General features: G+C 41.1%; 1 protein-coding gene across 1 annotated transcript; it reads right to left on the minus strand.

The window, feature by feature from the left end:
• Positions 1 to 23,143: 23,143 nt before the first annotated feature.
• Positions 23,144 to 51,424, minus strand: LOC105466244 (pregnancy-specific beta-1-glycoprotein 2-like). Its single transcript, XM_071086202.1, has 7 exons — positions 51,420 to 51,424; positions 50,341 to 50,444; positions 48,760 to 49,119; positions 42,871 to 43,149; positions 38,053 to 38,307; positions 25,224 to 25,309; positions 23,144 to 23,389 (listed from the first exon to the last, which is right to left on the minus strand). The coding sequence occupies exons 1-7, from the start codon at positions 51,422 to 51,424 to the stop codon at positions 23,144 to 23,146; spliced, it is 1,335 nt and encodes a 444-aa protein (XP_070942303.1).
• Positions 51,425 to 72,089: the final 20,665 nt, after the last annotated feature.

Below are 72,089 nucleotides of genomic sequence, written 5' to 3' on the forward strand. Positions count from 1 at the left end.
GACTGGAAGGGAATTGTGGGGGGCCGAAGTCCCAGGCCAGGCTGCGTGTTTTATTCCACAAGGATCTGCACGTTTCAAACGAGGTCACACATATGTTATGTTACAGCTCCATCATCTTCCAGCCCTGTGAGTCCCAGTCTCTGTGGCTCCACGTTCACTGTTCTCCCTCTTTCACGATCGGATGTCCCGAACGGAGATTTTTGTCACCTTCTGTGACTTTGTGTTTGTGTGCAGTAGGCGGCACTGTGTATACCCTGGGGGAAGTGATGTCTGGGGCTGAGCACTGCACATGGGCTTGGGAACAGAAGACGGAGCAGCAGGGTGGGAGGATCAATGCCAAGGGAGCAGGGACAAGTCATTTTCATTTTCTCACTCTCAGGGACCAGAACCCAGGATTCTGACTCCAGAGTGCAGTACCACACCCTGCTGGTGTCCCTGGATGTCAGGAGTGCTCATAGTGTCATGTTGCCTTGGCATTCCTGTTTTAAGGTGTAAATTTATTTGCCTCACATCAGAGGCAGGCCTTGCTCACCATGGCAGTTTTCAATACTGTATCTGGTTCAAGTGACTGCAGTTGGTGGCCAGCGATAAAATCTAAGAGGCATCTCTCCTGCTTGGTGTGCTGGGCTCCTCTCTCTCCATCTACTTTCTTTAAACTGATATTCTGACATTTGCCCTTACATTTAAAGTGACCACTTCTCAATCACAGTGTGATCTCCTGCTCCCAGTGTTTGCTGCTTCCTTTAAACACATCCATTAAACCTCCTTGCTGGAAAACTGTCAGATAACACCCGGACTTACTAAACACATTGGCTTACCATTCTCTTCTCTCCTCCCTGCCTGGGCTCGCTGACCTCTGTATCTGTGGTCTCCAGGTGTGCCGAGTGCTCCCCAATGTCTCTAAGTAGTAAAAACATTTACACTTTCACGCCGTGGTTGTATCATTATAGCCTCACATGCCATCCAGGGCCTGACATCGAGGCTGCCCTGTGGGACCTGTGCTCATTGAACCCCTGCTGGAGCTCTTGTTTTGGGACCTGCAGTTCTTCTGGGAACAGGAGCTTCCAGCTAACTTGACTGAAAAACTGATATGATTCATGGAAAACACTGGGTCAGATGATGTATTCATGGACTTCAGCTGCCATAACAAACACCTTAGCCTGGGTCAATTAAATAATAGAAATCGATTTTTCACAGTTCTGTGAATAATGTGCTATTTTAACCACTTTAAAATGTGCAATCAAATGCAAGTAACCACATACACAGTGTTAAGTTACCATCACCACTATTTTTCCTAGAAAATTTTTATCATTTTAAACTGAAACTTTGTATAATTAAAACTATAATAACTCCCTATATTTTCCACCCTAGACCTTGATCATCTCTACTCTGTGTCTGTGAATTTGCATATTCTTGATGTTTCATATAAATGGAATTGTATATATATGTTATTTAGTTTCTGACATATTTCACTTAGCATAAATGTTTCCAAAGTCCATGCAGCTTCCAGTGGATGTCAGAGCTTCATTCCTCTTTATGGCAGATTAACATTCTGTTGTATGTGTGACCACATTTGTTTATTCATGTGCTGATGAACACTTGGATTGTTTTCATATTTTATCTTTTGTGAGTAATGCTACAATCAACATTCCCATGCGAGTACCTGTTTCAGTCCCTGGATTCAATTCTTTGGGTATATACCTAGGAATGGATGCTGTTTCACATGAGAATTCAAGATTAGCTTCTTGAGGAACAGCACAACTATTTCTCCTAGTGGCTGCACATTTTTATAATCTCACCAGCAATGTATGAGGATTCCAAATTCTACATAAGGCTTTCACTTGTTATTTAACATTTGAAATGAATGGTAGCCATATTTGTAGGTTTAGTGTGGGATTCCATTGTGGCTTTGACTTTGTATTTTCCTAATGACTAATGATGTTGAGTTTCTTTTCATGTCCCTCTTGATGATTTGCATATCTTCTTCGAAGAAATGTCTATTTGCGTCCTTTGCCCATTTATATAAATTGGGAGGTTTTTCTCTTTGTTTTTGAGTTGTAGCAGTTCTTTATATATTCTGGGCATGAAACCATTGTCTCTGTGATTTGCAACTATTATGTGTCATTCTGTGATTGGTCTTTTTATTTTCTTGATAATATCCTTTGATGCACAAAAGGCTTGCACATTTAGCCCAATTTATCTATTTTTGCTTTTTCTTTCTCATGCATTTGGGTCATACCTGAGAATCCACTGCACATTTGAGGTCATTAAGTTTTACCCCTATGACTTTTTCTAAGTTGTTTTTGTGGTTATAGATCTTATAATTAACTCACTCATCCACTTTAAGATAACTGTTTGATATGGTTGGAGGTAGTTCTCTAAGTTTATTGCTTTGCATGTGGTTATCTAGTTGTTTCTGCACCATTATTTGAGAGGATGATTGTTCCTTCATTAAATTATCTTGACACCCTTATTCAAGAGAAATGAACTATAATGGTGAGGGTTTACTTGTGGACTCTCAATTCTATCCCTTTGGTCCCTATTTGTATTCTCATGCCAGCAGCTTCTGTTTTTAGTACTTGTAATGTTTTGTGAGATTTCAAATAAGAAAGTTGGAGTTCTGCAATTTATTTTGGCAAAATTGTTTTGGCTCTTTCAGGGGTACTTTTTAAAAAGCAAGGAGGTCAACGTTTTGCAATTGAAAAGCTTTTTCTGTCATATTTCAGGGAAGAATTTTGCAGTCTGGGGATCTTTTCAGGAACTTTATCACAAATAGGTAAATTATCTCCACTTCCTTTGCTGAAGTACTGGGTTGAAATGTGTGTTGCCTCCCGTTGAGGAATTGAGAAACCCTGGAAGCACTTGCTTATGTGGTGAGAGACAGTGAGCTCCTTAATGAGGGGCACAGAAGATATTGCTTTGGGACACAATGTTGTCAGGGGAGCTGTGTGCCTCTCTACTTCTCTATTTTTTTGTGCAGTTGAGATCTCTGCTGGACACACTAGATATTGAAATCTTTGTTGATTCTCTTGGTTCTGGTTTGGCTGACCTGTCAGCTGGAGCTGGAGGACATGCCTGGAAGAGGAGTGACCCCCATGGCAAAGACCAGGGCTCCGCACAGTGAAAGCAGCTGGAACCCAGAGAAGCCAGTGAGGTCTGACTCTTAAAAGCCAAAGACCAGCAGGTGGTGTCCTCAGGGGCAAGTGGACTGCACTGGTACCCATTCAAGTGGACTGGAAAAAGGTAAGAGGCTTTGGACACTCCATTTTCTCTCTCAGCTCTTCAGCAGGAGATTTAGGCCCTGGGCTGGTACTGTCCTGCAGCAGGGGCAGGGTGGACAGCAATGGCTGCATATCAGGCCTAAGTCCATGTCATCCTCTCAGGCATTGCCCCAGAAGACGGAGAATTTTGTTCAGAATCCCAGCCTGGGCACATGGGAGGAACCACCTTATTAAAATTAATTTAAGAAAACAGTATGCATCCTTTATTCTTCTAGAATAATTATTAATGTCATGTTTTACAATGTATCTCTTAATGGAATGGTGAGAATCATCTACATAATGCATGTTTTACGTGGTCTTTTTTATAATTGCAGCTTTCACATGTTCTTATAGAATCCATTTCCTTTGGGAACACACAGGCAGTATCTCTGTGTTGATTTCTACTGGGAAATCTTTATGCAGGGTGGAGAGAGTCACATTTCCTAATGAGAGATGGAAAGCATCTGATTACCAGAAAAAGTGTCCAAATTCTGCTGGTATGATCATGGTGCTGCAGGTAGAGGTCAGTTTAAGGAGGATTCAGGCAAAGCAATTTTGAAAGTCTTTTTTGTTGTTTTTGTTTCTTTGTTTGTTTGTTGTTTTGTGTTCTTATTTTTTACAAAACCATGGGCAGAAGCCACCATCTGGACCCACTTCATGTTGGAATGGATGAGGGAGAGAAATGAAGCTCAGTTAATTGAGAATGAAATTCAGGAGTGGAGAAGAGGTTTGAGAGGTCAACGGGTGTGAGAGGTGAAAGGTTAAATGATGAGAATGTTCAAAACATCTTCTTTCTCCATAATAAGAGACCATTTATGCCCCTGAGTCAGACAGTGTCCAGGCCAGGGGGAGCAGGATGTTGTCAGCTCTCCTGGGCAAAAGTGAGACTCCAGCAGTGTCCAGCTACCTCATCCAGTTTGGGATTTATTCCTATTTTTAAAATGATCCAACAGTATACCATTTTGAAAATATACAAAAATCTCTATGCTACCATTCACAGATAGACAAGATGGCCCTAACATGTTGAGAGAATCAGAATGGGGTTTGTGTTTACATTATGAATTTTTTCTCCCAATATCTACAGAATTCCCTAACTCAATTTTTTAATGTAACTCAGTGGGTGTCATTCCCTTTCACAGTTACAGACATATACAGTTTACGGTTAAAACCCTTGGAAAACCCACACCCTTTCTGCTGTGAGGTACAGGCAGCCATGTGGCATCACCTCTTAACATGCCTTCTGGGACATCAAATTGCTGATTAAGTAAAAGTCATTTCAGTAGATATTGAAGACCTCCATTTTACCCCTCTCACACTTGTAAATCTTCTACCAAGAGGTGATGGATTTTAGTGGTGATTTGCTTTTATAGATTACTGGAGTTTAATGCTTCTGCCAGGGGCAAATTTTTCATTGGGAAAAGCATTTGGCAAAGTCTGGAGACATTGCTGGTTGTCAGAGCTGGGGGAGGGAGTCCTGCTGGCCTTGAGTGGGTAGAGTCCCCAGATAGTGTTGAACATGCTAGAGTTCACAGAGCCCCACCAGCATGACCACTACAAAGTTCAATGCTGAGGAGGAGTGGAGAGCTCCCATGTGCCTTCCCTAGCTTCCCTGGAGCTTTTTACCTTCTCTTTCCATCAGTCTCTACCCCTGTCTCACCTCAGCTTGCTCCTTGAACCTTAGTGCCCTCCACTTGAACTTTCCCATAGTTTAATACGTGCTGTAATCTCTTGACTCCCTGGCCCCTTTCTGATCCTTAGTAGGGTGTCTTCTGGAGGGGATCCTCACCTTTCCTGGAGCTTCCCAGGAACCAGATGCCCCTGCCCTGTGTGGGCACCAGAGATATGACCGTGTGCCTGTGTCTCTAAAGGTCCTGTCACTCAGGATATTTGTGTGAGAGCAGCTGAGGTGATATTACCCCCCCCCCTAATTTTCTTGGAACATAAAAATATGTACAAACCTTGGAGAGTAAAATGTCTTAATGCATGTCAAAATTTAAAAAAATACATATTTTTCCCTCCCAAACTTTACTGGGAAAAATTTGTCACACTACCAGTCATGAAAAATGACACCTAATCAGGGTTATTCACTGTATTGTTTGTTTAACAGCAAAATGTTGGGAACAACCTAGACTTTCACCAGCACGATGCTAGTTAAACAGATTACCTTATATCTACACAATAGAATGTGATGCAGCTGCATAAAAAGTACAGAATCTGTCAGCTATTCATATGGAAACACCTCCATGTTCTATTTTAATTATAGCATCTAAACGTCACAGAATAAGATGCAGTTTTTGTACTAGATCTGACCTTAGAACATTATTTTTACTGTTTTTTGTTTTTTTGTTTTTTAAAGACTGAGTGTCTCACTCTCACACCCAGGCTGAAGTGCAGTGGTGAGATCATAATTGACTGCAGCCTCATCCTTGTGAGCCCAAGCGATCCTCCTGCCTCAGCCGCCTGAGTAGCTGGAATCACAGGCACATGCCCCCATGCTTATCTAACTTTTGTGATTGTTTCTGTAGAGATGTGGTTTCACCCAGGCTGGTGAAATCCTAGGCTTTTCTCAAACTTCTGGGCCCAAGTGATCTGCCCACTTTCACTCCCAAAATGCTGGAATTACAAGCAAGTATCACCACACCTGATTCTGTCTTTTCTTTTTTTAATTGGACTGCAGTCTACTCACGCATCTCTTTCCCCATCAGGTGATTTCTATTTCTCCTCAATGTCTCAACAATTTGTCCATGCCAAAATCCAGATGGATTTGCTTTTGTTTAGAATTAGATTTTTTTTTTTTAAGAGAAGCCTTGGGAATGGTCTCCAGGCTGATTTTCAGGATTCTAATCTTCACTATCTAAGCCATATGTTTGCATTTCCAGATATTGATTACAGTCACTTGTAGAGCATGTAAACCCTACCAATGACTGTACCATCCCTCAAGCCTATCTGATTTGGCTGATGTGTGGTGTAGCCCAGGAATTGGTTGTTTAAAAATGCTTTCAAGGAAAAGGGTCATTTTGCAGTGGAGGAACTTTAACCCAGTGATCAAAGTTAATGTCTCCAGTAGTCAAAGATAACGACATATTAGGACATTCTAATACAATGGATGGAGAAGGTGCAGCATCATCCCTGTGGTATTCTTCTACAAACTGTATAACCTGAGTTTAATCGTGAGAAAATATTAGAAAAGTCCAAAATGAGAGTCGGCTACAAAATAAGTAACCAATACTCTTCAAAATTGTGAAGTTCTTAAAGGTAAATCCTAACTTCCCCGGATTAAAGAAGACTGAAAGAACAGTACAATGAAGAGCAATGTGTGATACTACATTGGATCCTGGTCCACAAAAAGGACATTAGTCAGAACATAGAGGGGATTTGGATAAGGTCTGTACAGGCATTCATTTTACAGTGTTAATAATCATTTATTGATTTTGATTATTAGGTGCATATCTATAATGTTAATATTTGGGGAAGTTGAATGAAAAGCATATGAGGACTTTGCCTATTTTTGGAACATTTTAGAAAGTCTGAAACTATTTCAAAATTAAACATGAAAAGGAAAGAAAAGAAATATAGATCTTTTAGATATTTCTATTAAGTGTCCAAAGTTGAAGATCATTTCCCAACTTCTCTTGCCTAATATTGGTCACAGTAATCTTCCTGGAAATGCTGTTTGTCATGTTTGTGACCTTTTCAAAGCTTTCCAATGACTTCTCTTATCTGTGGGATGAAGTTCCCATTACTTAGGCTGCCATTCAGTGTCCTCATAGCATGGCCCTAATCTCCCTTTTTTTTTTTATCCGTGTTGAAAGACCTGACCAACATTTTACTTTATAATGGCCAAACTTGTTCTAATTTTTTCATGCTTCTCTGCTGCCCTTCCCTGTCTTCTCAACTTTGGGATTTCAGTCAAGGTGGTGGGAAATATTTTAGAAGAAAAATTATAAAGATAGTTAGAGGAAATAGTCACAAATCTTCTTGGAAGCTGAGAGTTTGCACAGCTGCAGTAAAAGGTTTGGCTGAAGGCAGCTGAATTATCTTAAAAGCTTAGGGCATAGATACACAAGAATGTAGAGGAGTTTATCTAAATAGCTTGTTTACTCAGGAGTTCCTAAAGCCAACATTTAATCTTATGCTGAGGGAACTACTCTTGGGGAGATCTGCAATGTCAATTATCTTCTAGTGGTGTTTACTCAAGACCTTTGTTATTTAATCTGTACTAAATAAATGCGAATTTCACTGGCAGATCAGGGCCACTGCTGTTAACTCTTTACTGGGCCCTTCTAGGTATCCCTGAGTTACTTGGCCACCTAGCCTGCTCTTTCACTGGATATTAGTGTCTGAGTGTATTTGTTCATCCATTGCTGGGTCAGGGTCTGCCGGTTGGACCCAGACACTTGGTGCCCAGGTCTGAGGTATACCGGCAAATAATCATGACAGAACCTTTGAAAACTAAGGAGAAGACTGTGTGGTTGGTAAGCCAGTAAGTCGATAAGTCATTAAGTCAGTAGGTCATCAGTGCCTGCTTGGGATCTCCAATTTCGAGGGAATTGTTCAGGGTAGGCTTTTATCATGGGACAACAGTTATCAGCACAACAGGAGCAGTATATAAAAGTATTCAAACAGCTGCATAAAGCCACTGGAGCCTGGGTTTTGCAGGATCAATTAAGGGATCTAATGCAAATTGTATCACTTAACCCCTGGTTCCCAAAAGAAGATAAGCTAGACATAGACCTTTGGGAACAAGTGGGGAGAAATCTTTTTGTTTTGTTCTCTTTTCTTTTCTTTTCTTTTGAGATAGACATAAGAAACAGAAAAGGGGGAGTTGTGGGAGTTCAGTCAGGGTGGTGGAACGATTTTAGAGGAAAAATTATAAAGATAGTTATAGGAGATAGTCACAAAACTTCTTGGAAGGCTGGGGAAGTTGCATAGCTTAAGTAAAAGATTTGGCTGAAGGCAGCTGAATTCTCTTAAAAAGTGTAGATACAAAGGATTGTAGAGGAGTTTACTCAGGTGGCCTTAAGAGCAACCTTTGATTATCTACAGGTGTATGATTGCTCTCTACTCGGAAGGTCGGTAATGTCAATTATACTCTAGTGGTCCTATGACCTTGAGGACTTGATTTGTGACCAAGTCGGAGCACTCACTCTTGGTCTCCACCATCAGGGGGAGGAATCATTTTTGAGTCACATTAGTTGACCAGCCTTAACATGGCTGAGAACCTGAGGTTTTTTATTTTTTCTTTTGTTTTCCAAATGTGTTAAGCTCCCAGGAGGGCTTGTCATAAGAAATCCCATCCATCTTGGACTTTGGTCATCCCAAGTCTTTTTGCTTGGATAAGGCAGTGGCAATATGAGTCTTTTGCTTTCCTAAGCCTGTTCCTGAGAATACATATTTTATTTTGTTGGGTTGGGGGAAAAGATCACTGGGGTTGGTTTTTCACCAAAGAGGCTCTTGGATTGAGTCACTTAGAATCAATACATCACTGGAAATTCTAATTGTCCATGGCCAGAAGATGGATTCTTTACATTGGGACTTCTAAATTAAAAAATATTTGAGAGCTCTCTTACTCCAAACGGTTGATCAGAGGATTCAATTTCAAAGAGAGATACCTACCTAATAGTGTTATAGCTAGCCTAAAATTTTCTTTTAACTAAATTACAGAGCAAAAATCTGACCTAAAACAAAGTTAGTTTTTTTTGTAAACTCCAACTGCTTGCCTTAGAACCTATGAGAAAATAAGAATAAAATCCACTTTACCTTATCATCGAACAGTTAAAAATTTTATGCTTTTACTGTTGTATCCTGTATTTAATTTCAGATGAAGGAATCAGCCTTATTTGTTTTGATATTTGTGTGATTTTTGAGTTTTTGAGGTGCTCCTTCACATCTTTGGAGATGCCTCACAGATGCTTGGCTAAGCCGTAATCTTGGTTAAGGCTTATTAGTTTCATTTAGGAACTAACACTTTTGGTTAAAAAAAAAAAAAATGAAAAGCCAGAAATATCAGCTGTTTGTCCTACCTAAAATCTGATAATAAGAAATCTGAGGCCGGGCGCAGTGGCTCATGCCTGTAATCCCAGCACTTTGGGAGGCCGAGGCAGGCGGATCACTAGGTTTGGAGATTGAGACCATCCTGGTTAACACAGTGAAACCCTGTCTCTGTTAAAAATGCATAAAGTTCGCCAGACCTGGTGGTGTGCACCTGTAGGCCCAGCTACAGGGGAGGCTGAGAGAGGAGAATGGTGTGAATCTGGGAGGAAGAGGTTGCGGTGAGTTGAGATTGCACCACTACATTCCAGCCTGGGAGAGAGAGCAAGACTCCATCTTCAAAAAAAAAAAAAAATCTGAAAGTGTTGCAGTAGGTAGCTGGTCAGACATGAGCAGGGCAGGAGAGATCCTTCCACATCCACACACTAGAAATGTCAAGTGTTCATCACCAGGTGATGGTCAAGTCAAGTGGTTGTAAATTCTAAAGTAATATTGGTTGCAGTTAGGTACAGGGAGATACAGGCTCACTATAGATAGAAAACACCTGAAACAGGTGATCAGCAGCTTCCTGATAAGTTCTCAGAAGTTGGGGAAGTGGGCTCAAATATATGCATTAAGAGGCAACATAATAGAGTTTCTGGTATATGACCTTCAGGAACTTTTTTAAATTTTTTTTATTTTTTTTTACATTTTAGAAGAATTTCTTAGTAACTATGTTTTTAAATTTTTTGATGTTTTATTTTATTTTTAAATCTTTTCTTTCCATAGGATTTTGGGGAATTGGTATTTCATTACATTAATTCTCTAGTGGTGATTTGTGAGATTTTGGTGCACCCATCACCAGAGCAGTAGACACTGAACTCAATTTGTAGTCTTTTATCCCTCACCCCCTTCTCACCCTTTTCCCCAAGTCTAATTTATCATTCTTATGCCTTTGCATCCTCGTAGCTTAGCTCCCACTTATGAGTGAGAATATTCAGTGTTTGGTTTTCAATTCCTGGGTTACTTCACTTAGAATAATAGTCTCCAGTTTCTTCCAGGTTGCTACGAATGCCATTAATTCATTCCTTTTGTGGCTGAGTAGTATCCAATCATGTGTGTACATATATATATATATACACACACCAAAATTTCTTTATCCACTCATTTATAGTTTACATTCCCACCAGCGGTGTAGATGTGTTCCCTTTTCACCGCTTCTACATCAACATCTATTATTTTTATTTATTTATTTTTGAGATGCATGGAGTCTTGCTCTTTCACCCAGGTTGGAGTGCAGTGGCATGAACTTGGCTCACTGTAACTTCTGCCTCCCAGGTTCAAGCCGTTTTTCTGCCTCAGCCTCTGGAGTAGCTGAGATTACAGGCATGTGCCACCTCACCCAGGTAATTTTTTTGTATTTTTAGTAGAGACAGGGTTTCACCATGTTTCAGCATGTTGTACACGCTGGTGTCAAGCTCCTGACCTTAAGTGATCCGCCCATCTTGGCCACCTTGGATTACAGGTGTAAGCCACTGTGCCTGTCCAACAACTATTATTTTTTCATTTTTTGATTATGAACATTCTTGCTGGAGTAAGGTGGCATTACATTGTGGTTTTCATTTGCATTTCCCTGATCATTAGTGATATTGAGCATTTTTTCATATGTTTGTTAGCCATTTGTATATCTTCTTTTGAGAATTGTTTATTCACGTACTTAGCCCACTTTTTCATGGGATTGTTTGTTTGCTAATTTGTTTGAGTTTCTTGTAGATTCTGGATATTGGTTATCTTTCAGATGTACAGATTCTGAAGATTTTCTTTCACTCTGTTGATTATATGTTTAGTCCGCTGACTGTTGCTTTGCTGTGCAGAAGCTCTTTAGTTTAATTCTCACCTATTTATTTTTGCTTTTGTTGCATTTGCTTTTGGGTTCTTGGCCATAAACTTTTTGTCTAAGTCAATGTCCAGAAGGATATTTCCAATATCATCTTCTAGAATTTTTATAGTTTCAGGTCGTAGATTTAAGTCCTTGATTCATCTTGAGTTGATTTTTTTACAAGTTGAGAGATGGGGATCTAGATCTAGTTTTCTTCTCCTACTTTCGGTCTGCCAATTATTTCAGCACCATTTGTTGAATGAGGTGTCCTTTACCCGTTTTATGTTTTGGTTTGCTTTGTGAAAGATAAGTTGGCTGTAAGTATTTAGGTTTATTTCTGGGATCTGTATTCTCTTCCATTGGTCTATGCACCTATTTTTATACCAGTACCACGCTATTTGGTGACTATGGACTTAGAGAATTATTTGAAGTCAGGTGATGTGACACCACTAGATTTGTTATTTTTGCTTAGTCTCACTTTCGGTATGTTGGTTCTTGATTGGTTCCATATGAATTTTAGAATTGTTTTTTCTAGTTCTGTGAAGAATGATGGTGGCATTTTAATGGGAATTGCATTGAATTTGTAGATTGCTTCTGTCAGTGTGGTCATTTTCACAATAATGATTCTATTCATCCATGAGCATGGGGTGCATTTTCATTTTTTGCATCATCTATGATTTCTTTCAGCAGTGTTTTGTAGCTTTTCTTGAGGTCTTTCACCTCCTTGTTTAGATATATTCTGAGTTATTATTTCTTTATGACTGCTGTCAGGAAAGGGGTTCAGTTCTTGATTTGATTCTCTGCTTGGTCACCCTTGGTGTGTAGCAGAGCTTCTGATTTGTGCACATTAATTTTGTATACTAAAACTTTGCTGAATTCATTTATCAGTTCTAGCAGCTTTTTGGAGAAGTCCTTAGGGTCTTCTAGTTATATAATTATATCATCAGAACACAGCGACAGTTTTATTTCCTCTTTACCAATTTGGATGCCCTTTATTTATTTCCCTTGTTTGATTGTGTTGGCTAGGACTTTCAGTACTCTGTTGAATAAAAGTGGTGAGAGTGGCCATCCTTGTTTTGATCCCCTGCTGAGAGTGGATGCTTTCAACGTTCTCTCATTCAGTATTATGTTGGCTGTGGGTTTGTGTGCCAATTATGCTGAGCGTTTTAATCATAAAACGATGTTGGATGTTGTCGCGTACTTTTTCAGTGTCTACTGAGAGGATCATGAGATTTTTAAATTCTGTTTATGTGGTGTACCACATTTATTGACTCATGTATGTGGAACCATTCCCGCATCCCTAATGTGAAACCTACTTGATTATGGTGGGTTATATTTCTGATTCAGTTAGCTAGTCTTTTGTTAAGAATTTCTGCATCTGTGTGCATCAGGGATTTTGGTCTGTAGTTTTCTTTGTTATGTCCTTATCTGGGTTTGGTATTAGGGTGATACTGGCTTCATAGAATGGTTTAGGGAGAATTCCATCTTTTTCTAGCATGTGGAATAGTGTCAAATGAATTGCTACCAACTCTTCTTTGAATGTCTGGTAGAATTCAGCTGTGAATCCATCTGGTCCTGGAATTTGTTTTGTTGTTAATTTTTAAATTACCTTCTCCATCTTGCTGCTTTTTATTGGCCTGTTCAGGGTTTTGAATTTTTCCTGATTTAATCTAGGAGGGTTTTACATTTCCAGGAATTTATTCATCCCCTCTAGGTTTTCTAGTTTATGCACATAAATGTGTTCATACTACTTTTGAATGATCTTTTGTATTTCTGTGGCATTGGTGGCAATAGCTCCCATTTCATTTCTAAGTGAGCTAATTTGGTTCTTCTCTCTTCTTTTCTTGGTTAATCTTGCCAATGGTCTATCAATTTTATTTATTTTTCCAAAAAGCCAGCTTTACATTTTATTTCTTGTTTGTATTACTTTGTTTCCACTTCATTTAGTTCTGCTCTGATCTTGGTTATTTTCTTTCTTCTGCTAGGTTTGGCTTTGGTGTGTTCTTGTTTCTTAAATTTCTAGAAATGTAACCTTAGACAGTCTGTTTGTGCTCTTTCAGTCATTTTGATGTAGGCATTTAAAGCTATGAACTTTTAGCACGCTCTTTGCAGAATTCCAGAGGTTTTGATAGAATGTGTCACTATTGTTCAGTTCAAAGAGTTTTTAAATTTCCATCTTGATTTCTCATTTGACCCAGTGATCATTCAGGAGCAAGTTATTTAATTTCCATTTGTTTGCATGGTTTTGAAGATTCCTTTTGGAGTTGATTTCCAGTTTAATTCTACTGTTTTCTGAGAGATTACTCATATAATTTCAATTTTCTTATATTTTTTGAGACTTGTTTTGTGGCTTATCATATGGCCTATCTTGAAGAAAGTTCCATGTGCTGATGAATAGAATGTATATTCTGGGTTGTTGGGTAGAATATTCTGTAAATATGTCTTATGTCTCTTTACTCTAGGGCATAGTTTAAATCCCTTGTTTCTTTCTTGACTTTCTGTCTTGATGACCTGTCTAGTGCTGTCAGTGGAGTACTGAAGTCCCTCACTATTATTGTGTTACTCTCTATCTCATTTCCTAGTTCTAGTAGTAATAGTTATATAAATTTGGGAGATCCAGTGTTAGGTGCATATGTATTTAGAATTGTGATATTTTTCTGTTGGACAAGTCCTTTTATTGTTATATAATGTCCCTCTTTGTCTTTTTTAACTGCTATTGCTTTAAAGTTAGTTTTTTTCTGATATCGGAATAGTTACTCCTGCTCACTTTCATGGCCATTTGCATGGGGTATATTTCTCTACCCTTTTACCTTAAGTTTATATGACCCTTTATGGTTAGGGGAGTCTCTTGAGGGCAGCAGATACTTGCTTCGTGCATTATTATCTATTCTGCAATTCTGTATCTTTTAAGTGGAGCATTTAGACCACTTACATTCAATGTTAGTATTGATATGTCAGGTACTGTTCCATTCATCCTGCTATTTGTTGCCTGAATACCTTGGTTTTATTCATTTATTTATTGTATTTTTGTTTTATAGGTCCTTTGAGATTCATGCTTAAAAAGGTTCTGTGTTGATGTGTTTCCAGGATTTGTTTCCAGATTTGGAGCTCATTTGAGCAGTTATTGTAGTCCTGGCTTGGCAGAGGCAAATTGTCTCAGCATTTGTTTGTCTGAAAAAACTGTTATCTTTCCTTTATTTATGAACTTTAGTTTTGCTGGATATAAAATTCTTGGCTGATAATTTCTTTTAAGGAGGCTGCAGATAGGCATGCATGCTCATTTGAGGTGTTCTTCCGTTATTGAAGATTACTAATATCACATGGGTTGAAAAGCATATGAGATTATTCACTTAATTGATGAGTACCCATTTATTTTTACATTAATTTGATACCATGTGCAAACAATATATAAACATAGGTACAGACATATACACATATGCGATACCATATAGAACATATGCAAGTACACATAAAGATAAAGGGAGATAGAAATACTTTAGATTTTTAATTTTAAAACTTTATGCATGGAACCCATAAAACTCATTATTTAAAAAAAAAAGTTGTATTTAAATTGTGGTTTTGTAAATAGAAAAAGGTAGCATTTATCTGGGGAAGCCCTTGCTGAGTTTTAGAGAAAGTAGATAGTAAATTTACATCTTAAAGCAGAGAGAGAGAGAGAGAGAGAGAAGGAATTTGGGTGTGTTGAAAGAAGATTAAAAATAGATGCCAAGGTAACACAATAATGATAGAAATTTGTAACAGAATTTTATAAGGAGATCGATTTTACTGACATACATGGCTTTTATTTTGGTCTGTGTTTTCCAATTGTACTCCAGGAATCTTACTACACAGGCTCCCTTCTAAAGTGCTGGTGGGCCACTGCACATGCAGACAGCCCACTTGAAGGGAAGAGTCAGGGGAGAAGAGATGCAGACCCCAGAATTATGTCAACATAGAAAAGCCTAAGTCAAAGGTCAAACCACACACAGGAAATCTCATCACCGGTTTGGCCCTGTTTTAAGTGTACTTTACTTTCCTTAATTTTTGCTCTAAGGCTTTAAATAAACTTTCACTTCTGCTGTAAAACTTGCCTCAGTCTCTTCTTCTGCCTTATGACCCTTAGTTGAATTCTTTCTTCTGAAGAAACAAGAATTCAGGCTACTGCAGACTTGTACAGATTTGCTAATATATTTTAGTGCCATTTTACGGAAAGAATATATATATATTCCTATATTTATACATATAATATATATATAACATATATGTATTCATAGAGGCCTTGAATCTACATTCTTGCTGTACTTTATGTAAACAATCCAGGTATAAGACTAAAACTTACTTTGGAAATACTTTGGTCCCATATGATTTCTATTGCATAAAAATGGGAAACAGGAGGGGGAAGATTATTTTTCAGAAGAAAACAACAGAACAACAGTTATTAAATTTTAGATGTGTTCATTTATTTTTTGAATTTGGTTATTTACCTAAAATTTGGACTGAATCCTAAATTTTTTCCAGGCTACAAGTTTCAAAACTAATGGTTTCAGAATTTTCTTCCATTTTTCTTCCATTTTGGTATATTATAAATTAAAACTCTGCTTTTAAAATTTGTATCTTTTTTTAAATTACACTTTTAAGTTCTGGGATACATATGCAGAACCTACAGGTTTGTTACATAGGTATACACGTGCCATGGTGTTTTGCTGCACCCACTAACCCATCAGCTACATTAGGTATTTCTCCTAATGCTATCCCTCCCCTAGCCCCCCACCCCTCAACAGGCCCCAGTGTATGATGTTCCCCTCCCTGTGTCCATGTCTTCTCATTGTTCAACTCCCACTTATGAGTGAGAACATGCAGTGTTAGGTTTTCTGTTCCTGTGTTAGTTTGCTGAGAATGATGCTTTCCAGCTGCATCCATGTCCCTGCAAAGGGCATGAACTCATCCTTTATTATGGCTGCATCGAATTCCAAGGTGTATATGGACCACATTTTCTTTATTCAGTCTCTCATTGATAGGCATTTGGGTTGGTTCCAAGTTTTTGCTATTGTGAATGGTGCTGCAGTAAACATATGCATGCATGTGTCTTTATAGTAGAATGATCTATAACCCTTTGGGTATACAATCAGTAATGGGATTACTGGGTCAAATGATATTTCTTCTTCTACATCCCTGAGGAATCTCCACACTGTCTTCCACAATGGTTGAACTAATTTACACTCCCACCAACAGTGTAAAAGCATTCCTGTTTCTCCACATCCTCTCCAGCATCTGTTGTTTCCTGACCTTTTAATGATCACCACTCTAACTGGTGTGAGATGGTGTCTCATTGTGGTTTCGATTTGCATGTCTCTAATGACCAGTGATGGTGAGCTTTTATTTATATGTTTGTTGGTCCATAAATATCTTATTTTGAGAAGTGTCTGTTCATGTGCTTTGCCCACTTTTTGATGGGGTTGCTTTCTTCTTGTAAATGTGTTTAAGTTTCTTGTAGATTCTGGATATTAGCCTTTTGTCAGATGTGTAGATTAAACGTTGCAAGCTGAAACTAGATGACTTTTGTAAACTTCTGGAGAAACCACAGCAACTTATACATAAATCTTTATGCCTGTTGATGAGTAGACTACACAAAAGGTACACATGAACACTGGGTTCAGACTGCAATTCAGAGAATTGTGTCAGATTGCCATTGCAATTGGAAGATGCTTCAGAAACTCTAGGAAATCTAGTCTATAGACGGCTCCAGACATTACAGGGGAACCAACATACAACTGAAAGGGTTAGAGCGATGTTTGCCAAACAAATTACTCTAATTGAAGCAGCAGTTGTGTGACTTGAATACGATTCCAGGACTGTACTGTCCGTTTGTTACTATGACTTCCCTTTGCCCTTTTCTGATTTGTCTTCATCCTCTTTTCCATGGGACATGAATTATTAAGAATGAGCCTTCCTAGTCATGTAGGATCAGATGAAACATACAGCCACAGGGGTCTTCTACAATGCTTTCTCTGAGAGCTTTTTAAGAACTGTGGGGCCAGGTGTGCTTGCACAGGCCTGTAATCCCAGCCTGAGAGTCCAAGGCTGGAGGACCACTTAAAACCAGGAGTTTAAAACCAGCCTAAGCAACAAAGGGAGATCACATCTTTACAAAACAAAATAAGTCCAATTAGCCAGGTGCAGTGGTGCATGCCTATAGTCTCAGACACTTTGAAGGCTAAGATGGGAGGACCTCTTCAGTCCAGGAGTTCTAGGCTGCAGTGAGTACACTCTAGGCGACAGAGCAAGATTGTGTCTCTTAAAAAAAAAAGAAAAAAGAAGAAGAAGAAAGAAGAAGAAGAAAAGAAGAAGAAGAAAAGAAGAAGAAGAAAGAAGAAGAAGAAGAAGAAGAAGAAGAAGAAGAAGAAGAAGAAGAAGAAGAAGAAGAAGAAGAAGAAGAAGAAGAAGAAGAAGAAAGGAAGGAAGGAAGGAAGGAAGGAAGGAAGGAAGGAAGGAAGGAAGGAAGGAAGGAAGGAAGAAGGAAGGAAGGAAGGAAGGAAGGAAGGAAGGAAGGAAGGAAGGAAGGAAGGAAGGAAGGAAGGAAGGAAGGAAGGAAGGAAGGAAGGAGAGAAGAAGAAGAAGAAGAAGGTAAACATGAAAGCCAAAGATCTCAGGCATCTCCGGATGATGGCCTGAACACATTGTTTTTTCTTGGCTTCAAACCTTTCAAGACGTGTATTTCTTTGTAAAAGAAAGACATGCTGATTGTAACTTTAGGTAAACAATCAAAATCTAGCTCCTAAAACTCAAGTATTTTAACTCTCATTCTGATAATATTTATTTTCTGAGGCACAGAAGAAAGACAATATTAGATCAATTGTTTTCCTGCCCACTCCATCCCTTCCTACCTGCCTTCTCTCTTTTAATCAAATGTATAAATACTAAGCCTCCTGAAACCTCTTCAGAGAGAACACAAGCCACCGAGGTTTTTTGAAACTTATGTTTTCCCAGGGTGCAGCATCAAGCTCTGGCTCAATAAAACTCGATTGTCCAAGACCCTTGTCTCAGTCAGTCATTCTGGATAACCACTATGAGTCCTGGAAAGCCCTTCAGTAATCTGTTGCCTGCCTACTTGATGTGTACCTAGGTGAGTCAGGTCTTCATGAGTCAAACACTCTTCTTCCATTTCTGCCTTTCCCAACCCTACCACTCAGTGCTGTGTGCTCTCATCTGACCCCAGCTCCCAGGTTGTTTGTATTGGTCTAAGAAAGCAAGACCAGGAAGGGCAGGTTGAGAAGGAAGTAAGAGGTCAACAGCCATGGAACGTGGCAAGTGGGGCTGTCATCGCTCAAAGCCACACTCCCTGGGTGCATTTTATGAATTCTTCTGGATTTGGAATCTTTTCCCTGTGTGTCTATCTAGCAACTCAACCTCCTCCTGCTTTCTTCTCTTTACATTTTCTGTTTCTAATGCACTTTTTTATCTCCAGAGGATGGTAATGAAAATAGTTGACAATAGAATAAAAAATGACCTTTCGTGAGACTTAGAACCTGGCCTTTTTTTTTTTTCAAAAAAGATAGAAGTTTCTCAAAGCTAGCTTTTATGGAGGGCTGTGCAGTTGTGAGTGTAGTGTTAGGGAACAAGTGCATACGTGAAGGATGAGACAGAAAACAAAATGCTGGCTGTCAAATCCTGAATGTAAATGGGCCAAAAATCATTTCTGAAGGTGGATGTCATTCAGGAGGCCTTGTAAATCTTAGAGTGCCCTCTTACCAGATGAAGTGGAGGATGAGGTTAAATTATGGAGTGAGGAGACAGTGGGCACATACTTCCCTGCCACAGTTTTTTTTTTTTTTTAATCTGTAAAAATGGGGATGGTGGCACTTAGGATTTTTTTGTCAGGACTGTAGGTACATGAAAAGCTCTTAGGATAGTGCCTGGTGCATAGTGAGTGCTGCATCAGTGTATGAGCTATTATAATTATGGGAATAGGCAAAGGTGCCACCCTGGCCATCCAGAGTGTTGAGGTACTTTCCAGTCAGGGTCCAGGCAGGCCAGCTGGAGATAAAGCTCGTTAGTGGGGAAGCTTAACTTCCAGGAGTAGAAGAATTTAGGAGGAGTAATTCATGCACAACATTCTGTAAACATTCCTTTACCCAACAGTAGGAATGCTCAGAGTGGGTGTGGCTTCCGTGACAATCATTATCTCCTGGGAATCTAAGAATGTGTCCTAGAGTTGACTGGCTTTGATGTAAGCCAAACCCAGAAATGGGCATCAGGGCTGCCTTGCAGATAGCATTCATCTTGAAAATGAAAACAGTTATCTTGCTAAAAGAGTACCCTCTTCCAGCCCAGACCATTATTTTTGTTTTTGTACTATCCTAATTTTTAAGGTGTAAGGAGAAAGACTGAAGAATAAAATAATGAAGTGCATGTATGAAATAACAGGTTGAATTGAGACTGGTATGCATAAGTTAAGAGAAATCGTGTATACATTTTGTGCGAACATAAAAAGGATTTCTTTTTGCAAGCAGACCTCTCCATATAAATAATACTCATTGCCTTTAGTGCATAGCAGACTCTATCACAAGAACACATCATCAGAGTCATGAGAGAATGGGTAGTGTGGCTTCTTTAATTGGCAGGTTAGACTGAGAAAGTTACTGAAGAGAAAGGAGTTGAAGGAGAAGATAGGTGACGGCAAGAAAAATGGGATGGTGAAAGGAAAGGACTGAAAGGAATGTTTACGGAGGGCTTATCAGGTACCAGGCTCTGTGACTAATGTCTTACACATGTTAATTTACTCTTCCACTGTCATTTTCTGATGTAGTAAGAGTCAGCCTTACACTGCAGATGAGGAAAGAGGCTGAGGGAGGTCAAATGAGGGGCCTAGGGTCCTCCAGCCACTTCATAGCAGAGCTAGTATGTTTCACTGTGGTTTGTGCAGACAGAAAAGTGAGACATGGAAGGAAGGCAAAACGTATTTTTGTTGTGGGTAATGTTTATGAAAGTGACCTGTATAAGACAGAATAATGGCCTCTTAAAAATGTTCACAACCGGGCAGGGTGCAGTGGCTCACGCTTGTAATCCCAGTACTTTGGGAAGATGAGATGGGCAAATCACGAGGTTAGGAATTCGAGACCAACCTTGCCAACATGGTGAAACCCTGTTTCTACTAAAAATGCAAAAATTAGATTGGTGTGGTGGCCGGCACATGTAATCCCAGCTACTTAGGAGGCTGAGGCAGGAGAATCATTTGAACCTGGGAGGTGGAGGTTACAGTGAGCTGAGATCACCCCACTGCACTCCAGCTGGGGTAACATGAGTGAAACTCTGTTTCAAAAAAAAAAAAAAAAAATCCACATCCTAACACTTGGAACACATGCATTTATTTTCTTGGAAAAAGCACTGTTCAACGGTGATGCAGTTGATTATATTCAGATGGAAAGCTTATTCTCGATTATCTGGGTAGAGCTCAGTGTCATCATAAAGGTCCTCGTAAGTGAAAGACAGAGGCAGGAAGGTCAGAGTGAGAATGATACCGCATGAGAGACTCCACTGGCCATTGCTTGCTGTGAACATGTATGACAAGACAGAATTACAACTAATTTAGTTATATGTGGAATTGGCTTTTATTTGTCATTTATGATTTGGGTCAGCTCTCCATCTACAGATACAGTGATGACTCCCCCTGGGCAATACAGTAACATAACAGTGGGTTTTGTCAAATACGGATCAGTAAACAAAGCCATAGAAATAAATTGATTGGTTAACATCAGAGTACTTCAGGTCACTTTTTTTGGTAAAAGTTAAAGCAGAGGGGACTTCCTGATTATGCTCACTCAGGTAGACTGGAATCTGTTTTTTACTGAAAAATATGATCTGTTTTGAGAGCGACCTGCTTCCTTAAATTTTCAGTGGCAGTGTATAACATCTAGCACGTGTGGTTCTATTTTGGAGTGTCTGTACTCTCACTTAGGTGAGAATATGACCAAAACTTAAAGAATTATCATTAGTATCAATAAAAGTATTTTTGGGCTTCCATCATGTCTTTTCCTTTCTTTTTAATTTCCTTTGTCTTTTAAAAATTTTTTTATACTTTATGTTCTAGGGTACATGTGCACAATGTGCAGATTTGTTACATATGTATACATGTGCCATGTTGGTGTGCTGCACCCGTTAACTCGTCATTTACATTAGGTATATCTCCTAATGCTGTCCCTTCCCCTCCACCCACCCCACAACAGACCCCAGAGTGAGGTTCCCCGTCGTGTGTCCAAGTGTTCTCATTATTCAATTCCCACCTATGAATGAGAACATGCGGTGTTTGGTTTTCTGTTCTTGCGATAGTTTGCTGAGAATGATGGTTTCCAGCTGCAACCATGTCCCTACAAAGGACACGAACTCATCCTTTTTCTTTTTTTTTTTAAATATTTTAAGTTCTAGGTACATGTGCACAACGTGCAGATTTGTTACATATGTATACATGTGCCGTATTGGTGTGCTGCACCCATTAACTCGTCATTTACATTAGGTATATCTCCTAATGCTATCCCTACCCCCTACCCCCTCCCCACAATAGAACTCGGTGTGTGATGATCCCCTTCATTGTTCAATTCCCACCTATGAGTAAGAACATGCAGTATTTGGTTTTCTATTCTTACGATAGTTTCCTGAGAACGATGGTTTCCAAATGTCCCTACAAAGGACACCAACTCACGCTGTTTTATGGCTGCATAGTATTCCATGGTGTATATGTGCCACATTTTCTTAATCCAGTCTGTCATTGATTGACATTTGGGTTGGTCCCAAGTCTTTGCTGTTTTGAATAGTGCCGCAGTAAATATATGTGTGCATGTGTCTTTATAGCAGCATGATTTATAATCCTTTGGGATTATAAATATGTGTGTCTCTGCGCGTGAGCTAGGTCTTCTGAATACAGCACGCTGATGGCTCTTGACTCTTTATCCAGTTTTCCAGTCTGTGTCTTTTAATTGGACCTTTTAGCCCACCTACGTTTAAGATTAATATTGTTATGTGTGAACTTGATCCTTTCATTGTAATGTTACCTGGTTATTTTGCTCGTTAGTTGATGCAGTTTCCTCCTAGTGTCGATGGTCTTTACATTTTGGCATATTTTTGCAGCGACTGGTACTGGTTGTTCCTTTCCATGTTTAGTGCTTCCTTCAGGAGCTCTTGTAGGGCAGGCAAGAGATCAGCATTTCTTCCTCTGTAAAGGATTTTATTTCTCCTTCACTTATAAGCTTAGTTGGGCTGGATAAGAAATTCTGGGATGAAAATTCTTTTCTTTAAGAATGTCGAATATTGGACCCCGCTCTCTTCTGGCTTGTAGAGTTTCTGCCCAGAGATCCGCTGTTAGTCTGATGGCTTCCTTTTGTGGGTAACCCGAACTTTCTCTCTGGCTGCCCTTAACATTTTTTACTTCATTTCAACTTTGGTGAATCTACAATTATGTGTCTTGGAGTTGCTCTTCTCAAGGAGTATCTTTGTGGCATTCTCTGTATTTCCTGAATATGAATGTTGGTCTGCCTTGCTAGGTTTGGGAAGTTCTCCTGGATAATATCCTGCAGAGTGTTTTCCAACTTGTTCTATTCTACTAGTCACTTTCAGGTACAGGAATCTGATGTAGATTTGGTCTTTTCACATAGTCCCAAATTTTCTGGAGGCTTTGTTCATTTCTTTTTACTCTTTTTTCTCTAAACTTCTCTTCTCGCTTCATTTCATTCATTTGACCTTCAATAACTGATACCCTTTCTACCAGTTGATCGAGTTGGTTACTGAAGCTTGTGCATTTGTCACGTAGTTCTCGTTTCATGGTTTTCATTTGTATCAGGTTGTTTAAGGACTTCTCTACATTGGTTATTCTAGTTAGCCATTCGTCAAATCTTTTTTCAAGGTTTTTAGTTTCTTTGCGCTGGGTTTGTACTTCCTCCTTTAGCTCGGAGAAGTTTGATTGTCTGAAGCCTTCTTCTCTCAACTCGTCAAAGTCATTCTCTGTCCAGCTTTGTTCCATTGCTGTCAAGCAGCTGCGTTCCTTTCAAGGGGGAGAGGCACTCCGAGTTTCAGAATTTTCAGCATTTCTGCACTGCTTTTTCCCCATCTTTGTGGTTTTATCTACCATTGGTCTTTGATGATGGTGATGTACAGATAGGGTTTTGGTGTGGATGTCCTTTCTATTTTTGTTAGTTTCCCTTCTAACAGTCAGGATCCTCAGGTACAGGTCCGTTGGAATTTGCATGAGGTCCACTTCAGACCCTTTTTCCCTGGGTATCAGCAGCGGAAGCTACAGAAGAGTGTATATTGCTGAACAGCCAATGTTGCTGTCTGATCATTCCTCTGGAAGCTTCATCTCAGAGGTGTACCAGCCATGGAGATGTGGGGTATCACTGTGCCCCTAGTGGGGATGTCTCTCAATTAGGCTACTCAGGAGTCAGGGACCCACTTGAGCAGGCATTCTGTCCGTTCTCAGATCCCAAACTCCATGCTGGGAGAATCACTACTCTCTTGAAAGCTGTCAGACAGGGACATTTACATCTGCAGAGGTTTCTGCAGCCTTTTGTTTGGCTATGCCCTGTCCCCAGAGTTGGAGTCTACAGAGGCAGACAGGCCTCCTTGAGCTGCGGTGGGCTCCACCCAGTTCAAGCCTCCTGGCCACTTTGTTTACCTACTTGAACCTCAGCAATGGCAGGTGCCCCTCCCCCAGCCTTCCTGCTGCCTTACAGTTAGATCTCAGACTGCTGTGCTAGCAATGAGGGAGCCTCCATGGGCATAGGACTCTCCAAGCCAGGTGCAGGATATGATCTGCTGGTGTGTCGTTTGCTAAGACCCTTGTTAAAGTACAGTACTAGGATGGGAGTGACCTGATTTTCCAGGTGTTATGTGTCACGGTTTCCCTTGGCTAGGAAAGGGAATTCTCTTCTCCCTTGCACTTCCCAAGTGAGGCGATGCCTCACCCTGCTTCCACTCTCATTTGTTGGGCTGCACCTACTGTCCTGCACCCACTGTCCAAGATGCCCCAGTGAGACGAACCTGGTACCTGTGCTGGAAATGCAGAAATCACCCGTCTTCTGTGTTGCTCACGCTGGGATCTGGAGGCTGGTGCTGTTCCTATTTGGCCATGTTGGCGCTATACCCCCTTTTCTTTTTCTTAAATGGAGTCTTGCGCTGTGGCAAAGGCTGCATTGCAGTGGCACAGTCTCGGCTCACTACAGCCTCTGTCTTCTGGGTTCAAGTGATTCTCCCACCTCAGCATCCAAAGTAGCTGGGATTATATTGCGGGATCTGGCCAGCAGCCCACAATGCAACAGACCTCTTTCTTTGTTCCCAGGCGGATTGGCAGGTCAAGAAATAAAACACACACACATGATAGTGAAAGCTGGATCCAGGGGGGTCATTACCTTCTGGTCCTGTGATGCTACCAATACAATGGATATACCAACATTTATTATTAACTTTAGTGAGGGCAGGGGTAGGTTAGTGAGGGATTCGGGGTTGTTTGATTATGAGTTGAGATGGTCACATGGGGATGAAGTAATTTTTTAACATAACATCGGTATGCAGAAATACAAGACTATCAATCATGATGAGACTCTTACCTCTCTTAATTTGTCCTTGCTTATGCCTGTCTCCTTTGCTTTCCAGAATAATGCTGTACTTAGGATTTCACAAGAAGTAGCTTCTGAGAGTAAGTTAACAGTATCAGATATATCAAGTCAAAAACACTTTTTTTTAAGATGGAGTTCCTCTCTTGTTGCCCACGCTGGAGTGCAATGGCACAATCTTGGCTCACCATAACTTGCGCCTCCTGGGTTCAAGTGATTCTCCTGCTTCAGCCTCCCTAGTAGCTGGGATTATAGGCATGCGCCATGACACCAGGCTAATTGTGTATTTTTAGTAGAGAGGAGGTTTCTACATGTTGCTAAGGCTGGTCTCGAACTCCCGACCTCGGGTGATCCACATGCCTTGGCTTCCCAAAGTGCTGGGATTACAGGCGTGAGCCACCACACCTGGTCCACACATTTTTACATAACAAGAGACCCTTTAGTCCACCAGAAGACAGCCCTTAGCTGCATCTTCAACTCAACTTTTTCCTCAGATGTATGGAGTTTTTTTTTTACGCTTCTACTTTTCATTTCAACTTTGGTGAATCTACAATTATGTGTCTTGGAGTTGCTCTTCTCGATGAGTATCTTTGTGGCATTCTCTGTATTGCCACAGAGAAAAAAGCTGTCCACAGTGTAAAGTCATCAACTTGCTGTCGTGGTTTACAGTTTAAGTGTCTCTAAGTTATGGTGTTGAACATTTGGCGAGCTCTGAAGGGCCCACACCTCAAACACGAGGGTTTTCCCATGAAATTTACATTGGTTGCCCACCTCTAGCTTATATGGCTTCAGGAACAGAGCTGTTCCTGTTCTTAATGATTTCATTGGAGAAAAAAGAATTGAAAGAACTAAAAGAATTCAGGGTCCAGTCCAGTCTACCAATGGATTATAAATACTCAAAGATAATGAACAGTGGCTCAATATGGTAACAGGTGTACTACAGTTTTTCTTTTCGAAATAATTTGTCTCTATATAGGGGTCTCTATTTTAACCAAGGATAATCCCAGTAGGATGAATTTGTTTTAAAATAGGTTGAATCTCACCGAACTTGCCTAGATTTTTTTACCTAAATGCAGCAAGAGTAGCAAGGGACCAAGAGGCTCTTTTTAAACTTTGCTTTGCTAGAAGTTTTATAAGACTCTCAGATTAAACTTTCAAAAACCTCTTGAGACTAGGAAGACAAACCAAGGCCAGCTTCAGACTTTCCCTGCATTCCCTATGGGTTTATCCTATGTGTATTCTCAAATAGAACATCCCAGTCAAAGCCTTAGTAATATAACCAATGTTTTCAAATGTGTCCTGTTATAAAGAGAGTAGATTCTTACCGAACTTGTGCAAATAACTTTATTACCATAAGCATGTGAATACTCATGAATAGTTTCCCAATTCTGGGGCACTCAGATTCGGAGCAAAAGCAAATGTTTCCATTTTTGTTTACAAAAGTATATTTTACCAAGTTGCTGTAAAGTATAAATAGCTTAAAAGAGAAAGTTCACGAATCTGGAGAATAAAACATTCAAAGAATCAGCACATTCTCAAATAAAAAGTTATGAAAACGTTATTATTTTGATTATTTAGTCCAATAAAAGTTACAGTTTTTTTCTTCTTTGTCTTGAATTTCATGAAGGTATCAGACTGTTCATTAAAAGTTTGAAAGTTCTCAGAGAGTCCAAGGGTATGATCTTGAAGTTATCAGAAACTTATATTCAAGAGTTGTTGTCAGAGTCTTTTCCATATATCTCCTCAAAGAAAAAGCAATTTTGGACTGTAGCTGATTATAAATACTTCAAGGAAGAATCAAAGCAACTGCCTGGGAATGACAAAGATTTAAAATGACTATGGTTAAAAATCTAAGGAGGTTTTTATTAGGTTGATTATGGTAAAGACACAGCTCACATAGAAATCTACTTACCTCTGTGGCATATAACACTATGACTGATAACATATTCGATTTCCAGAAATTTCATATGGTTTTTAGAATACTAATTTTTTTTAATTTTTTCATTTTTATTTTTATTTTTTTGAGATGGAGTCTCGCCCTGTCGCCCAGGCTGGAGTGCATAGGCACGATGTCTGCTCACTACAAGCTCCGACTCCCAGGTTCACGCCATTTCCTGCCTCAGCCTCCGGAGTAGTTGGAACTACAAGCGCCTGCCACAACACACGGCTAATTTTGTTTTTGTATTTTTAGTAGAGACGGGGTTTCACCATGTTAGCCAGGATGGTCTCGATCTCCTGACCTCATGATCTGCCGTCTCGGCCTCCGAAAGTGCTGGGACTACAGGCGTGAGCCACCGCGCCCAGACTGGAATACTCATATTATTAACATTCCCATAAATATTAATTAGAGAAAGTTTAGCATCACTGATTACTCATTTGAAAATGCTTTATATATATTTTAACATATCACATAAGGTGACTTTTCCATTCAGCTTCTGTTTCCCAACTGGATTACTGAGTTCTTCATGTAGCCCATTAATAATTAGGGCCAAAAAGTATAGTCTTATGTACATTCAAAAAGGTCTTTAGGTAATGCCGGTACTTCTACCTGAAAATCATTGATTTAGTTTTAAGTTCTACCTATTACAACAAGAGTTCTCCATCCTCTTTACATGTTTCTAGTGTCAGGGAAGACTTAAAAATTACCAGTGCCTGGGTCCCTCGCCAGACCTTTAAACTGGAACTAATACACGGGGCTTGAGCATCCACTTTTAAAAATGTTTTCCAGTGATTCCAATGTGTAGCTATATTTCCCATCAGATTTCCCTGGTTTCTTGTGGCCTTCACTTTTTTTCTATTTGGTATCATGATTATTTTCAGGTCTCATTTCCTGTCTTAGGCCTTATGTCTCCTGGGGTAGAGACCTTGCCTAATTCATTTCTGTATCTTTTTGGAACACGTGAATTGGTCATCAGGAAAAAGTCTCAAGCACACATAGGTTTTGTTCTGAGTCTCAGGTTCACAGGCTAATCCTAAAGTCTTTGTTCTCCACGAGGTCAGAGATTACTTGTGATGAAGGAAGTGGTTAAGTCTGTAGTGCAGATGGTGGAGGCGAGTCCATCCTGTTTTTAGGCAGAGCATTGGAACTAAGAATTTTATGTCTATGTGGGTGAAGGGGCAGAGATGTGTAGGAAGACAGTTCTAATTAGGATGGAGGAATTATACTAGGAAGTAGAGGTAAAGGAAGTGAGAAGGATTAGTAAACAGAAGAAATGTGAACTTACCAAATAGGCTAGAGTACATGCCTGGAGATTCCTGATTAAGTGAATTAACTAGATTTTAGAAAGGTAATGAGGCAGTCCTGCGCAAGGAAGGTTTCAAAGTCCGGAGGCAAAAAGTCAAGCAGCACTTTGAGAAGTGGTTGGTCTTTATGGGAATGGAGAGAATTACACTATTGAGAGATGTGAAAAATAATGAAGAGGGCTTCACAATGTGAAATTGTGTTTCTCATTTGAACAAGCGGAGGCTGGAGATAATTATGTCTAAAAGACAGTGGGGTACAGGGAACACAAAGGCCAGGGAGAAAGGGAACTGCAGGAATTAGTGTTGAGAAGCAGGAGTTTGGTGGAGGAAAGAGAAGATCCAGTCCCAGATACAGGCAAATAAGTCTTCTCCCTCTCCCAAACATGGCAGTCAACCCTTCAGGAAATGGGACAAGAGAAAAGACCATCATACCTGCCAGTCTTCCCAAAATACAGAAATGACATCACGGCTGCTATATCGGATTAATGCCAGGATGGACGTCCTATTCCTGAACGAGCTGTCATGGAAAGAAAAGAAGAAAAAAAAAAAAAAAAAGGAAGGGAGTTGATGTTATTTTACGGGGGGAGCCTCAGGAACAAGGATATAACATGAGGTATTCTATAATTGTTTCTTCAAGGAATACATTGCTTCTGTTGGAAAGTTGATGGGAGATGATTATATTCTTGCAGTTTTTTTCCCCTCTCGCAATATTTCTAGGTTGGTGATCAGTCCTCTGTCAATTCTCTACTGCACTCAGATATTTCAGAAAACTTTCAGATGTGAGAAAGGCTGATTACTATTTTCTATGTCATTAGAACTTTAGACCTTTCCACCTTTTCATGGTTGCATCTTTTTCTGAGTGTGTCTGCTGTGGCAGCCATCAATGAGACCCTGCCAGGTCTCCATGGCAGGGACCTGATTGACAGAAGGCCCAGGTCAGTGCATTTCAAATTCACCACCTCCTTTGCACAGAAATCTTCCTTCCCACAGGCTCCCAACAAGGGCGTGAAAACAAGCCTAGTTCTCTGAGGCTCTCTTTAACTTTAATGGGTGACTAGTTGGAGGACACCCCATCAGCCTTGCAAAACTCTCTTAGAACTGCATTGATACCTAAAACTTCTTTCTCTTTCTTTTACACAGGAGTCAGCTCTGCATAGTGGTCTGTGGGTTCTCCCATACTACCTTCATGCCTGTCCCACATTCCCTCACAGGTGTCTTCCATGATAAATTATCTCATATGTCCAATCCCAACCTGGATGCATCTCAGTTGGTAAAAAGTAACATACCAGGCTTGATTCTTTGCACTTAGCTTTTTTCCTTTTTCTCCCACAAGTAGTCAGTAGCCATGTCCTAGTTTTTTTTTATGTGGTACCTCTTTTTCTATATATATATGGAAATAGGTACTGTTGAGGGGCACGTCCTATATGCCAGGTCCTGTGCTAAATACTTTACCTGTACCTCATTTAATTCACACAGTAATCCTGTCAGGTAGACATTATTTCCATTTTGCCAGTGAAAAGACACAAGCTTAGAGTAGTGTAAAATCTCTCCTGGTGTCATATGTCTAGTAATAGGTGGATCTGAGATTTGATTCTAGGACTATTTGACCTCAAGGCTAATGATGATGGTAGTAATATAGCAGCTGACATTGGTTCGTCTGTGTGTGGCATCTTGTTTCATTAACTGCATGAAACCTTTAAAAGAATGGTATGAAGCAAGCTCTCTCATACTTCAGGATATGAAAAAAGAACAACCTAAACCCAAGCACAGTGATTGAAGGATACAATATGGATTAGAGTGGATAAAAATAAAATGGAGAATGGAAGAAGAATAGAGGAAATTAATGAAACCAATGTTGATTCTTCAAAGTAAAATCAACAATATTGATGACCATTAACTAGACTGACTAAGAAAAAAAGAGAGAAGATTAAAATTACGAAAATCAGAAATGAAAATGGAGTCCGAGCATGATGGGTCATCTTTTAATCCTAGCACTTTGGAAGGTCACAATGGGAGGATTTCTTGAGGCCAGGTGTTTGGACCAGCGTAGGTAACCTGGGGAGACCCTCCCTCTACAAAAAAATTTAAAAACCAATTAGCTGGGCATGGTGGCATACATCTGTAGCCCTAGTATTTTGGGAGGCTGAAGAAGGAGAATTGCTTGAAACCAGGCGGTTGAGGCTGCAGTAAGCCACAATCACGCCACTGTATTTCAGCCTGGGCTGGCCTACAAAGTGAGAGCCTGTCTCTCTCTCTTAAAAAAAAAAAAAAAAAAAAAGTAAGGTAAAGAAAAACAAAAACAAAAAAGAAAATGAAGTGATTACTACCAATTCTAATGAAACAATGATCATGAAAGTACTGTTAATAATTGTATTCCAATAAATTGGATAACCTAGATGAAATAGATTAATACCTAGAAAAACACAAAAATATGTATAGAACTATAATCAGTAATAAGATTGAATCAATAAAACCATTTGATGAAATTCAGTATTTTTTCATAATAAAAGCATTCTAAGAATGGAAGGAAACCACCTCAACATAAAGGTAATATGTGAAAAACCCAATGCTAACATCATACTCAATGGAGAAAGACTGAAAGCTTTCCCTGTATGAGCAGGAACAAGACAAGGATGCTGCTTTTGACACTTCTATTCAATGTAGTATTGAATTGTCTAGTCAGGAAAATTAGGCAAGAATTTTTAAAAAGACATTCAAATTGGAAGAAAGGAGTAAAATTATTTCTGTTCACAGATAACTTGAACTTATATGTAGAAAATCCTAAAGATGGAACAAATCTATTAGAATTAATAAATGAATTCAGTAATGTTGCACAATACAAAATCAACATTCAAACATCAGTTGTATTTCAACACATTAACCATGAACAATCTGAAGGGAAATTAGGAAAAAAATTTCAATTTGTATTAACATCAAAAAGATTAAAATATTTAGGAATAAGTATAACCAAAGAGGTGAAATGATTATACCTGAAATCCATAAAATATTGCTTAATGTTGACATCAATAAAATGAAAGATATTTTGTTTTCATGAATTAGAAGACTCACTATTGTCAGGAGGACAATGCCACCCAAAATGAGCTGCAGATTCAATACAATTCCTATCAGAATCTCAGTGACATTTTTGCAGTTAAAGAAAAATCCATCCTAAAATATATATTGAATCTTATGACTCTAAGAGACAAATAACATTGAAGAGGAAGAATGAGGCTGGAGGACTCACACTTCCTGATGTCAGCATTTCCTACAAAGCCCAAGTAACGAATACAGTGTGGTACTAACATAAAGGAGGAAATAGAATTTAATGAGATAGAACAGAGAGCCCAAGAAAGAAATACTTGCATATATGGCCAAATGATTTTCATCGAGTGTACCAAGATCGTTCAATGGGGAAAGGACAGTGTTCTCACCAAATGATATTGGAAAAGCTGGATATCCCAGGGCAAGAATGAGTGGAACCTTTACCTAACATCATATACAAAAATTAATGCACAATAGATCAAAGATCTAAATGTAAGAGCAAAATCTACACAACTCTTAGAAGAAAACAGGAGAAAAACTTCATGATATTGGATTTCACAATGATTTCTTGGTTGTAACAACAAAAGCATAGGCAACAAATAAAATGGATAAATTGGACTTCATAAAAATCAAAACATTTTATACATTGAAGAACACTATCAAGAAAGTAAAAAGGCAACCCATGAAATGAGAAAAATAATTGCAAATTATAAGTGTGATAAGAAATTAATTTGCAGAATACATGAAAAACTACAAGTCAACAACAGCAAACATACAAAAACCCATTTATAAAACGAACAGGGAACAAGATGGCCAAATAGGAACAGCTCCAGTCTCCAACTCCCAGCGCGAGTGACACAGAACACTGGTGATTTCTGCATTTTCAACTGAGGTACTGGGTTCATCTCACTGGGGAGTGCCGGACAATGGGTGCTGGTCAGCTGCTGCAGCCCGACCAGCAAGAGCGGAACCAGGGCGAGGCATTACCTCACCTGGGAAGCGCAAGGGGGAAGGGAATTCCTTTTCCCAGCCAGGCGAACTGAGACACACAACACCTGGAAAATCGGGTAACTCCCACCCCAATACTGCGCTTTAAGCAAACAGGCACACCAGGAGAGTATATCCCACACCTGGCCGGGAGGGTCCCACACCCACAGAGCCTCCCTCATTGCTAGCACAGCAATGTGTGATCTACCGGCAAGGCAGCAGCGAGGCTGGGGGAGGGGCGCCCACCATTGCTGAGGCTTAAGTAGGTAAACAAAGCTGCTGGGAAGCTCGAACTGGGTGGAGCTCACAGCAGCTCAAGGAAACCTGCCTGTCTCTGTAGACTCCACCTCTGGGGACAGGGCACAGTAAACAATAACAAACGCAGCAGAAACCTCTGCAGATGCAAACGACTCTGTCTGACAGCTTAGAAGAGAGCAGTGGATCTCCCAACACGGAGGTTGAGATCTGAGAAGGGACAGACTGCCTGCTCAAGTGGGTCCCTGACCCCTGAGTAGCCTAACTGGGAGACATCCCCCACTAGGGGCAGTCTGACACCCCACACCTCACAGGGTGGAGTACACCCCTGAGAGGAGGCTTCCAAAGCAAGAACCAGACAGGTACACTCGCTGTTCAGAAACATTCTATCTTCTGCAGCCTCTGCTGCTGATACCGAGGCAAACAGGGTCTGGAGTGGACCTCAAGCAATCTCCAACAGACCTACAGCTGAGAGTCCTGACTGTTAGAAGGAAAACTATCAAACAGGAAGGACACCTACACCAAAACCCCATCAGTACATCACCATCATCAAAGAGAAGAGGGAGATAAAACTCTGCACCAAGCGGACCTAATACACATCTACAGAACTCTCCACCACAAATCAATGGAATATACATTCTTCTCAGCACCACATCATACTCATTCGAATATTGACCACATAGTTGGAAGTAAAGCACTCCTCAGCAAATGTACAAGAACAGAAATTATAACAAACTGTCTCTCAGAACACAGTGCAATCAAACTAGAACTCAGGACTAAGAAACTCAATCAAAACTGCTCAACTACATGGAAACTGAACAACCTGCTCCTGAATGACTACTGGGTACATAACGAAATGAAGGCAGAAGTAAAGATGTTCTTTGAAACCAATGAGAACAAAGATACAACATACCAGAATCTCTGGGACACATTTAAAGCAGTGTGTAGAGGGAAATTTATAGCACTAAATGCCCACAAGAGAAAGCAGGAAAGATCTAAAATTGACACTCTAACATCGCAATTAAAAGAACTAGAGAAGCAAGAGCAAACACATTCAAAGCTAGCAGAAGGCAAGAAATAACTAAGATCAGAGCAGAACTGAAGGACATAGAGACACAAAAAACCCTCCAAAAAATCAATGAATCCAGGAGTTGGTTTTTTGAAAAGATCAACAAAATTGATAGACCGCTAGCAAGACTAATAAAGAAGAAAAGACAGAAGAATCAAATTGACGCAATTAAAAATGATAAAGGGGATATCACCACCGACCCCACAGAAATACAAACTACCATCAGAGAATACTATAAACACCTCTACGCAAATAAACTGGAAAATCTAGAAGAAATGGATAATTTCCTGGACACTTACACTCTTCCAAGACTAAACCAGGAAGAAGTTGAATCCCTGAATAGACCAATAGCAGGCTCTGAAATTGAGGCAATAATTAATAGCCTACCAACCAAAAAAAGTCCAGGACCAGATGACTTCACAGCTGAATTCTACCAGAGGTACAAGGAGGAGTTGGTACCATTCCTTCTGAAACTATTCCAATCAATAGAAAAAGAGGGAATCCTCCCTAACTCATTTTATGAGGCCAACATCATCCTGATACCAAAGCCTGGCAGAGACACAACAAAGAAAGAGAATTTTAGGCCAATATCCCTGATGAACATCGATGCAAAAATCCTCAATAAAATACTGGCAAACCGGATTCAGCAACACATCAAAAAGCTTATCCACCATGATCAAGTGGGCTTCATCCCTGGGATGCAAGGCTGGTTCAACATTCGCAAATCAATAAACATAATCCAGCATATAAACAGAACCAAAGATAAGAACCACATGATTATCTCAATAGATGCAGAAAAGGCTTTTGACAAAATTCAACAGCCCTTCATGCTAAAAACGCTCAATAAATTCGGTATTGATGGAACGTACCTCAAAATTATAAGAGCTATTTATGACAAACCCACAGCCAATATCATACTGAATGGGCAAAAACTGAAAAAATTCCCTTTGAAAACTGGCACAAGACAGGGATGCCCTCTCTCCCCACTCCTATTCAACATAGTGTTGGAAGTTCTGGCTAGGGCAATTAGGCAAGAGAAAGAAATCAAGGGTATTCAGTTAGGAAAAGAAGAAATCAAATTGTCCCTGTTTGCAGATGACATGATTGTATATTTAGAAAACCCCATTGTCTCAGCCCAAATTCTCCTTAAGCTGATAAGCAACTTCAGCAAAGTCTCAGGATACAAAATTAATGTGCAAAAATCACAAGCATTCGTATACACCAGTAACAGACAAACAGAGAGCCAAATCAGGAATGAACTTCCATTCACAATTGCTTCAAAGAGAATAAAATACCTAGGAATCCAACTTACAAGGGATGTAAAGGACCTCTTCAAGGAGAACTACAAACCACTGCTCAGTGAAATAAAAGAGGACACAAACAAATGGAAGAACATACCATGCTCACGGATAGGAAGAATCAATATCGTGAAAATGGCCATACTGCCCAAGGTAATTTATAGATTCAATGCCATCCCCATCAAGCTACCAATGAGTTTCTTCACAGAATTGGAAAAAACTGCTTTAAAGTTCATATGGAACCAAAAAAGAGCCCGCATCTCCAAGACAATCCTAAGTCAAAAGAACAAAGCTGGAGGCATCACGCTACCTGACTTCAAACTATACTACAAGGCTACAGTAACCAAAACAGCATGGTACTGGTACCAAAACAGAGATATAGACCAATGGAACCGAACAGAGTCCTCAGAAATAATACCACACACCTACAGCCATCTGATCTTTGACAAACCTGAGAGAAACAAGAAATGGGGAAAGGATTCCCTATTTAATAAATGGTGCTGGGAAAATTGGCTAGCCATAAGTAGAAAGCTGAAACTGGATCCTTTCCTTACTCCTTATATGAAAATTAATTCAAGATGGATTAGAGACTTAAATGTTAGACCTAATACCATAAAAATCCTAGAGGAAAACCTAGGTAGTACCATTCAGGACATAGGCATGGGCAAAGACTTCATGTCTAAAACACCAAAAGCAACAGCAGCAAAAGCCAAAATTGACAAATGGGATCTCATTAAACTAAAGAGCTTCTGCACAGCAAAAGAAACTACCATCAGAGTGAACAGGCAACCTACAGAATGGGAGAACATTTTTGCAATCTACTCATCTGACAAAGGGCTAATATCCAGAACCTACAAAGAACTCAAACAAATTTACAAGAAAAAAACAAACAACCCCATCAAAAAGTGGGCAAAGGATATGAACAGACATTTCTCAAAAGAAGACATTCATACAGCCAACAGACACATGAAAAAATGCTCATCATCACTGGCCATCAGAGAAAGGCAAATCAAAACCAAATGAGATACCATCTCACACCAGTTAGAATGGCGATCATTAAAAAGTCAGGAAACAACAGGTGCTGAAGAGGGTGTGGAGAAATAGGAACACTTTTACACTGTTGGTGGGATTGTAAACTAGTTCAACCATTATGGAAAACAGTATGGCGATTCCTCAAGGATCTAGAACTAGATGTACCATATGACCCAGCCATCGCATTACTGGGTATATACCCAAAGGATTATAAATTATGCTGCTATAAAGACACATGCACACGTATGTTTATTGCAGCACTATTCACAATAGCAAAGACTTGGAATCAACCCAAATGTCCATCAGTGACAGATTGGATTAAGAAAATGTGGCACATATACACCATGGAATACTATGCAGCCATCAAAAAGGATGAGTTTGTGTCCTTTGTAGGGACATGGATGCAGCTGGAAACCATCATTCTTAGCAAACTATCACAAGAACAGAAAACCAAACACCGCATGTTCTCACTCATAGGTGGGAACTGAACAATGAGATCACTTGGACTCAGGAAGGGGAACATCACACACAGGGGCCTATCCTGGGGAGGGGGGAGGGGGGAGGGATTGCATTGGGAGTTATACCTGATGTAAATGATGAGTTGATGGGTGCAGCACACCAACATGGCACAAGTATACATATGTAACAAACCTGCACGTTATGCACATGTACCCTACAACTTAAAGTATAATAATAATAAATAAATTTAAATAAATAAATAAATAAATAAATAAAACGAACAAAGGATTAAAATAGAGTTTTCTCCAAGGAAGATATGCAAATATCCAATAAGCCCATGCAGAGTTCCTCAGCGTCATGAATACGTAGAATTATGCAAATCAAAACCACAATGTGACACCACCTCTCACACTTTAGGATGGCTTTGATAAACAACAATGACAGCAACACAAAACAAGTGTTTTCAAATAGATGGAAAAATTGGAGCTCTCGTGCATTACTGATGGGAATGGGAAATGTTATAGCCACTGTAAAAAGTGGTGTGGCTGTTTCTCAAAAAATTAAACAATAAATTACCATTCGATCCAGCAATTCCACTTCTGGACATACTGCCTATAGAATGGAAGGAAATTTGAACAAATATTTGCACACTGATGTTCAGAGAAGCATTACTCACAATAGCCAAAAAATGGAAACAACGGAAAAGTCCTCTGAAAGATAAGTGGGTAGGCAAATGAGGTATATCTCTACATCGAAATGTTATTCAACCTTAACAAGGAATACAATTCCAATACATCTTGCAAAGTGGATGAACCTTGAAGACATTATGCTAACTGAAATAAGCTGGACATTGAAGGATAATTATTCTATAATTCCATTTATAAAAGATAGAATAGCCAGTTACATAGAGACAGAAAGTAGAATGGTATGTGCTAAGAGATAGGGGGAGAAGAAGTGAGAGTTACTGTTTATAGGGTACAGAGGTTTAATATGGCAAAAGGAAAAAGTTCTGGAAATGGATAGTGTGATGATTACTTCCGGATAGTGTGATGGTTACACAACACTAAATTACACACGTAGAAATAGTTAATGATAAGTCTTAATATTAGATACATATAAAGTGTCCTGGTAGTCTTACACTCTATAAATACACACTTTTTTCATGGCCCCTTTCCTGCCATGCAGAGCCCCAGAGGTGAATCTCCCTATTTATTCAAGTGTGCATCACTCACTGTCCTCTGTGCTGTGTCCCACATGCAGTGCCCACAGCCTCATACAACCGGTGACTTCAGAGCCAGGACACAGCTCAAGAGTCTGCCCCGAGGCTTCCTCTCTTCTTATTTCCCTGCAGCCTAGGCTTCACTTCAACTGGCAGCTCGATTTAGCGGAATTCAGAACAGGCCACCAGGGCTCTTTCTCCACACATGCTGGTCTCACCCCTGGTGGAGTCAGGCAGAGCCAGTCACCAGAGAAGCCCGGAGCAAAGAAGGGAGCAGTCTGAGCTGCTCCTCCCTCATCCAAGGGGCTTCCTCCTCTCACTTGGAGGGAAAATGTGAGCTTGTTTCAAAACCTCAGATGTTCCCTGTAGCTCATGGAGTAGGTAAAAGAAAACGAAGACGTGGTGGACAGGGATGTGTTGCTGACAGCAAGAAGCAACTTGATCTTGAGGACTCTCCTTCTTGTCCCTCTGTGAAGCCTCTTCCACCACATAGGGCTCAGGGCTGACAAAGCCCCCTCCCTACCTTTCTCAGGCTGGACACAAGGTCAACCATGAGAAAACAGAAAAACAAGGAGAAGAGAGTCTGTAGAGACAAATTGGGAGGGTTCAGGAGGAGATTTTGGGATTTGCTTCTGCCCATGGGACACAGGCTGGGAATAAAAATGTTTTCCTGACTCTTCTCTGAAAGCCAGATAGACTCCACCTAAAACCCTGTTGACAATGATGCAGGGATCCACTTACCAAAGACTTTGATCCTCTTGAATGTGGAACGTTCCCTGCCAGTGGCTGAGTTACGAGCAGAGCAACCATAGCGCCCGCTATGCTCTGTAGTAATTTGGGGGATAGAGAGCTCTTGTCCTGATTGCAGAAACTTCCCATCAATCGTCCAAGAATACTCTGCCGGTGGGTTAGAGTCCGCGAAGCAGGACAACTGGAGGGTTTTTCCTGAACGGTAATAGGTTAATGGAGAGAAAATCCTGGGGACTTGTGGACCATCTGGAGTAAAGAGAATAAAGCCACAGGTGATGTCATCCGAGGGAAGGGGATGCTCCTGGTCTCTTAAAGGGACACAGTGTCCCCCTGAGTCAAGACACACACTCAAGACCCAGCCAAACCCCTTCTGTGTTCACTGAGTCAAGGCCTGAGGTATTCACCTGTTCCTCCCATTGCAGGATGTAGACCCCAAGTCTCCCATGACAAGAGCAGCCTCTCCCCTTCTATTCTTGGTTAAGGCTGTGCCTACCCAGGTTTTCTCAAGACAGGGAGTCATGGCCAACTCGGGTGTCCAGAAATAAAAGTGTCTGTACTTGGGCCTGAGACAGACTAGGATGCCTGGCCTCTGGTCATTTGAATTTTAGCTGATGGCCTGGCCCACAGAGGAACCAAAGATACAAAGGACATTCAGGATGACTGGGTCACTGCACATGCTACCAACTCGGTCCCATATTTCACATTCATAGGGTCCTGTGTCATTTCTTGTGACATTGGCTAGAATGAGGATCCTGGTTTTACCGGGTTGCTTTAGCCTGGGACTCACCGGGAGGCTGTGACCATTTACCCTCCACAAGTAGGTGTAGCCCTGAGTCTTAGGTTCACAAGTTAAGGCTATAACATTCTTTTTTTTTTTTTAATTTATTTATTATTATTATACTTTAAGTTGTAGGGTACATGTGCATAACGTGCAGGTTTGTTACATATGTATACTTGTGCCATGTTGCTGTGCTGCACCCATCAACTCATCATTTACATCAGGTATAACTCCCAATGCAATCCCTCCTCCCTTCCCCCTCCCCAGGATAGGCCCCTGTGTGTGATGTTCCCCTTCCTGAGTCCAAGTGATCTCATTGTTCAGTTCCCACCTATGAGTGAGAACATGCGGTGTTTGGTTTTCTGTTCTTGTGATAGTTTGCTAAGAATGATGGTTTCCAGCTGCATCCATGTCCCTACAAAGGACGCAAACTCATCCTTTTTGATGGCTGCATAGTATTCCATGGTGTATATGTGCCACATTTTCTTAATCCAATCTGTCACTGATGGACATTTGGGTTGATTCCAAGTCTTTGCTATTGTGAATAGTGCTGCAATAAACATACGTGTGCATGTGTCTTTATAGCAGCATAATTTATAATCCTTTGGGTATATACCGAGACTTAAATTTTAGACCTAATACCATAAAAATCCTAGAGGAAAAGCTAGGTAGTACCATTCAGGACATAGGCATGGGCAAAGACTTCATGTCTAAAACACCAAAAGCAACGGCAGCAAAAGCCAAAATTGACAAATGGGATCTCATTAAACTAAAGAGCTTCTGCACAGCAAAAGAAACTACCATCAGAGTGAACAGGCAACCTACAGAATGGGAGAACATTTTTGCAATCTACTCATCTGACAAAGGGCTAATATCCAGAACCTACAAAGAACTCAAACAAATTTACAAGAAAAAAACAAACAACCCCATCAAAAAGTGGGCAAAGGATATGAACAGACATTTCTCAAAAGAAGACATTCATACAGCCAACAGACACATGAAAAATGCTCATCATCACTGGCCATCAGAGAAAGGCAAATCAAAACCACAATGAGATACCATCTCACACCAGTTAGAATGGCGATCATTAAAAAGTCAGGAAACAACAGGTGCTGGAGAGGATGTGGAGAAATAGGAACACTTTTACACTGTTGGTGGGATTGTAAACTAGTTCAACCATTATGGAAAACAGTATGGCGATTGCTCAAGGATCTAGAACTAGATGTACCATATGACCCGGCTATAAAATTCTTATTCTCCATGGGGTTGAAGTTGTTGCTGGTGATGTAAGGCTTAGGCAGCTCTGCTGTGTGGATAACAGAGAGAAGTTTGTCCTGTGTGGCACCTTTGATTCCTCCACAGGCACCCTTCAATCAGAGTTGGTATCTTCCACCTGTCGGCCCACCCGAGTCCTTGAAAGTCAATAGCTGGTGCGTGTGTCACAAGACAGATGCATGATGATCTAAGGGCTCAAAGACTGTGAGGCCGCTCGCTCTGTCTTAGGGAAGCACAGACTTTCTCAAGTGTGAATTGAGCAGCAGTGTTGGGTCATGGACAGACACGTGAGTGGGAGTCACAGCCCCTGGTACCCCTCCCAGTCTCTCTCTAATCAACTGACTGGCTGGTTCACCTTGGGTTCCTTACCTGGAATGTGCAACTACTGGGCCCCTTCCAAATTCCATCCGACTTTGCCCCCCTAGATGTGATTTCTCTGCAGCTTCCATTTCCAAGGACATTTTAGAGATGAGTAATAATGTGACTTCCCATTGTCTTGAAACCCTGAAGATACTGAATAGCCTGGCCTGGGACTGGATGTTTCAGCAGAAATAAGACAGGGGAGACCAGAGTCAAGCCTGGAGGTCAGTTCAGTCATCAGGCAGTGGAGGCACAAGGTGGGGTAGTTTTTTGCAGGTGTTTCATGATGACTTGCTTGACCAGTGACCTCCAAAGATAGAGCAGAATGCAAGGAATGATCTAGAAAGAGTGAGGGGGACAGGCAAGAGTTGGTGACTTTGGAACAGAACCATGTTCCCTGTTCTGGGTTCTTTAAGTTTCCTCTCCTTCTGCAGAGGGCAGGTGAGGACTATGTGGATCTTTCCAGAAATACATGTGGATATTTGCAAATGCAGAACTGACTGGTGGAAAGGGTGGGAATGAACTGCTGGAAATCTGGTCCTCATGGACCATGTGTGTTTGATGGATATGAGACAAATTTGGGGAGAATTCTTGCAAATATTTTCTTTCATTGGACACTCTACTCTCCGATTCCATGGATTTGACTACTCTAGGGACCTCATGTAAGTGGATTCCAGAGTGAATTTGAGAAGAGACTGCTGGTTGCCAGGAGCTGGGAGTGGGGAGAATCAGAAGTTGTTCATGTGTGTGCAGTTTCAGTTATGCAAGACGGGGAGGTTCTAGAGATCTGCTGTACAGCTCAGTGCCTATAGTTCACACAGTCTGAGTCTCTTATGCATGAGACTTATGACAAAAAGTGTTTGGATTTCTGACATTTTTTTATTTTGAACTATTTGTCATATACTTACTGGTTTAGCATCCCAAATCTGAAAGATTCAAAATCTAAAATGCTCCAGTGAGCATTTCTTTTCAGCATCAGATTAGTACGCCAAAGTGAGAGGTGATAGGCCAAATACATTCTTGCCCTTTTTTCTCTCTCTCTCACCACGTTTCTAGCTTGATGATTAGTTTTTGGTCAATTCCATACTGGCCATGCTGCGCTTGTATATTTTTGAAGGTTTTGGGATGTGAGAGAGGCTGATTGCTATTTTTTATGTCATCAAAATTTTCCACCTTTTCATGGTTGCATCTTTCTCTCAGTGTCTCTGTTGTGGCAGTCATTAATAAGAGCCTGTCAGGTCAGAGTTAGGACAGATTTTTGTAATTCTGCAAAAAATGTTACTGGTAGGGGTTGCATGTTCTGGTAGGGGTTGCATTGAATCTGCAGCCCACTTTGGGTAGCATTGTTTTCCTAACAATATTGATTCTTCCAATCCGTGAGAATGAAATGTCTTTCCATATATTGATGTTGTCTTTAGTTTCTTTCAGTAATGTTTTGGAGTTTTCAGGGTATAACCCTATAACCTTTTTGGTTAAACTTATTCTAAAATATTTTGTTCCTTTTGATGTTAGTGTGAATGGAAATTCTTTTCTTAATTTCCTTTCAGATTGTTCACTGTTACTGTATAGTCTAAAGAATGAACTAGAAAGAGTGAAGGGGACAGGAAAAAGCTGGTGGTTTTGAAGCAGAAACATATTCCCTGTCCTGGGTTTTTTATTTTCCCTCTCTCTTTGCAGAGGGCAAGTGGCTCTTCCCTGATAGCCAGATAGACTTCACTGGAAAACATGTTGCCAAAGCTCCAGGGATCCACTTACCAGGGACTATGATCTTCTTGATTATGAGATTTGTTCCACAAGTGGCTGAGTTATGGATGAAACAGACATAGACCCCTATATATGTTTTAGTGATTTGGGGGATAAAGAAAACTTATGCTGATTGCTGGAACTTCTCATCAATCAGCCAAGAATGCTCTGCCAGTGGGTGAGAGTCTGTGAGGCAGGAGAGCTTGGGGACTTCCCCTGTGTGCTAATAGGTGTATGAAGAAGAAATGATGGGGGCATCCAGGCCATCTGGAGCAAAGAGAATAAAGTCACAGGTGATGTTGTCAGAGGGAAGTGAAAATCCTGGTCTGTGGAAGGGCCACAGTGACCCTCTGAGCTAAGTCACAACACTGAAGTCGCAGTCAAATCCCTGCTGTGTTCACTGATCTGGAGCTTGAGACATTCACCTGTTTCTCCCATCATAAGCTGTGGACCCTGAGTCTCCCATAACAGGAGCAGCCTCTTCTCCCCCATTGTTGATCAAACCTAAGCCCATTCTTACTAGTCATGGCCAGCTTTGATGTCCAGGGGTAAATGTCTCTGTACTTGCACCTGAGAGGGACTGAGAGGCCTGGCCACTGGCCATGTGTATTTGGGATGGCAGCCTGGCTCACAGAGGAACAGAAGATACTCACAGAGGAGATTCAAGGTGACTGGGTCACTGCGGCTGGAACTCACTGGGTTCTTCATTTCACATTCATAGGGTCCTGCAGTATCCTTTCTGACACCAGATAGAACGAGGGTCCTGTTGTTTTCGGACAGCTGCAACTTGCGACTGATAGGGAGGCTCTGTCCATTTATCCACCACAAGTAGCTTACGTCCTGAGTGTCAGGATCACAGGATAAGATCACAGTCTCCGTGCCCTCCCTGGGGTTTAAGTTGCTGCTGGAGATGTAGGGCTTGGGAGTCTCCACTGTGCAGATAACAGAGAGAAGATTGCCCTGTGTGGCACCTTTGATTCCTCCAAAGACATTTTTCAATCAAAGATGGCATTTCCCACTTCTCAGCCCACCCAAGTCCTTAAAATCCCATGGCAGGTGTGTGTGTTACAAGACAGATGCATGGCAATCTGAGGGCTCAGAGATTGTGAGGCTGCCTGCTTTATGTGGGAGAAGCACAGACTTTCTCAAGTGTGAATTGAGCAGCAGCATTGGGTCATGGAAAGACACGGGACCAGCAGTCACAGCCCCTGGTGCCTCTCTGAGTCCTTCCCTCTCTAACTGCCTGCCTGGCCCACCCTGTGGTCCTCACCTGGAGCATGCAGTGCTGGAATCTTCTTAGTTTCAATCTTACTTTGCCCCCCAAGGTATGTTTTCTCTGTAGCTTCCCTTTCAAGGACATCCTAGAGATGGATGATGGAACTTCCCATTGTCCTTAAACTCTTTGGGTACTGGGAAGCCTGGCCTGGGACTGGGCACATCAGCAGAAATAACACAGAGGAGACCACAGTCAAACCTGGAGGTCAGTTCAGTCATCAGGCAGTGGAGCCACAAGGTGGGGCAATTTTCCCAGCTGTCTCATAGTGACTGACTTGAGCCAGTAACCTCTAAAGATAGAGCAGAGTCCAAGGAATTACCTACAAAGAGTGAAAGGGACAAGCAAGGGCTGATAGCTTTGGATCAAGACTATGTTCCCTGTTCTGTGTCCATGATGTTCCCTTCCCCCTGTAGAGGATGGGTGAGGACGATGTGGATCTTTCTAGAAATACATGTGGATGTTTGCAAATGCAGAACTGACTGATGGAAAGGGCAAACATGAACTGATGATGGAAGTCAAGCCCTCACGGACCACTTGTGTTTGATGGCTATTAGACCAATATTTGGGAAGAAGTCTTGCAGATACTTTCTCTCATTAGACATTATACCCTCTTATTCTATGAATTTGACTACTCTATGCATCTCATCTCAGTGGATTCCAGAGTGAATCAGAGTAGAATAGCGGTTTCCAGGAGCTGGGTTTGGGAGAATAGGGCATTGTTCCAGGGGTGTGCGCTTTCAGTTATGCAGGATAAGGAGGATCTAGAAATCTCCTGTACAGCTTCATGCCTATAGTTCATGCAGACAAAGTGTTCCTTATGCAGAAAGCTTAAAACCAGGTGTTTTAGATTTCTAACTTTTTTTTTTATTTTGGAATATTTGCAGTAGATATACTGGGTTAGCATCCCAAATCTGAAAAATTTAAAATCCAAAATGCTCCAGAGAGCACTTCTTTTTAGCATCACATCAGTGGTCAGAAGTGTTGGATTTGGGAGCATTTCAGATTTTGGATTTCTGGATTTGGGATGCTCAATTTGTAATACTGTAATTTTCCCATAAAAAGTTGTCAGAAGTTTAGACGTCATGTTATGTTCTGACTCTAGTAACAAAACAAAACAAAATTTGGAGGAGACATTAAAATGTTGTCATAAGTGGAAATGTTTACTGATGGTCCAAACATCTAAGATCAATTGCTGGTAGTAGTATTTCTCTTGATACCCAATTAAGGTTTAGGTGCGGGGTGAATTCCAGCAGGATCACATTATGCTCAAAGAAAGATGCCAAAGGTGACTTGAAATTAGCAAGTCCTTAAGTAGAGAGAGTCCTGTTAAAAGGACAGAACTGGTCAGTGTGTCAATTACATAAAGGGAGGAATGATGCTGAATTAAAAGAAATGTTGTGTGTTATGAAAGTAAATATAGAAAGAACTCCGTTTCTAATCTCTCTGCAGAGTTAGGAAAAATGGGGAAGAGCCCAAAACAGGTATGTGAAATGCTTTCTTCATTTTCTCTTAACCTCAGGAAATACAACTCGAGTTTAAGTTTGTGGGAATTAGGAAGAGTCTAAGTGATACGCCAGTGGCTCACGTGTCCCCCACACGAAGAAAACAACTGTATGTGGCACAAGCAGTAAAACCACCAGACAGCACCCCCTGGCCACCTCGAACAGGTCCCCAAAACCGCTAGTATTCCCATTACGTGTATGTTACAGCCTTGGTAATCATCCCACAACTACAAAATTTAAAAAATTGCTATTGTCAATACAAAATATTAACTATGAAGTAGAATATGTTGTTCCACTTTTCTTCCCCCTACTCTTTTTGAACTTTCCTGTTTCAGTTTTGGAAGTTTCTATTGACACATCCTCAAGCTAGGGATTCTTTCCTCAGCTGTGTGGAGTCTACCAGTAAGCATCAAAAGCATTCTTCATTTCTCTAACAGCTATTTTTTTTTCTTTCTTTCTGAGACAGAGTCTCACTATGTTGCCCAGGCTGGAGTGCAGTGGCACTATCTTGGCTCACTGCAAGCTACACCTCCTGGGTTCATGCCATTATCCCGCCTCAGCCTCCCGTGTAGCTGGGACTACAGGCGCCCGCCACCACGCCCGGCTAATTTGTTGTATTTTTACTAGAGACGGGGTTTCACCGTGTTTGCCAGGATGGTCTCGATCTCCTGACCTCGTGATCCGCCCACCTCAGACTCCCAAAGTGCCGGGATTACAGGTGTGAGTCACTGTGCCCAGCCATCTCTGAGGAATTTTAACGAGTTGTTGACTTTTGAGTTTGTTCAGCTGTTTACTTACTGTTAGAACCGAGTGACAAATTTCAAGCTTGTTATACGCCTGACAGGAAACCAGAAGTCTCTAGGAAGTGACTGGAGAATGTGAGCTCCACAGTAGGTTGAGGATGGAGTCACGAGTGAAATGGGTGAAATCAGCCCATGGGCTTTGGAGACGGCAGACCTGTCCAGCCTCTGACACCCTGGTGAGTCAGTGCAAAGATTACAACAGTGACAGCAAACTAGCATGGCTGACTCCATCTGGCATCTAGTCTCAGGCTGGCTGTCCTCACTCATTCCTGGACATAGGCCAGGCTAACCATGGGAGGAATTTAGTTTATGGTTTAACTTTGAAGAAACAATGATAATAGTTCCTCCATAACACTAATATCCTTATTTTGCCCAGGGATTGCCTTTGTAAAACTGGAGAAAGACCATGAGAGTAAGATTATAGGAGGGGCTGAATTCTGCTAAAATGTAGGCACGGTATCTATAATCCCTTACTGCTCAAATGTCATTTGGCCAGAGTTTACAAAATTTGTAACTAATTGCTCCTATAGATAACATCACTATTGTAGAACCTGAGATTGGTCTTTTGAGATGTTTCTCATTCTTTGCATTCTGGCAACCAGATGACCTCATCCATACCCTTGACTAATGACTCAGCCAGTCATGTGGTCCGCACCTAGAGATGGATTCAAGCACAAACAGATCATTTCCCTCTGCCAGCATGATTCCATCCTCAAACAATCAGCAGTACCCATTTTTTAGTCCTGTGCCCCTGAAACTATCCTTGAAAATCTCTAATCCTGATCCACTAGGGAGGCTGATTTGAGTAATAATAAACCTCCATCCTCCCGTTTGGCAGACTTGGAGTCATTAAAATCTTTCTTTACTGCAAATCACCATCGGGATAAATTGGTTTTGTTTGTGCGGGAGGCCAGAGGAACTTGTCTGGGAATTATAAGAGTGGATGGAGGAACTGCCTATCCCTGTCCCACGGTCTTGTCCACAGAACAGCCTCACAAAGGGACAGAGCCATGGGTGGGGATACAGTGGAAGCTCATTCTCTTAGTGACCTGGGGACATTGGCTCGAGATGAAGCCTGGCAGTAGTGGAAACTCCAGGTGATTTCTGTGCCTTTCCTATTTCCTGGGAGATGGGCCAGGCCACAGTGTTAGCAGGAAGGGAACAGAACAGTCAGCCTAGCTAGAGGGAGTGTCTGGGGAAGGGCTAGGGGTGGAGGAAGAAGCTGTGCAGGACAGGGCTTGCCAGGTAGAATGAAGTGGGAGGAAGATGAGGGACACAGAGAAGCAGAGAGAGGCAGAGGCAGCATGGCAGTGAACAGTGGGGCCTACAGTGACTTCAGAGACCCCAGGGACCAGGTGCCCCCATTTCCACAGTCCAGGACCAGGTAGCCCCGAAAACCGTCCTGTGGCCAAAGAGCTTCAGAGTAACACATGAGGTGGGATGGCTTTAGGGACAAGAGGTAGTGGAGGGATGAAACATGGGTGTCAGCCTCTGAAGGACAAGGGACAGGTGTGGCTAGAACTTCCTAGGATTCTCACCCAAGATCCAGTCTCTAAAGAGGTTATGGATCATTCACTTCTTCATTCAATTCCTTCCTTTGTTATGTGAGAGCACCTGAGCGTGTGTCTGTCACTGGGCCTGTACTGGTGCGGGGTGTGAGTTGGGAATGAAAACAAGGTCCACTCTTTTATCCTGTTATGCCAGTGACATGGACACTTTGAGCAACACAGGATTTCAGGTTCAGTGATAGGGGTTAAGATCTCAGGGGGAGGCCTGGACATTTTTTGCACTGACTCTGACAGTTGAGGCAGGTGATTTAGTTTGGAGAACTGACTAATCAGCTGACCATTTGCTCTCACTCATCTGAGGTTTGGATGCCTAAGAAGAGAGGATTTGAGCCAATAAATGACTATGGGGTCCTTGGAACCCAATAAGCCCTCACTTCTGGTGGAGGAGAGGATGGGCCTGTGGCTGCAGACAGACCTCATGTGACCCTGATCTGCCTTTTGTGTTTGTGTGACTCTGGTTCAGTGACTGTGCCTTCCTGTGCCTCAGTTTTCTCTCAGTCAAATAAGCTAAATGGCAAATGGACTGTGGCTTTTCATGCTATCTGTGAATAAATTGTAGATTTTTCACAGTCACCTGACCTAATGCTTGGCACAGTGGAGGTGTTCACACAAACAGCATTTATTATTATTCACTTCCATGAGAGAGCACCTTTAGGTCAGATCCCTGTGGACAAGCTGCTGCCAGGTACATTTTCTCTCTTCTGCTTCTGCTTCGGGGACATTAGACTTTCTATGGAGTGTCGTAAGCCTTGCAAGGCAGTTGGCTGATGACCTACAAAGCTTGTCTTTCTGTCCTCCCAACTCTGAGTGTCAGGTGAAGAAAGCTCTGTCCTTGCCCAGATGAGGCTCTAAGGGCTGAGCCCTGGCAGTGAGCAGCTCCAGGAGACACAGTCCTCAGACCGCTGGTGAATCCCCGGTCCCAGTAAGCCCTGCCACAACCCAGCCCTGGCACAGGCTCCTCAGCTTTATCTGGAGTAGGGTTTTAGGGACAGAGGTCTGGGGTTGAGGCTTCTTGGACTGAGCTTCTCTGAGAGTATCTCTGGGGGCCTCTTAGGCAAAGCCCTGCTCAGTTCTCCAGGGTGTTTCTCAGGGTCAAGTTTATGAAGAGGACATGAGGTGCTTGGCTGAGGCTGATCTCCTCCTGCTGAGCACCTCCCCCATCAGACTGTCCTTCCTGTGCAGCAAGTGTCTGCAGGGTCTGGAGGCAGGAAAGGAATTCTGATCTGTTGAGGTTTGTCTCCTCTGTGTGTGTCCTGCACTAAATGCCAAAACCCCAACATGGGACATAATGCAGAGAGGGACACAGCCACAGTCTAGGCCTGACCATCCTGTGTGTGCAAAGTAGAAGTGACCCTCGCCCCCCAACACCCAGGGATCATGTGGAATCACTCACGGTATAAGGTGAAATGTCCAGTTACTCCTTCAGTCCCTTCACCTCGCTTTACGATTTCTACGGTGTAGGATCCTGCATCCTTCTGGTTGACACTCTGGATCAGCAGGGATGCATTGGAATATATTGTTTCTCGTCCACTGTATACAGGCCCAAATATAATTGTTTCAGTGTCTATTGCATATGCTGTAATGTAATGCTGGAGGTCCATTATTTGCCCTTTGTACCAGATGTAGCCAGCAACATTCTGGGGCACATTGTGGACAAGTAGAAGAATATCCTTCCCCTCAGAAACTTTGGTTGGCTGAGCTTCAATCGTGACTTGCGCCGTGGTGGGCGGGTTCCAGAAGATTAAAAGTGATGCTAGGAGGTGGAGAGAGCATCAGTCAATATTGAGACCTATGTATTGGGGTGAAAAGATGGGGCCCTGGGTCCTGAGATGATCTCTTCAATCATCAGCCTTGAAGACACACACAGACACAAACACACACACACACCCCTTTTTTTGTGTGTATGTGATTGTGTGTTTGTGTCCTACTGTCCTACTAGGTCAAGGTCAGCGGCACGAGCCCCATTCCTTCAACCTTTCTGACCTTGGCATTTTTCTCTTTGGAATCCTCTTCCCCAGGGGTCTGCATGGCTCCCTCCACACTGCCCTCAGGTCCTGCTCACATCAGGGCATTGTTGGACTTCTTTCCTGACACCTCCTTCAGAGACCCTGGGTCTTCCCTTTCTGACTTTTCCCTGCTCTGCTCCCTCCAGACCTCTTGTCAACACCTGACCTCACATTCCAGATGTATGTCTTTGCATGTCTGTCTTCCTGCCCATGACAGCATGAGTTCCGTGAGGACAGGGACGTTTGTGATCTGGGTTGCACCCCAGTGCCTGTGACAGGCTGTATACTCCTGTGGATGTGAGAGTTCCCAGGGCCCTCCATGCCCAGGGTGTTTTTTTTTTCTTTACCCAATGGTTGAGGTTTTTTGCTGAGGACACTGTTTCATGCCCTGCTTATATTTTCATTTGAAGTATCATCTCATAATAGTTATTATTATCATTTTCCAAAATGTGGTGGCCAGTGATGATTAACCAGGAAAAGGGAACACTTGAGATTTTCCTACCTCTTACCAATTCCTGTTCAATGTGATTTTCCTGTTTTGACCCCTGTCCCTCTGTGTTATATTTTCCCCTATTCAGGCTCCAACAGAGCCTTCTTTCCTCTATTTTTTTTTTTTTTTTTTTTGAGACGGAGTCTCATACTGTCGCCCAGGCTGGCATGCCGTGGTGCAATCTCTGCTCACTGCAACTTCTGCCTCCCAGGTTCATGCAATTCTCCTGCCTCAGCCTCCCAAGTATCTGGGATTACAGGAGCACACCACCACACCTGGTTAGTTTTTTGTATTTTTAGTAGAGATGGGGATTCACTGTGTTGACCAGACTGGTGTTGAACTCCTGACCTCATGATCCACCCACCTCAGACTCCCAAAGTGCTGACTTTTATATTTTAGAACCCCATCCTCTCCAGGAAATCCCATCCAATCATTCTGCTTCCTCCTCCTGTCCTCTCCCAGGAAGTTCTCTCCTCACCTGTGAGCAGGAGCTCCTTCCAGGTGATGTGCAGTGTGCAGGGAGGGGCTGAGAGGGGCCCCATGGCCTGTGCTGCCTGCGTGTTCTCCTCTGTGGAGATGAGCCTGGGATCCAGAAACTTTCTGAGCACGGCTGTCAGCTGTGCTGTCCTTCCTCTTTCTGTGCTGAGCCTCTTCCCGGGGCAGGAGCACTTCTCAGGCTGATGGGCGGGGTCTGTGCCCAGGACACCTCTCTGTCCCCTCCCCTCTCAGTCCTGCCTCCTTGTCCCTCCTTCTCTTTTTCCTTTTGTCTGTGTGTCAGGTCCCTGGGAATTGTGGAGGCCTCTGCCTTTTTCAGCAGTGATTCTGTCACCAAACCTCGGCACACACTATGTGCAGAAACACAAACACACAAACACAAAAGAGACACACACAGTCACACACATACCCTGTAGGTTGGGCAAGCACAGTCCTGGGCCCCAGTCTCCTGCTGTTCCCATGGCTCTGGGTCGGGGTGCACATTGGCGTCCTTTGCCCTCTTTCATCCCCATCTGGCTCTCCCCTTCAGTGCAGGAGGCTGGAGCTGCACCAGGTCCCTGTCACAGGGACACCCCATTGTGCTGTGGGTGAGCTGTGTGTTGCCTGGTGACAGGGACCCTTCCTTTCTCTAGTTGTGTCTAGCTTGGCTGCAGCTTCCAAGGATGGACATTCAGGACCTGGGTGTCCCAGAGGAAAGTGTCCTTCCTGGAGGTGTGCAGGGTGAATCTCTCATGCCTCTTGGGAGGAGAGGCCTGTGGTGGTTGCTCAGTGGGGGCTGTGAGTCCCATGGTCAAATGGACAGTTCTCAGTCACTCTGTTGCTCTCTGGGGTCTGGTGGCTGAGCTGGGGCTCAAGGTTTCTCATTTCTTCCTGACCATCTTTGGTGTCCTGTCTTCTCTGCCCAGCTGATTGTACTGTGGTCACCATACCTTCCCCGTAGTGGTGCAGGAGGAAGTGGGGAGTTACCCAATAACCCCGTGGAACATGGCTCCTTGAGACACAGGAAAGAGAGCCTGGGACAGAGCAGGGGTTCAGAGCTGGAGAGATTTCATCCCGACTTACTCCATGGTCGTGATGGGCTCAGCCCTCCATGTGCTGACATACCCAGGGGTCTGTCCTGAGGGTTTTCACCCGGCCAAGATGCTCACTGTAGAGGAGGAGCAGGCAGTCGCCAGAGAATCTGTTTGGAGGGACGTTGCTCACCGAGGAGAGGGTGGATGGGGTGAGTTGTGTTCTGGAACAAAGAGCAATTATACCCCCTTCTCCCGGCAGGGACACAGGAGAGGTCTGTCTTCCCAAGGGACAGGCGGGGGTAGGCGGCCCCATCCTAGGTGGTGCCTGTGTGTGACCATCACACGTGCTCTGAGCCCCACGGGGTGCAGCGGGCAGGCAGGTCACAGGATGCCTGACTGATTCCCGGGGAGGCTGTGGGCCCTCAGGCAGCCGCTGTTCTGTGTCAGCGCTAGGCTTGGCCTGGGATGCCCCAGAGAACAGGACAGATGGAGCAGGGGCAGACATTTAGGGAGCAGTGACAGAAAGAGTTGATAAGGATAGAGGGAGGTCACCAGGTGAAAGCGCACAGTGTGTCGTCACCTGCACCAGCGCTGCCCTGGGAAATGTCTTTTTACCTGAGCCCAGGGAAGGAGCAGGTGTGTGGGGCAGGAGCTGCCTGCAGAGGGAGTGGTGTTAGGTTGGCGGCCGCCAGGTCAGGGAGGAGCTGACACCGTCCGTGTGGGGAGCATGGAGGATGTTGAGGACTTGGGCCGAGGTGACCCTGGTGAGGGTGAACCCTGCTTGGCTACGGGTTCTGCTGAGGGAGGTCTGCATCCCCTGGGAAGGCTTCAGGCTGGAGGGACTCTGGCGCCCTCGGGTGGACTGGAAGGGAAGTGTGGGTGGCCGAAGTCCCAGGCCAGGCTGCGTGTTTTATTCCACAAGGATCTGCACATTTCACTCGAGGTCACACATATGTTATGTTACAGCTCCATCACCTTCCAGCCCCGTGAGTCCCATTCTCTGTGGCTCTACGTTCACTGTTCTCCCCCTTTCACAATCGGGTGTCCTGAATACAGATTTTTATCACCCTCTGTGAGTTTGTATTGTGTGCAGTAGGCGGCACTGTGTATTCTCTGGGGGCAGTGATGTCTGGGGCTGAGCACTGCACTGGGCTTGGGAGCACAAGAGGGAGCAGCAGGGCGGGAGGATCAATGCCAGGGGAGCAGGGACAAGTCATTTTCATTTTCTCACTCCCAGGGACCAGAACCCAGGATTCTGACTCCAAGGCGAAGTACCACACCTTGCTGGTGTCCCTGGATGTCATGAGTGCCCATAGTGTCATGCTGCTTTGGCATTCCTTTTTTAAGGTGTAAATTTATTTACCTCACATCAGAGGCAGGCCTTGCTCACCATGGCAGTTTTCAGTACTGTATCTCGTTCAAGTTTCTTCAGTTGGTGGCCAGAGATAAAATCTTAGAGGCATCTCTCCTGCTTGGTGTGCTGGGCTCCCCTCTCTCCATCTGCTTTCTTTAAACTGATAATTCTAACATTTGACCTAAAATTTAAAGTGACCGCTTGTCAGTCACAACAGGATCTCCTGGTCCCAGTGTTTGCTGCTTGTTTTAAACACATCCATTAATACTCCCTGCTGGAAACCTGTCAGATAACACCCGGACTTACTAAAGTCATTGGCTTACCAGTCTCTTCTCTCCTCCCTGCCTGGGCTTGCTGATCTCTGTATCTGTGGTCTCCAAGTGTGCCGAGTGCTCCCCAGTGTCTGTAAGTAGTAAAATCACTTACACTTTCACGTTGTAGTTGTATCACTATAGCCTCACATGCCATCCAGGGCCTGACATCGAGGCTGCCCTTGGGACCTTTGCTCGTTGAGCCCCTGCTGGAGCTCTTGTTTTGGGGCCTCTGGTTCTTCTGAGGACAGGAGCTTCCAGCTAACTCGATTGAAAAAGTGATACGTTTCATGGAAATCACTGGGTCAGACGATGTATTCATGGGCTTCAACTGCCATAACAAAGACCTTAGCCTGGGTGAATTAAATAATAGAAATTGATTTTTCCCAGTTCTGTGAATAATGTGCTATTTTAACCACTTTAAAATGTGCACTCAAGTGGAATTAACCACATATACAGTGTTAAGTTACCATCACCACTATTTTTCCTAGAAAACTTTTATCTTTTTGAACTGAAACTTTGTATCTTTGATACAATAATAACTCCCTGCATTTTGCACCCTACACTTTGATCATCTCTACTCTGTCTCTATGACTCTGCCTATTCTTGATGTTTCATATAAATGGAATTTTATTTATATATATATATATATGTTATGTAGTTTCTGACATATTACATTTAGCATAATGTTTCCAAAGTTGATGCATGTTCCAGCATATGTCAGAGCTTCATTCCTCTTTATGGCAGATTAACATTCTGTTGCATGTGTCACCACATTTGTTTATTCATGTGTTGATGAACACTTGGATTGTTTTCGTATTTTATCTTTTGTGAGTAATGCTGCAATCAACATTCCCATGTGAGTACCTGTTTGAGTCCCTGGATTCAATTCTTTCGGTACATACCTAGGACTGGATGCTGTTTCATATGAGAATTCTGTGATTGGCTTCATGAGGAACAGCACAACTATTTCTCCTAGTGGCTATACATTATTATAATCTCACCAGCAATGTATGAGGATTCCAAATTCTACATAATGCTTTCACTTGTTATTTAACATTTTAAAAGAATGGTAGCCATATTTGTACGTGTAGTGTGGTATCTCATTGTGGCTTTGACTTTGTATTTTCCTCCTGGAGCTCTTGTTTTGACACCTGCAGTTCTTCTGGGGACTGGAGCTTCCAGCTAACTTGATTGAAAAAGTGATATGTTTCATGGAAAACACTGGGTCAGATGATGTATTCATGGATTTCAGCTGCCATAACAAACACCTTAGCCTGGGTCAATTAAATAATAGAAATCGATTTTGCACAGTTCTGTGAATAATGTGCTATTTTAACCACTTTAAAATGTGCAATCAAATGCAATTAACCACATACACAGTGTTAAGTTACCATCACCACTATTTTTCGTAGAAAATTTTTATCATTTTAAACTGAAACTTTGTATCTTTGAAACTATAATAACTCCCTGTATTTTCCACCTTAGACCTTGGTCATCTCTACTCTATCTCTGTGAATTTGCCTATTCTTGATGTTTCATATAAATGGAATTATATATATATGTTATTTAGTTTCTGACATATTTCACTTAGCATAATGTTTCCAAAGTCCATGCATCTTCCAGCGGATGTCAGAGCTTCATTCCTCTTTATGGCAGATTAACATTCTGTTGTATGTGTGACCACATTTGTTTATTCATGTGCTGATGAACACTTGGATTGTTTTCATATTTTATCTTTTGTGAGTAATGCTACAATCAACATTCCCATGCGAGTACCTGTTTCAGTCCCTGGATTCAATACTTTGGGTATAAACCTAGGACTGGATGCTGTTTCATATGAGAATTTTATGATTAGCTTCTTGAGGAACAGCACAACTATTTCTCCTAGTGGCCGCACATTTTTATAATCTCACCAGCAATGTATGAGGATTCCAAATTCTACAAAAGGCTTTCACTTGTTATTTAACCTTTTAAAAGAATGGTAGCCATATTTGTCGGTTTAGTGTGGGATCCCATTGTGGTGTTAACTTTGTATTTTCCTAATGACTAATGATGTTGAGTTTCTTTTCATGTCCCTCTTGATGATTTGCATATCTTCTTTGAAGAAATATCTATTTGCGTCCTTTGCCCATTTATATAAATTGGTGGTTTGCCTTTTCATTATCGAGTTGTAGCAGTTCTTTATATATTCTGGGCGTGAAACCATTGTCTTTGTGATTTGCAACTATTATGTCTCATTCTGTGTTTGGTCTTTTTATTTTCCTGATAATATCTTTGATGCACAAAAGGCTTGCATCTTTAGCCCAATTTATCTATTTTTTGTTTTTGTTTCTCATGCATTTGGGTCATAACTGAGAATCCATTGCACATTTGAGGTCATTAAGTTTCACCCCTATGTCTTTTTCTAAGATGTTTTTATGGTTATAGATCTTATAATTAACTCACTCATCCATTTTTAGATAATTGTTTGATATGGTTGGAAGTATAGTTCTCTAAGTTTATTGTTTTGCATGTGGTTATCTAGTTGTTTCTGCACCGTTATTTGAGAGGATGATTATTCTTCCATTAAATTATCTTGACACCCTTATTCAAGAGCAATGAACTATAAGGGTGAGGGTTTATTTCTGGACTCTCAATTCCATCCCTTTGGTCACTATTTGTATTTTTATGCCAGCAGCTTCTGTTTTTAGTACTTGTAATGTTTTGTGAAATTTCAAATAAGAAAGTTCAGGTTCTGCAATTTATTTTCACAAAATTGTTTTGACTCTTTCAAGGGTACTTTTTTAAAAGCAAGGAGACCAATGTTTTGCAATTGGAAAGCCCTTTCTGTCATCTTTCACAGGGGACATTTTGCAGTCTAGGGATCTTTTCAGGAACTTTATCACAAGTAGGTAAATTATCACCACATCCTTTGCTGAGGTACTGTGTTAAAATGTGTGTTGCCTCCAGTTGAGGAATTGAGAGACCCTGGAATCACTTGCCCATGTGGTGAGGGACAGTGAGCTCCTTAATCAGGGGCACAGAAGACATTGCTTTGGGACACAATGTTGTCAGGGGAGCTGTGTGCATCTCTACTTCTTTATTTTCTTGTACAGTTTAGATCTCTGCTGGACATACTAGATATTGAAATCTTTGTTCATTCTCTTGGTTCTGGGTTGGCTGATCTGTCAGCTGGAGCTGGAGGACATGCCTGGAAGGGGAGTGACCCCCATGGCAAAGACCAGGGCTCAGCAGAGTGAAAGCAGCTGGGACCCAGAGGAGCCAGTGAGGGCTGACTCTTAGAAGCAAAAGAACAGCAGGTGGGTGTCCTCAGGGGCAAATGGACTGCACTGGTACCCCTTCCAGTGGACTGGAGGAAGGTAAGGGGCTTTGGATATTCCATTTTCTCTCAGCTCTTCAGCAGGAGATTTGGGCCCTGGGATGGTACTGTCCTGCAGCAGGGGCAGGGTGGACAGAAATGGCTGCATATCATGCTAAGTCCATGTCATCCTCTCAGGCATTGCCCCTGAAGATGGAGAATTTTGTTCAGAGGCCCAGCCTGGGCACATGGGAGAAACCACCTTATTAAAATTAATTTAAGAAAACAGTATGCATGCTTTATTCTTCTAGAATAATTATTAATGTCATGTTTTACAATGTATCTCTTAAAGGAATGGTGAGAATCATCTACATAATTAATGTTTTATGTGGTCTTTTCTATAATTGCAGCTTTCACATGTTCTTATAGAATCCATTTTCTTTGGGAACACACAGGCAGTATCTCTGTGTTGATTTCTACTGGGAAATCTTTATGCAGGGTGGAGAGAGTGACATTTCCTAATGAGAGATGGAAAGCATGTGACTACCAGAAAATGTGTCCAAATTCTGCAGGTATGATCATGGTGCTGCAGGTGAAGGTCTGTTTAACAAGGATTCAGGCAAAGCAATTTTGAAAGTCTTTATCATTGTTTTTGTTTGTTTATTTGTTTTTTGGGGTTTTTTTGTTTTGTTTTTTTGTTTTTTACAAAACCATGGGCAGAAGCCATCACCTGGACCCACCACATGTTGAAATGGATGAGGGACAGAAATGGAGCTCAGTAAATTGAGAATGAAATTCAGGAGTGGGGAAGAGGTTTGAGAGGTCAACGGGTGTGAGAGGTGAATGGGTGAATGATGAGAATGTTCAAAACATCTTGTTTCTCCATAATAAGACAGCATTTATGCCCCTGAGTCAGACAGTGTCCAGGCCAGGGGAGCAGGATGTTGTCAGCTCTCCTGGGCAAAAGTGAGACTCCAGCAGTGTCCAGTTACCTCATCCAGTTTGGGATTTATTCCTATTTTTAAAATGATCCAACAGTATACCATTTTGAAAATATACAAAAATCTCTATGCTACCATTCATAGACAGACAAGATGGCCCTAAGATGGTGAGAGAATCAGAATGGAATTTGGGTTTACATTGTGTATTTTTATCTCCCAATATCTACAGAATTCCCTACCTCAATTTTTTAATGTAACCCAGTGGGTGTCATTCCCTTTCACAGTTACAGACATTTCCAGTTCACGGTTAAGACCCTTGGAAAACCCACTCCCTTTCTGCTGTGAGGTACAGGCAACCATGTGGCATCACCTCTAAACATGCCTTCTGGGGCATCAAATTGCTGATTAAGTAAAAGTCATTTCAATACACATTGAAGACCTCCATTTTATCCGTCTCACACTTGTAATTCTTCTACCAAGAGGTGATGGATTTTAGTGGTGATTTGCTTTTATAGATTAGTGACGATTAATGCTTCTACCAGGGGCAAATTTTTCACTGGGAAAAGCATTTGGCAAAGTCTGGAGACATTACTGGTTGTCAGAGCTGGGGGGGAAAGTCCTACTGGCCTTGAGTGGGTAGAGTCCCCAGATAGTGTTGAACATTCTAGAGCTCACAGAGCCCCACCAGCATGACCACTACAAAGTTCAATGCTGAGGAGTGGAGAGCCCTGATGTGCCTCCCCTAACTTCCCTGGAGCTTTTTACCTTCTCCTTCCATAAGTCTCTACAACTTTCTCACCTCAGCTTGCTCCTTGAACCTTAGTGCCCTCCACTTGAACTTTCCCTTAGTTTAAGACCTGCTGTAATCTCTCGACTTCCTTGGCCCCTTTCTGATCCTTAGCAGGGTGTCCTCTAGAGGGCATCCTCACCTTTCCTGGAGCTTCCCAGGATCCAGATGCCCCAGCCCTGTGTGGGCACCAGGGATATGGCCGTGTGCCTGTGTCCCTAAAGGTCCTGTCACTCAGGACTTTTGTGTGAGAGTAGCTGAGGTGATATTACCCTCCCCTACTTTTCTTGGAACATAAAAATATGTACAAACCTTGGAGAGTAAAATTTCTTAATGCATGTCAAAATTTAAAAATTATATATTTTTGCCTCCCAAACTTTACTGGGAAAAATTTATCACACTACCAGTCATGAAAAATGTCACCTAATCAGGGTTATTCACTGTACTGTTTGTTTAACAGCAAAATGTTGGGAACAACCTAGACTTTCACCAGCACGATACTAATTCAACAGATTACCTTATATCTACACAATAGAATATGATGCAGCTGCATAAAAAGTATGCAATCTGTCAGCTATTCATATGGAAACACCTCCACGTTCTATTTTAATTATGGCATCTAAACATCACAGAATAAGATGCAGTTTTTGTACTAGATCTCACCTTAGAACATTATTTTTACTTTTTTTTTTTTAATTTAAAGAGTGAGTGTCTCACTCTCATACCCAGGCTGAAGTGCAGTGGTGAGGTCATAATTGACTGCAGCCTCAATCTTGTGGGCTCAAGGGATCATCCTGTCTCAGCCTCCTGAGTAGCTGGAATCACAGGCACGTGCCCCTGTGCCTAGCTAATTTTTTGTGTTTCTTGCTGTAGAGATGGGGTTTCATCCAGGCTGGTGAAATCCCAGGCTTTTCTCACACTTCTGGGCTCAAGGGATCTGCCCACTTTCACTCCCAAAGTGCTGGAATTACAAGTAAGTGTCACCACACCTGATTCTGTCTTTTTTTTTTTTAATTGGACTGCAGTCTACTCATGCATCGCCTTCCCCATCAGGTGATTTCTATTTTTCCTAAATTTCTCAACCATATGTCCATGCCAAAATCCAGATGTATTTGCTTTTGTTTAGAATTAGATTTTTTTTTTTAAGAGAAGCCTTAGGAATGGTCTCCTAGCTGATTTTCAGGATTCTAATCTTCACTGTCTAAACGATATGTTTGCATTTCCAGATGTTGATTACAGTCACTTGTAGAGCATTTAAAGCCTACCAATACCTGTACCATCCCTCAAGCGTATCTGATTTGGGTGATGTGTGGTGTAGCCGACGGATTGGTTGTTTAAAAATGCTTTCAAGGAAAAGGGTCGTTTTGCAATGGAGGAACTTTAACCCAATAATCAAAGTAAATGTCTCCAGTAGTCAGAGATAACGACATCTCAGGACATTCTAATATAATGGATGGAGAAGGTGCAGCATCATCCCTGTGGTATTCTTCTACAAACTGTATAACCTGAGTTTAATCATGAGAAAATATTAGAAAAATCCAAACTGAGGGTCATGCTGCAAAATAAATAACAAATACTCTTTAAAAATGTGAAGCTCTTAAAGGTAAATCCTAACTTTCCCAGATTAAAGGAGACTGAGAGAACAGTACAATGAAGAGCAATATGTATATGAGATTGGCTCCTGGTCCAGTAAAAGGACGTTAGTCAGAAGATAGAGGGGATCTGTATAAGGTCTCTACAGGCATTCATTTTACAGTGTTAATAATCATTTATTGATTTTCATTATTAGGTGCATATCTATAATGTTAATATTTGGGGAAGTTGAATGAAAAGCATAGAAGGACTTTGCCTATTTTTGGAACATTTTAGAAAGTCTGAAATTATTTCAAAATTAAACATGAAAAGAAAGGAAAAGAAATATAGATCTTTTAGATATTTCTATTAAGTGTCCAAAGTTAAAGATCATTTCCCAACTTCTCTTACCTAATGCTGGTCAGAGTAATCTTCCTGGAAATGCAGTTTGTCATGTTTGCGACCTTCTCAAAGCTTTCCAGTGACTTCTCTTATCTGTAGGATGAAGTTCCCATTACATAGGCTACCATTCAGTGTCCTCATAGCATGACCCTAATCCCCCTTTTTTTTTTTTTTTTTTTTTTTTTTTTTTTTTGATCTGTGCTGAAAGACCTGACCAACATTTTACTTTCTTATGGTCAAACTTGTTCCAATTTTTTTTTTGTCTGATGCCCTTCCCTGTCTTCTCAACTGTGGGACTTCAGTCAAGGTGGTGGAAAATATTTTAGAAGAAAAATTATAAAGATAGTTATAGGAAATAGTCACAAACCTTCTTGGAACCTGGAGGCTTGCATAGCTTCAGTAAAAGGTTTGGCTGAAGGCAGCTGAATTATCTTAAAAGCTTAGGGCATAGATATACAGGAATGTAGAGGAGTTTATCTAAATAGCTTGTTTACTCAGGCGGTCCGAAAGCCAACATTTAATCTTATGCTGGGGGAACTACTCTTGGGGAGGTCGGCAATGTCAGTTACCTTCTAATGGTGTTTACTGAAGACCTTTGTCATTTAATCGGTACTAAAAAAATGCGAACTTCACTGGGAGATCAGGGCCTCTGCTGTTAACACTTTACCGGACCCTTCTAGGTATCCCTGAGTGACTCGGCCACCTGCCTGCTCTTTCACTGGATATGAGTGTCTGAGTGTATTTGTTCATCCATTGCTGGGTCAGGGTCTGCCGGTTGGACCCAGACAGTTGGTGCCCCATGTGAGGACCTGGAATATTGGTGCCCAGGTCTGAGGTATGCCTGCAAATAATTGTGACAGAACCTATGAAAACTAAGGAGAAGACTGTGCGGTTGGTAAGCCAGTAAGTCGATAAGTCAGTAAGTCAGTAAGTCATCGGTGCCCGCTTGGGATCTCCAATTTCGAGGGAATTGTTCAGGTAGGCTTTTATCAGGGGACAACAGTTTTCAGCACAACAGGAGCAGTATCTAGAAGTGTTTAAACAGCTGCTTAAAGCTACTGAAGCCTTGGGTTTGCAGACTCAATTAAGGGACCTAAGGTAAATTGTATCACTTAACCCATGGTTCCCGAAAGAAGGTAAGCTAGACATAGAGCTTTGGGAACAAGTGGAAAGCAATCTTTTTTTTTTTTTTTTTTTTTTTTTTTTTTTTTTTTTTTTGAGAGAGAGAGAGAGATACAAGAAACAGAAAAGGGAGACATGTGGGAGTTCAGTCAGGGTGGTGGAAACGATTTTAGAGGAAAAATTATAAAGATAGTTATAGGAAATAGTCACAAACCTTCTTGGAAGGCCGGGGAGGTTGCATAGCTTCAGTAAAACATTTGGCTGAAGGCAGCTGAATTCTCTTAAAAAGTGTAGATACAAAGGATTGTAGAGGAGTTTACTCAGGTGGTCTTAAGAACAACCTTTGATTATCTGCAGGTGTATGATTGCTCTCTACTCAGGAGGTTGGTAATGTCAATTACGCTCTAGCGGTCATATGTCCTTGAGGACTTGATTTGTGACCAAGTCGGAGCACTCACTCTTGGTCCACCATCAGGGGGAGGAATCATTTTTGAGTCACATTAGGTGACCAGCCTTAACATGGCTGAGAACCTGAGGTTTTTTATTTTTTCTTTTGTTTTCCAAATGTGTTAAGCTCCCAGGAGGGCTTGTCACAAGAAATCCCTTCCATCTTGGACTTTTGTCATCCCAAGTCTTTTTGCTTGGATAGGGCAGTAGCAACACCACTCTTTTGCTTTCCTAAGCCTGTTCCTGAGAGTACATATTGTGTTGGGGTGGAGGAAAAGATCATTGGGGTTGGTTTTTCACCAAAGAGGCTGTTGGATTGAGTCACTTAGAATCAATACATCACTGGAAATTCTAATAGTCCATGGCCAGAAGATGGATTCTTTACATTGGGACTTCTAAGTTAAAAAATATTTGAGAGCTCTCTTACTCCAAATGGTTGATCACAGGATTTAATTTCAAAGAGAGATACCTACCTAATAGTGTTATGGCTAGCCTTAAAATTTCTTTTAACTAAATTACAGAGCAAAAATCTGACCTAAACAAAGTTAATTTTTTTTGTAAACTCAAACTGCTTGCCTTACAACCTATGAGAAAATAAGAATAAAAGCCACTTTACCTTGTCATCGAATAGTTAAAAATTTTATGCTTTTACTGCTGCATCCTGGATTTAATTTCAGATGAAGGAACAAGTCTTATTTGTTTTGATATTTGTGTGAATTTTTGAGTTTTTGAGGTGCTCCTTCACTTCTTTGGAGATGCCTCATAGATGCTTGGCTAAGCCGTAATCTTGGTTGAGGCTTATTAGTTTCATTTGGGAACTAATATTTTTGGTTAAAAAAAAAATCAAAAGCCAGAAATATCAGCTGTTTGTGCTACCTAAAATCTGATAATAAGAAATCTGAGGCCGGGCAGTGGCTCATGCCTATAATCCCAGCACTTTGGGAGGCCGAGGCGGGTGGATCACTAGGTCTGGAAGTTGAGAACATCCTGGTTAACACAGTGAAACCCCATCTCTGTTAAAAATACAAAAAATTAGCCAGACATGGTGGAGTGCACCTGTAGTCCCAGCTACAGGGGAGGCTGAGGCAGGAGAATGGTGTGAATCCAGGAGGAGGAGGTTGCGGTGAGTTGAGATTGCGTCACTACTTTCCAGCCTGGGTGAGAGAGCGAGACTCCATCTTCAAAAAAAAAAAAAAAAAAAAAAATCTAATACTGTTGCAGTAGGTAGCTGATCAGACATGAGCAAGGCAGGAGAGATCCTTCCACCTCCACACATTAGAAATGTCAAGTGTTCATCACCAGGTGATGGTCAAGTCAAGTGACTGTTAATTCTAAAGTAATATTGGTTGCAGTTAGGTACAGGGAGATACAGGCTCACAATAGATAGAAAACACCTGAAACAGGTGATCAGCAGCTTCCTGATAAGTTCTCAAAAGTCGAGGAAGTGGGTTCAAATATACGCATTAAGAGGCAACATAATGGAGTTTCTGGTATATGACCTTCAGGAACTTTTTTTTTTTTTTTTTTTTTTTTTTTTTACATTTTAGAAGAATTTTTTAGTAACTATGTTTTTAAATTTTTTATTATTTTATTTTATTTTTAACTATTTTATTTCCATAGGCTTTTGGGGATTTGGTATTTAATTACCTAAATTCTCTAGTGGTAATTTGTGAGATTTTGGTGACCCATCACCAGAGCAGTATACACTGAACTCAATTTGTACTCTTTTATCCCTCACCGTCTTCCCACCCTTTTCCGCAAGTCTATTTTATCATTCCTATACCTTTGCATCCCTGTAGCTTAGCTGCCACTTATGAGTAAGAACATAGAGTGTTTGGTTTGCCATTCCTGAGTTACTTCACTTAGAATAATAGTCTCCAGCTTCTTCCAGGTTGCTGCGAATGCCATTAATTCCTTCCTTTTATGGCTGAGTAGTATTCAATCATATATATACCACAATTTCTTTATCCACACATTTATAGTTTACATTCCCACCAGCGGTGTAGATGTGCTCCCTTTTCACCACTTCCACATCAACATCTATTATTTTTATTTATTTATTTCTGAGATGGATGGAGTCTTGCTCTTTCACCCAGGTTGCAGTGCAGTGGCATGAACATGGCTCACTGTAACTTCTGCCTCCCAGGTTCAAGCCATTCTTCTGCCTCAGCCTCTGGAGTAGCTGGCATTACAGGCAAGTGCCACCTCACCCAGGTAATTTTTTTGTATTTTTAGTAGAGACAGAGTTTCATCATGTTGTACACGCTGGTGTCAAACCCCTGACCTTAAGTGATTCACCCATCTTGGCCACCTTGGATTATAGGTGTAAGCCACCGTGCCTGTCCAACAACTAATATTTTTTCATTTTTTGATTATGGATATTCTTGCAGGAGTAAGGTGGTATCACATTGTGGTTTTCATTTGCATTTCCCTGATCATTAGTGATATTGAGCATTTTTTCATATGTTTGTTAGCCATTTGTATATCTTCTTTTGAGAATTATTTATTCATGTACTTAGCCCACTTTTTCATGGGATTGTTTGCTTGCTAATTTGTTTGAGTTTCTTGTAGATTCTGGATATTGGTTATCTTTCAGATGTATAGATTGTGAAGATTTTCTTTCACTCTGTGGATTATGTGTTTAGTCCGCTGACTGTTGCTTTGCTGTGCAGAAGCTCTTTAGTTTATCGAAGTCTCAACTACTTATTTTTCCTTTTGTTGCATTTGCTTTTGGGTTCTTGGTCGTGAAGTTTTCGCCTAAGCCAATGTCTACAAGGGATTTTCCAATGTCATCTTCTAGAATTTTTATAGTTTCAGGTCTTAGATTTAAGTCCTTGATTCATGAGTTGATTTTTGTATAAGGTGAGAGATGGGGATCTAGTTTTATTCTCCTACATTCGGTTTGCCAATTATTTCAGCACCATGTGTTGAATAAGGTGTCCTTTCCCCATTTTATGTTTTTGTTTGCTTTGTCAAAGACAAGTTGGCTGTAAGTATTTAGGTTTATTTCTGGGATCTGTATTCTGTTCCATTGGTCTATGTGCCTATTTTTATACCAGTACCACGCTATTTGGTGACTATGGACTTAGAGTATTGTTTGAAGTCAGGTGATGTAACACCACCAGATTTGTTCTTTCTGCTTAGTCTGGCTGGGGTATGTTGGTTCTTGTTTGGTTCCATATGAATTTTAGAATTGTTTTTTCTAGTCTGTGAAGAACGATGGTGGCATTTTAATGGGAATTGCATTGAATTTGTAGATTGCTTTTGTCAGTGTGGTCATTTTCACAATAATGTTTCTATTCATGAATGAGCATGGGGTACATTTTCATTTTTTATGTCATCTGTGATTTTTTTCAGCAGTGTTTTCTAGTTTTTCTTGATGTCTTTCACCTCCTTTTTGTTTAGATATATTCCAAGTTATTATTTCTTAATAACTGCTGTCATAAAAGGGGTTCAGTTCTTGATTTGATTCTCTGCTTGGTCACTGTTGGTGTGTAGCAGAGCTTCTGATTTGTGCACATTAATTTTGTATACTGAAACTTTGCTGAGTTCATTTATCTGTTCTAGCAGCTTTCTGGAGGAGTCTTTAGGGTCTTCTAGGTATATGATTATATCATTAGCAGACAGTGACAGCTTTACTTCCTCCTTATCACTTTGGATGCCCTTTATTTATTTCCCTTGTTTGATTGATTTGGCTAGGACTTTCAGTACTCTGTTGAATAAAAGTATTGAGAGCAAGCAGCCATCCTAGTTTTGTTCCCCTGCTGAGAGTGAATGCTTTCAACTTTTTCTCATTCAGTATTATGTTGGCTGTGGGTTTGTGTGCCAATTTTGCTGAGCATTTTAATCATAAAGTGATGCTGGATGTTGTCAAGTACCTTTTCAGTGTCTACTGAGAGGACCATGTGATTTTTAAATTCTGTTTATGTGGTGTACCACATTTATTGACTTGTGTATGTGAAACCATTCCTGCATCCCTAAAGTGAAACCTACTTGATCATGGTGGGTTATGTTTTTGATTCAATTAGCTAGTCTTTTGTTAAGAATTTCTGCATCTGTGTGCATCAGGGATTTTGGTCTGTAGTTTTCTTTGTTATGTCCTTTTCTGGGTTTTGTATTAGGGTGATACTGGCTTCATAGAATGATTTAGGGAGAATTCCATCTTTTTCTAGCATGTGGAATAGTGTCAAATGAATTGCTACCAACTCTTCTTTGAATGTCTGGTAGAATTCAGCTGTGAATCTGTCTGGTCCTGGAATTTGTTCTGTTGTTAATTTTTAAATTATCTTTTCCATCTTGCTGTTTTTTGTTGATCTGTTCAGGCTTTTGAATTCTTTCTGATTTAATTTAGGAGGGTTTTATATTTCCAGGAATTCATTCATTCCCTCTAGGTTTTCTAATTTATGCACATACATGTGTTCATAGTACCTTTGAAGGATCTTTTGTGTGGTAATAGCTCCCATTTCATTTCTAAATGAGCTTATTTGGCTCTTGTCTCTTCTTTTCTTGGTTAATCTTGCCAATGGTCTATCAATTTTATTTATTTTTCCAAAAAGAAAGCTTTACATTTCATTTATAGTTTGTATTATTTTGTTTCAACTTCATTTAGTTCTGCTCTGATCTTGGTTATTTTCTTTCTTCTGCTAGGTTTGGCTTTGGTGTGTTCTTGTTTCTTGAATTTCTAGAAATGTAACCTTAGACTGTTTATTTGTGCTCTTTCAGTCATTTTGATGTAGGCATTTAAAGCTATGAAATTTTAGCACGCTCTTTGCAGAATTCAAGAGGTTTTGATAGGATGTGTCACTATTGTTCAGTTCAAAGAGTTTTTAAATTTCCATCTTGATTTCACATTTGACTCAGTGATCGTTCAGGAACAAGTTATTTAATTTTCATGTGTTTGCATGGTTTTGAAGGTTCCTTTTGGAGTTGATTTCCAGTTTAATTCTACTGTTGTCTAAGAGAGTACTTCATATAATTTCAATCTTCTTAAATTTTTTGAAACTTGTTTTGTGGCCTATCATATGGCCTATCTAGAAGAAAGTTCCATGTGCTGATGAATAGAATGTATATTCTTGGTTGTTGGGTAGAATATTCTGTAAATATGTCTTAAGTCTCTTTGCTCTAGGGCATAGTTGCAATCTCTTGTTTCTTTGTTGACTTTCTGTCTTCATGACCTGTCTAGTGTTGTCAGTGGAGTACTGAAGTCCCTCACTATTATTGTGTTACTGTCTATATCATTTCTTAGTTCTAGTAGTAATAGTTATATAAATTTGGGAGCTCCAGTGTTAGGTGCATGTATATTTAGGATTGTGATATCTTCCTGTTGAACAAGTCCTTTTATTATTATATAATGTCCCTCTTTGTCTTTTTTAACTGCTGTTGCTTTAAAGTTAGTTTTTTCTGATATCAGAATAGTTACTCCTGCTCACTTTTGTGGTCATTTGCATGGGATATCTTTATCTACTCTTTTACTTCAAGTTTATATGACCCTTTATGGTTAGGGGAGTCTCTTAAGGTCAGCAGATACTTGCTTGGTGCATTATTATCAATTCTGCAATTGTGTATCTTTTAAGTGGAGCATTTACACCACTTACATTCAATGTTAGTATTGAGATGTCAGGTACTGTTCCATTCATCCTGCTATTTGTTGCCGGAATACCTTGACTTTATTCATTTATTTATAGGTCCTGTGAGATTCATGCTTAAAGAGTTTCTGTGTTGATGTGTTTCCAGGATTTGTTTCAAGATTTGGAGCTCCTGTGAGCAGTTATTGTAGTCCTGGCTTGGTGGTGGCAAATTCTCTCAGTATTTGTTTGTCTGAAAAAGACTGTCATCTTTCCTTTATGAACTTTAGTTTTGCTGGATATAAAATTCTTGGCTGATAATTTCTTTTAAGGAGGCTGCAGATAGGTATGCGTGCTCATTTGAGGTGTTCTTCCGTTATTGAACATTACTAATATCACATGTGTTGAAAAGCATTTGGGATTATTCACTTAATTGATGAGTACTCATTTATTTTTACATTAATTAGATACCATGTATGAACAATATATAAGCATAGGTACAGAGATATACATATATGTGATACCACATAGAATATATGCACGTACACATAAAAATAGAGGGAGACGCAAATACTTTAGATTTTTTATTATAAAACTTTATGCATGGAACCCGTAAAACTTATTATTTAAAAAAACAGTTGTATTTAAATTGTTCTGTTGTAAATAGAAAAAGGTAACATTTATCTGAGGAAGCCCTTGCTGACTTTTAGAGAAAGTAGGTAGTAAATTTACATCTTAAAGTAGAGAGAGAGAGAAAGGAATTTGGGTGTGTTGAAAGAAGATTAAAAACAGATGCCAAGGTAACACAATAATGATAGAAATTTGTAACAGAATTTTATAAGGAGACCGATTTCATTGATATACATGGATTTTATTTTCGTCTGTGTTTTCCAGTTGTACTCCAGGGAACATACAACACAGGCTCCCTTCTTAAGTGCTGGTGGGCCGCACATACAGTGGGCTGTCTGCTGGTGGGTGCACATGCAGACAGCCCACTTTAAGGGAGGAATCAGGGGAGAAGAGATGCAGACCCCAGAATTAAGCCAACATAGAAAAGCCTAAGTCAAAGGTCAAACCACACACATGAAATCTCATCACCGGTTTGGCCCTGTTTTAAGTGTACTTTGCTTTCTTTAATTTCTGCTCTAAGGCTTTTAAATAAACTTTCACTTTTGCTGTAAAACTTGCCTCAGTCTCTTCTTCTGCCTTATGACCCTTAGTTGAATTCTTTCTTCTGAAGAAACAAGAATTGAGGCTACTGCAGACTTGTACAGATTTGCTAATATACTTTAGTGCCATTGTACATGATAGAATATATATATTCTTATATTTATACATAAAAATATATATAACATATATGTAAATATATGTATATATATAAAACATATATGTATTCATAGAGGCCTTGAAACTACATTCTTGCTGCACTTTATGTAAACAATCCAGGTATAAGACTACAACTTACTTTGGAAATACATTGGTCCCATATGATTTCTGTTTCATGAAAATGGGAAACAGGAGGGTGAAGATTATTTTTCATAAGAAAACAACAGGACAAAGTTATTAAATTTTAGATGTCTTCATTTACTTTTTGAATTTTGTTATTTACCTACAATTTGGACTGAATCCTAAATTTTCTCCTGGCTACAAGTTTCAAAACTAATGGTTTCAGAATTTTCTTCCATTTTTCTTCCATTTTGGTATATTATAAATTAAAACTCTGCTTTTTAAATTTGTATCTTTTTTTAAATTACGCTTTTAAGTTCTGGGATACATATGCAGAACCTGCAGGTTGGTTACATGGGTATACACGTGCCATGGTGTTTTGCTTCACCCACTAACCCATCAGCTACATTAGGTATTTCTGCTAATGTTATCCCTCCCCTAGCCCCCCACCCCTCAACAGGCCCCAGTGTATGATGTTCCCCTCCCTGTGTCCGTGTATTCTCATTGTTCAACTCCCACTTATGAGTGAGAACATGCAGTGTTTGGTTTTCTGTTCCTGTGTTAGTTTGCTGAGAATGATGCTTTCCAGCTGCATCCATGTCCCTGAAAAGGACATGAACTCATCCTTTATTATGGCTGCATCGAATTCCATGGTGTATATGGACCACATTTTCTTTATTCAGTCTCTCATGGATAGGCATTTGGGTTGGTTCCAAGTTTTTGCTATTGTGAATGGTGCTGCAATAAACATATGCGTGCATGTGTCTTTATAGTAGAATGATCTATAACCCTTTGAGTATACACCCAGTAATGTGATTACTGCATCAAATGGTATTTCTTGTTCTAGATCCCTGAGGAATCGCCACACTGTCTTCCACAATGGTTGAACTTATTTACACTCCCACCAACAGTGTAAAAGCATTCCTATTTCTCCACATCCTCTCCAGCATCTGTTGTTTCCTGACCTTTTAATGATCACCACTCTAACTGGTGTGAGATGGTGTCTCATTGTGGTTTTGATTTGCATGTCTCTAATGACCAGTGATGATGAACTTTTATTCATATGTTTGTTGGTCACGTAAACGTCTTATTTTGAGTAGTGTCTGTTCATGTGCTTCGCCCACTTTTTGATGGGGTTGCTTTTTCTTCTAAATGTGTTTAAGTTTCTTGTAGATTCTGGATATTAGCCTTTTGTCAGATGTGTAGATTAAACGTTGCAAGCTGAAACTAGATGACTTATGTAAACTTCTGGAGAAACCATAGCAACTTATACATAAACAACCTTTATGCCTGCTGATGTGTAGACTACACAAAAGGTACACATGAACACTGGGTTCAGACTGCAATTCAGAGAATTGTGTCAGATTGCCATTGCAATTGGAAGATGCTTCAGAATCTCTAGGAAACCTAGTCTATAGACTGCTCCAGACATTACAGGGGAGCCAACATACAACTGAAAATGTTAGAGCGATGTTTGCCAAACAAATTACTCTAATTGAAGCAGCAGTTGTGTGACTTGAATACGGTTCCAAGACTATACTGTCCCTTTGTTGCTGTGACTTCCCTTTCCCTTTTCTGATTCATTTTCATCCCCTTTTCCATGGGACATGAATTCTTAAGAATGAGCCTTCCTAGTCATGTAGGATCAGATGAAACGTACAGCCACAGGAGTCTTCTACAATGCTTTCTCTGAGAGCTTTTGAAGAATTGTGGGGCCAGGTGTGCTTACACAGGCCTGCAATCCCAGCCTGAGAGTCCAAGGCAGGAGGACCACTTGAAACCAAGAGTTTAAGACCAGCCTAAGCAACAAAGGGAGATCACAGCTTTACAAAACAAAGTAAATCAAATTAGCCAGGTGCAGTGGTGCATCCATATAGTCTCAGACACTTGGGAGGCTAAGGTGGGAGGACCGCTTCAGTCCAGGAGTTCAAGGCTGCAGTGAGTACACTCTAATCTAGGTGACAGAGCAAGATTCTGTCTCTTAAAAAAGAAAGAAGAAGAAAGAAGAAGAAGAAGAAGAGGAGGAGGAGGAGGAGGAAGAAGAAGAAAAAGAAGAAGAAGAAGAAGAAGGAGGAGGAGGAGGAGGAGGAGGAGGAGAAAGGAGAAGGAAGGAGAAGGAAGGAGAAGGAGGAGGAGGAGGAGGAGGAGGAGAAAGGAGAAGGAAGGAGAAGGAAGGAGAAGGAAGGAGAAGGAGAAGGACTGGGTAAACAAAAGGCAAAGATCTCAAGCGTCTCCGGATGATTGCCTGAACAAACTATTTTTTCTTGGCTTCAAACCTTTCAAGATGTATATTTCTTTGCAAAAGAAAGACATGCTGATTGTAACTTTAGGTGAACAATCAAAATCTAGCTCCTAAAACTGAAGTATTTTAACTCTCATTCTGGTAATATATATTCTCTGAGGCACAGAAGAAAGACAATATTAGATCAATTGTTCTCGTGCCCACTCCATCTCTTCCTACCTGCCTTCTCTCTTTTAATCAAATGTATAAATACTAAGCCTCCTGAAACCTCTTCAGAGAGAACACAAACCTCTGAGGTTTTTTGAAACCTATGTTTTCCCAGGGTGCAGCATCAACCTCTGGCTCAATAAAACTCGATGGTTCAAGAACTTTGCCTCAGTCAGTCATTCTGGATAAAAACCATGAGTCCTGGAAAGCCCTTCAGTAATCTGTTGCCTGCCTAATTGATGTGTACCTAGGTGAGTCAGGGCTTCATGAGTCAAACACTCTTCTTCCATTTCTGCCTTTCCCAACCCTACCACTCAGTGCTGTGTGTTCTCATCTGACCCCAGCTCCCAGGTTGTTTGTACTGGTCTAAGAAAGCAAGACCAGGAAGGGCAGGTTGAGAAGGAAGTAAGAGGCCATCATCGTGGAACGTGGCAAGTGGGGCTGTCATCGCTCAAAGCCACACTCCCTGGGTGCATTTTATGAATTCTTCTGGATTTGGAATCTTTTCCCTGTGTGTCTATCTAGCAACTCACCCTCCTCCTGCTTTCTTCTCTTTACATTTTCTGTTTCTAATGCGCTTTTTTATCTCCAGAGGATGGTAATGAAAATAGTTGACAATAGAATAAAAAATGACCTTTTGTGAGACTCACTTTTGTCAGAGTGAGAACGATGCAGGCTGAGAGACTCCACTGGCCATTGCTTTCTGTGAACATGTGTGACAAGACAAAATTTCAACAAATTTAGTTATACATGGAATTGGGTTTAATTTGTCATTTATGATTTGGGTCAGCTCTCCCTCTACAGATACAGTGATAACTCCCCCTGGGCAAAACAATAACAAAAAAGTGGGTTTTGTCAAATGCGAATCAGTAAACAAAGCCATAGAAATAAATTGATTGGTTAACATCAGAGTACTTCAGGTCACTTATTTTGGTAAAAGTTAAAGCAGAGGGACTTCCTTATTATGCTCACTCATGTAGACTGGAATCTTCTATTTATAGGAAAATATGATCTGTTTTGAGA

Source organism: Macaca nemestrina, chromosome 20 (genome assembly GCF_043159975.1).
Source record: "Macaca nemestrina isolate mMacNem1 chromosome 20, mMacNem.hap1, whole genome shotgun sequence".
In the NCBI taxonomy this organism is placed as follows: Eukaryota; Metazoa; Chordata; class Mammalia; order Primates; family Cercopithecidae; genus Macaca; species Macaca nemestrina.

What these genes read in the sequence shown, in the direction of transcription:
- LOC105466244 (XM_071086202.1), bottom strand. An exon ending in GAAGGAGCTCCTGCTCACAG is followed by an intron (nt 49,120 to 50,340) that starts GTGAGGAGAGAA and finishes TCCACCTCCTAG; the next exon opens with CATCACTTTTAATCTTCTGG. An exon ending in AGTCACCTTGAATCTCCTCT is followed by an intron (nt 38,308 to 42,870) that starts GTGAGTATCTTC and finishes TCTTTACTCCAG; the next exon opens with ATGGTCCACAAGTCCCCAGG.